Source organism: Stegostoma tigrinum, chromosome 12 (genome assembly GCF_030684315.1).
Source record: "Stegostoma tigrinum isolate sSteTig4 chromosome 12, sSteTig4.hap1, whole genome shotgun sequence".
NCBI classification, from domain to species: Eukaryota; Metazoa; Chordata; class Chondrichthyes; order Orectolobiformes; family Stegostomatidae; genus Stegostoma; species Stegostoma tigrinum.
In genome coordinates this window covers 39,998,383-40,070,471 of record NC_081365.1, presented here as the reverse complement: position 1 = coordinate 40,070,471, position 72,089 = coordinate 39,998,383, and the positions used below count along the sequence as shown (strand labels likewise).

Genomic DNA, 72,089 nt, shown 5'->3' with positions numbered 1-72,089 from the left:
TTTTGTGTGCTCTCCAAGCAAATCATAACTTTCATTAGTACATCAGTGTAATAGAACAGAATGCACAATACAGTGTTACAGCTACAAGGAAGGTGCAGAGAAAGATCAACTTTTAAATGAGAGGTCCATTCAAAACTCTGCAAACAGATGGGAAGAAGCTGTTCTTGATTCTGTTGGTACATGTTTTCAAACTTTTGTATCTTCTGCCGGATGGAAGAGAGTATAACTGGGGTGGGAGGGGTCTTTAGTTGTCTTGGCTGCTTTCCCGAGGCAGCAGGAAGTAAGGATGAAGTCAATGGATGGAAGATAACAAAGTGTGGAGCTGGATGAACACAGCAGGCCAAGCAGCATCTTAGGATCACAAAACCTCACGTTTTGGGCCTAGACCCTTCGTCAGTGGATGGAAGGCTGGTTTATGTGATGGACTGGGCTGTGTTTATGACTCTCTGTAATTTCTTGTGACCTTAGGCAGAACAGTTTCCATTCCAAACTGTGATGCATCTAGATAGGATGCTTTCTATGGCACATCTATAAAAATTGTTAAGAGCCTTCTGAGTAGATAGGGGCGTTGATGTACTTTCTTCACTGGAGAAATGGATGGACCAAGATAGACAGTTGGTGATATTTATTCCAAGGAACCTGAAGCCCTCGACCATCTCTATCTCAGCACCATTGAGACAGACGGGCACATCCTCCACTCACCTTCCTGAAGTCAATGACCGGCTCCTTTGCTTTTCTCACTGTGATTGCTGGCTTGGCCTATTGATGGCTTTAACCACAGCCCAAGTACGCACCTCCTTTTTTAAAAAAAATGAATCCAGTCACCACATGAACAATTCAAAAAGAATGACCACCAGGAGTGCTGTAATGGGAAGCGAAAATGAAAAACTTAAAGGGAAAATTAAAACGGACAAAATCAAAATAATGCTGCAGGGGTGAAAATGTAGCTCACTCCCTGTGGCATATTCCTACCCAGAAAAGCTTCAAGGAGTACGACTGTACATGTCTGCTGACTCTCTAAGAATGCCAGGGCACTGATGTAACTGTGAAAGAGAGTCAGGCAGTTGGGAATCACCACCCCACCCATCTATGGCTCACTGCCTATGCCTACTGATAGCTACTTTAGCCAGGACCCAAAAACCTGTCCATACAAAGTCCACTGCTTTCGACCAACTTTGAAGCTGTTCTAGTTGACCCTTCATGGGACTTGCCTTTCTAACTTTGATGACACCCTCCTTATCCATGCATTGCTGCAGAACGTAATGAGCCTTCACCATGCACTTGTAATGTCTGAACATCCTGCGAGCTACAAAATGGGGGTCTGTTCCCTCCATTCAATATCTCCATCATGAGACATTGATGAGTGATGTGCCCATAGCCCATGTCACACCTTTTGACTTTCTACAATGGCTTTGTGAACCACAGACATGGGACAGAGTTTTCCTTCTTGGAGCATGTAGACACATGAAACATTCTGCCATCACTCCAATAAAGGTTAAGTACAGTGTTCACCAACTGGACATCCTTTACCGTGATTCGCCCCTTAGACATTATTATTAACATCAGTGTCCCTGAGAGGAACCTGTAGAATCTACAGACCCCAACATTTCGGGCTATGATTCCCTGATGGCTGAGTCACTCATCTCCCACTTTGCTGGCAATGGGAGAGATTCTAAGAGTGGGAAGTTGCACGTTCTTTTGCTGGGACAAGATGCTCCACATCCTTCCAAGAACTTTCTCAATTCCTCCCAGCATAAGAAAATACAATGGCGGTGAATGTATATTTATAGAAGTGTACATTATACACAATTATTGAGGACCAGTGCCAGTGATGTACTTTCAGAAGGTTTTATTTTCCTCTCCTTCCTCTTACATCTAAGTGTGGTCCCACCAGTCACTGGTGGAGGGCTGGAGGAGCTGGCTGACTGGTACACTCTGATGACATTGAAGACTTTGTCAGCTGTCCTCTGGAGTCTCTGTAGTTGCAGAGGCTGGCGTTGAACACTTTGCCAGTTCTTCCTCTGAGAGTTCCCAGAGGTGGTGGTAGCAGTTCACAGGGGTGCAAACAAATGTCTCAGCTGCACTCATCCGAGAACCGTACTCCACAACATAGTTCCTCGGCTACTCCAATCTACCCATCCCCACAGGAGTGCTCCTGGTCTTCTCTGTCCAACTCGATTGCCCTTTCCCCAACATATGTTCTTCCACAGGTTTTGGCCCTCTCCCCTGATTGTGAGTAGACTTCAGTTGCATTGACATAAAGAGAAACACTGAGTGTGATGAGAAAGAGTGCTGGAGCTCTTTGAGAGCATGTAATTCATGATGAGGTGGTGGGCAGTGCCCAGTAATGTAGCAGGAAGCATGGTGCCAAGGAAGGATAGGTAACTTGAGAAGATGAGGTGGGTGTGAGCCCAGTGTGGACAACGTGCATGTGAAACTGTGGCTTGCAAGCAGTAGCGCTTTGTGAACTGCGTGTGCAGTGACAGAGTTAGACTGAGTGATGGCCCTGTCAGCATGAGCTATTGAGAGAAAAGAGTGCCAGGTGTCCTCAGAGAGTGCAAAAGACTTTTTTTTTGCATCACCATGTGGGACACATTTATAAGGGACATTGTTACTGACCCACGCTGCTATCTCTGTGTGACAAGATGGGTTTGATGTCATGGCCTTCTTGTGCCATCTCTTCTGTCCCTTCCTCAGTCCAGTAATACCCATCATAGTGCACCACTGAAATATGAAGCGAGCTTCTGTTTCACTACAGCTGAGGGAGGCCACTATAGGTTGAGTGGAAGTTCCTGGGTTGCAGTGATGGAAGTGGCTTCCAGTTGCCTTTTAAAGATGGCACCAGGACCGATGACTCTATGACCCCACCAGAGACAAGAACTTCCTGTTTGATTGTCCAATCTGATTGGCCAAGACATTTATCTAACACCTTGTTTGTATCAATAATGAGATGAGAAGCATCCAAATGCACAAGAAAACTCATCCCAGATATTAGATTAAATGGCACCAACTAAGAAGTCTACCACCATATGTGAACTCCAAAACAGAAAGTTTTGGCCTAAGGGAGCAAATTTTTTGGAGGGAGTCAATGTAGTTTGGTTATTAATATTCAAGAAAAATAGATGGGTCTCATAATGGATCAAGTAAAGAATGATCAGAGAATAATTGTGCAATTGGATCATGAAATTGATGCTTATTGAAAATCAATAGTTTATATTTACGTTTTTGCCTGCAAACCTTAAGCTAGATGATATTCTTTTTACTTTAAGCAACCAAGTATGATGTTACCCTATCCATTCCCTGTTTTTGAACTTGCAATGCTTGCCTCTCATCAGAAGAGGGCACTGACAGACAGTTGCCCTTGTCATGATGCTGAATTACATTTTTAGGTTAATATAGTGTAATCCGTTTGGTGTAAACGGATGTCTGATATATATAACGTGACATTTGACTTTGTAAATAATCCTTATGATTTGATTTAATCAGATTTCTTTTAACTTTTTGTGTAAGACCCTGAGATATTTTTATTACTTTTATTTATATTACTATAGCACGTTTGCATAGAAGAGTCCGAAATGCTTCATTGGAGTGTTTGCAAAAGTGGGGTTAGAGAGATAAGTTTAAGCAACGTTTCAAGGAAAAGAAATTCAGAGTTTAAGATGGTCCTGAAAGGATTCAAGATCTTAAGTGTTTATGCCGCTGGATACACAATCACCTGTAGTGGAAACTTAACATAACCCTTTCCAGACTCTATATATCGTCATTAGAACCCGCTTTCCTATTTATCTTTGTATTGTCAGTAATATTGGCTGCAATGCAGTTGGACCCATCATCGACGCCGTGAACTTAGATTAGATGTGGCTCGGAACCAGAACTGATCCCTGCCAACAGTTACATTTTTCTGACTTGCAAATGGCCGATATGTCCCAACTCTTTAATAATACAAAATAAAACAAAGAACTGTAGATGCTGGAAATCTGAAACAAAATCAGAAAATGCTGGTGAAACTCAGAAGGTCTGACATTTGTGGGGAGAAAGTAAACTTAATGTTTCAAGTCTGGTGACTCTTCATCTGTTTATATATTATATGTCATCCCAAACACTATTAGCTCTTATTTTGTGCAGTAATTGTTTATGTGGTCTCCTGTCAAATGCTTTTCGGGGAATCCAAATAAATAACAGCTATTGGTTTCCCATTATCCATCCCACAAGTTACATCCTCAAATAACTTTGATAATCTTGTTAAACACAATTCCCATTTCATGAAACTATGCTGACTGTGCATGATTGTATTATGATTTTCCAACTAATCTGCTGCTACTTTAGTATTGGATGTCGGCAATTTCTTGATAGTTGAATAGTCTTTGGTATCTGTCTAGTTGTTCCCTGGCACCTTCATACTGAGATGAACCCCTGTACACTAACAATTGAAAGAGTGTTACTGTCTTGGATTTACTCTGCATTTCTTCTTAACCATTTGAAATATATTTAAAAACTCATTCCCATTGTCCAGGTAAATGACATTGCTCCTGAAAGACTGGGCTAATCGGTTCTCATGCACTAAATAAAACACTCTCAATTAAATGAATATTCTGCATATTTCAACAGCAATTATCACAATTTCCTTATTGCTAAAAAACGCCCAGTGGAATGCAATTCAAGATAATTACAGAATAACAAAAACTTCCTCAGCAGTGCCTTGTTTGTATAACTTGCAGTTCTTTCTCAAGACAATCTGTGGCATTTAATTTGATGAAAGGAGTTGATACAGGATATAGAGACTATTTCCTTTGGTGGGGGAAGTCCAGTTTAAAAAGGCATAACTTTCAAGTTATAGCTAGTCTATTAAGGAATCATGTCAAAAACACTTCTTCACATGAATAGTAGCAGAAATGCAGAACTCTCTTATCCAGAATGCTGTTGATCTTAAGTCAACTGATATTTTCAATACTGCGATTGGCAGACTGTTGTTACATAAGGGTAATATTATTAAACTGACACAGGTAGATGTAGTTAAGATACAGACTACCCAAGATTTAACTGAGTGATAGAACAAGTTTAAAAGGGTGAATGGCTTACTCCTATTCCTGTGTTTCCAGCAAAATATTTAGCCTCAGCATGCGAGGATTGAAGAATATCAATGAGTATGAATTAGGAAATATTTAGCTATATTAAATGTCAATGATAATTTCCAGAGGCATTATCTCATAAGACATCCTCCTCATGTGTCTAAACAGATTTGTATTTTGAAAATCAGCCTGTTCAGTCACATGAAGACCCCCGGGAGAAACTCAAGATTCAGAGTTATCACCCTTATTGAATCAAGGGACAGCCAGCAATGATGAGAAGTACCAGCAAGGTATGCCTAAGCTGCAGGTTGATGCTTTCTTGCTTGAACACCAAATAGCTTGACATTTTGTTACCGAAAGGACAGGAAATTTTTTAACCCTCCTGCCACCTATGGAGAAACAGCATAACCCCGACTTTCGCCCCCAGTTCCTTATGCTTATTAATCTTACTGCCCTGTTATCATTGCGCAGGGTCTAACAGAGATGCCTGATAGAACAGCCTCAAGGGTAATTAAGAGAGAATTGGGTGAGATGTTAGAATTGGATACAAGTATCTGTCTACATACGCATCTTCTTTAAATTCACTCACTTGTGGGATGTGGGCGCCACTGGTTGGCCAGCATTTATCGCCCATCCCTAGTTGTCTTTGAGAAGATGGCGGTGAGCAGGCTTCTTGAACTGCTGCGGTCCAAATACTGTAGGTTGATCCACAATATGGTTAGGGAGGGAAGTTTAAGATTTTGACCCAGTGATACTGAAGGAACAGTGATCCATTTCCAAGTCAGGATGGTGAGTGGCTTGGAGGGGAACTTGCAGGTGGTGGTGATGTTCCCATGTATCTGCTGCCCTTGTCCTTCTACGTGGAAATGGTCATGGGTTTGGAAGGTGTTGTCTAAGAGTCTTTGGTGAATTTCGGCAGTGCATCTTGTAGACAGTACACACTGCTGCTACTGAGCATCAGAGGTAGAGGGAGTGGATGTTTGTGGATGTGGTGCCAATCAAATGCACTGCTTTGTCCTGGATGGTATTAAGCTTCTTGATTTTATTGTAGCTATATCCATCCAGTCAAGTGGGGAGTATTCCATCACACACTTGACTTGTGCCCTGTAGATTGTGGACAGACTTTGGGGAGTCCGGAGGTGAGTTACTCACTGCAGTATTCCTAGTCTTTTCAAAGGAGAACTCAAATAACATACCATAAATAATGAGGAATACAATGTTCATTGAAACAGAGGAACTGAATCTAATCTGTATTAGTAGAGAAATGGTGTTGGAGAAATTGGCGAGATTCAAATCTAACTAATCCACAAAACCCTGATAATCTACATCAGACAGTACTTAAGGAAATTCCCCTATAATCAGTGGTTATATTGGTGGCCATCTTCCAACATTTTTTCAACTCTAAAACAGTTCCTACAGAATGAAGGATATCTAATGTAATGTCACGATTTAAAAAAGGAGGTTGAATGAAAATGGGGTCATAAATTAATAAGTCTGACTTTGGTAGTGGGGAACATGCTAGAGTCCGTTTTGAAAGTTTTTATAGCAGAACACTTAGAAACAGTGGGAGAATCTGATATAGTCAACATGGATTTACAAAAGGGAAATTGTGCTTGACAGTTCTCATGGAATTCTTTGAGGATGTAACTGGTAGAGTTGATCATGGGAGTCAGTGGGTGTGGTTTATTTGGACTTCCAGAAGGTTTTCAACAAAGTCCCGCGAGAGATTAATGTGTAAAATTAAAGCACATGAGATTGGGGGTAATGTATTGCAATAGATAGAACAGGAAGAAGTGGATCTTTTTCTGAACTGCAGGGCTCAGTACTAAGATCTCTGCTATTCAGAACATGTGTTATTCATTTAAATAAAGGAGCTAAATGTAATATCTCAAAATTTGCACATACGCTAGGTGGAAGAATGGGCTGTAAAGAGAATGCAGAGATGTTGCAGTGTGAATCAGACAAGCTGAGAGAATGGGCAAATGCATGGTAGATGCAGTATAATGTGGATAAATGTGACGTTATCCATTTTGGTAGCAAAAATAGGAAGGTAGCTTATTATTTGAATTGCTACAATTTGTGAGAGGGGAATGTTCAATGGGACCTGGGTAATATTGTGGCATCAGTTGCTGAAAGTAAATGGGCAGGTGCAGCAAGAATGGAAGAAGACCATGTATGGAACAAGTATGTTGACCTTCATAATGAGATGATTTGAGTACAGGAAAAAGGATGTCTTACTGCAATTATACACGGCTTGGTGAGGCCATAGTTGCAATATTGTGTGCAGTTTTTGTCTCCTTACATGAGGAAAGGATGCTCTTGCTACAGAGAGAGTGCAGCAAAGTCTAGGGAATCATAGGAATGGCTAACAAACTAGGAGAGACCACATCAGGTAGGATCATATTAACTGGAGCATGAGGAGTGTCTCATAGAAACCTATGTAATTCTCACAAGATTAGCCAGATTAGATGTAGGAAGCTTGTTCCTGGTAGTGGGAAGTCAAGTACTGGGGTTATGGTTTAAAGATAATGACTAAACTTTTTAGGACTGAGATGAGGAGAAATTTCTTCACCCAGAAAATAGTGAGCCTGTGAAATTCACTAAACCAGAAAATGGTTGAGGACAAATATTACTTTTTTCAAAATGGAGGTAGATAGAGATCTCGTGGCTAAAGTGATCAAGGAATAGGGGGGCAAGATGGGATTAAAGTATTGAGCTCAATGATCAACCATGATCTTAATGAATATTGGATCAGACTCAAGAAGTTAATTGGCCTACTTCTACTCCTATCTTCTCTGTTTCTAGCCTCTGACCTTCTCTTGTACCATTGTGTTTACGTGGTGAATCCAGTTTAGCTTTTGTCAAGGATAACCCTCATGATGCTGGTAATGGGACATTCAGTGATGTCAACACAATTGAACATCGGGGTGGTGGTTAGATTGTCGCTTATTGGAGATGATCCTTGCCTGGCATTTGTGTGGCATGAATGTTACTTGCCATTATATAGCCCAAAGCTGGATATTGTCCATGTCTTCCTACATTTGGACACGGACTGCTTCAGTGTCTGATGAGCCACAAATAATGCTGAATATTGCACAATCATTGGCTAACAACCCCACTTATGATGGAGGGAAGGTCATTGAAGAAGCAAATGAAGATGCTTGGGCCTAGGGCACCACCCCAAAGAACTCCCGCACAGATGCCCTGGAGCTGAGATGACTGACCAACAACCTCAACCATCTTCCTGTGTTCCAGGTACGATTCCAACCAGCAGAGGGCTTTCCCCTAATTCCCTGTGATTCTAATTTTGCTGGGGTTAATGCCACACTCTGTCAAATACTGCTGTGATGTCAAGGGCTGTTGCTGTGATTCCTCCTCTGGAATTCAACTCTTTTGTCCATGTTTGAACGAAGGCTGTAATGAGATCAGGAGCTGAGTGTTGCTGGCAGAACCCAAACTGGGTGTCACTGAGCAGGTTATTGCTGAGCAGATGCTGCTTGATAGCACTGTTGATGACAGCTTCTATCAATTTATTGAATATCTGTGTGTATATGAGACAGGTAATTGATGTGTTGGATTTTGTGCTGTGCAATTTGATGAGAAAAATATATACCTAGATATTATTCACCTTATGTTTAACATACTTCACTCAATGAACACCTTTTGATTTACTAACTATTTCTTTCTGAAATTGCAGCTGCAGCCAAAATTTCTGTTATAGTTTTAGACTTTGATGTTTATGACAGTCCTTTTGATGCACTCCCCTAAAAAGCTCTATCCAGTAGTATTAGTCAACAAAGAAATATAGGCAATCCATTGTGTGGATTCTGAACTGTTGGGAATTGGGCTGGGAGATTGCCCAGATTCATTCAGAAAGTGGAGATTTTCATCTTATCAGTTTGGATTAGATTCAGAAGGTCCAACAAACACAGAAAAGAGTTTCAATTAATGGTTGCACCCAGTCCCCAGATTCTGATTCTCAGGATGTCACCGGAAATAGTTCATTATTCAATCAAACAAATATTTATACATTTCAAAGATTTAGACAGAAAGATGAAGAGACAAGAGTCCTCTTCACAAGAATAAGTCAGTGCACAAACGTGAATATCAAGCTAAATCAAGAGCTGGGATTGTAAATAATGCACAACAAAGTCAGATGGTTAGATGGTTAAATGAAATTGTCTAGATTTCAGGACAGCTTTTAACATATTTAATCTCTACATGTTACTATATTTTCCACTTCTCCATGTTTCTCTGTTCCTCTCCTGAAAGTGCACATTTGATAACTGCAGCAGAGTTCCAAAAATGTCAGTAAGCCTATTTCTAACCCGATCAAGTGGCCATACCTCACTCACAAACCAGAAGCAAAACATCTTAAGTCTACTCTACTACATTAGCAAGTGGAATAGGAATACTAATTTGTGAGTAAACTGCGATCTTGACCCTGTTGAAATATTCAGTGTTTGTGTGGGACGCCACGTGTAAATAAATCCAGGAGTTGCACAACTCTCAGTGTCAATGCTACTGAAGTAGGGTGAGGACAACAGAATTTGGATAGATCCTGTCAGGGCAAGCAGCTAAATGGCCAGGCTTTCAATGGTGCTCATTTTTATACTAAGACCTCCCCACTTTGACGGTATTCGAACCACTATTCTAGCCTTCTAAAACTCTGTGATCTGACTCGTGCCCATCCGTTGAGCTGGTTATCAGCACCTTGACAGTGTCTTGGTGCAAGACAAACTCAATCGGTAAACGTCTGAGCAGGTGATATTCTATCAGACCTACCTATTTCAGATTTAAGGCTATCTGACGTGAATATGAAATTTCCACTCATTCCTCTTTGCAGCAGGATTCCTTTAATGGAATGCCTCCAAGGATTTCTATTTTCTTGACCTTGCTAGCAGTCACATTTATTGCCTCTTATCTGGTCACACTGCAAAGGGGGTGATGAGCTTTAAGATTGAACTGTTCCAGTCCTTCAGGGGATGGCGCAGCCACAACGGTGCTGAATAGGGAATTCTCCAGTGAATGAACTGCACACTTGCAATTCAGGATCGTGTGAGACTTCACTGTTTTGATCTTGCCCTTCTCAGTGGTAATGAGCTGGGATTGTTGAACGATAACATCTACTGCAGTTACTGCAATCCTGGGATAATGCTAAATCCTGCGCTTTTATTAGTTCTGCCTTGAGCAGCACTCTATAGATCTGCACCAAGTAGTGCAACTAGAATCACATTATTTTCACACTTTTAACAAGATTTCATGACAAGGCTGTGCACATGAGCACATTATTAGCACAGCTGCAGAATGCCAAACAGCACATATGTCACATGAATTTGGGTCTTGGCATTTAAACTGAGCAGAGAAAGAGGATTGAGTTATTAACAGGCAACTCACCTCTTTTCCAAAGGCCACAACAAAGACAAAAAACTTCAAATATAGGAACAAAAATGGAGCATCTCCTACCACTTTTCTGGTAAAGGAGTTTGGTAGCGCTGAAATCACTAATGTACATCTGAAACAGTAAGTTAGCGTCCACCAGATGGTCAAATTTGAATTTAGCAAAAGTCTGGAAATGAAAACATGTGTAATGGTCACTGCTGATTGTCGTAAAAACCAACTTGGTTCACTAGTGAGCTTCAGGGAGGGAAATGTGCCATCCACACCTGTTCTGGCCTATATGCAACTCCAGGCCCATGCAATATGGTTGATTCTTAACTGCTCTCTAGGCAAATATGGATGGGCAATAAATGCTGGCCTAGTCAGTAAAGCCTGAATCCTATGAATGAGGAAAAAAAGAATACTTCCTGGTTCCTGGCACACCTTTCACCTCTGATACTCAGATCACTGTACCCCTCCAGCACTCGGTTCACTGTCTCACACCAGCATTGAGTTCACCACCCTGCACCAGTATTTTAGTCACCACCTGCTCTATCATTTGGCTGAATTCCTTAATTTTCATGTCCTTACTTGTGTGCTGGCCTCACTCCCCAGCTGAATATCTCAGGCTTTTGGCCCATTGCTACTTCGCTCCACTCACAACTCTGTTATGGTTTTGGACTCATTGCTCGAGTTGGTTCTTTTGAAACTAGAGAATTGTTTAAAAACTCAACCACACTTTATTGGTTCTGCATTTATTAAAATAACTTTGAATTACTAAATGGTTCTAAACTTTGATACAGCCAGCTAGCTGCAGCACCTCCGGCACTGGTATCACAGGCACTGTGACTGCCTGGGTAAGGAACATACCTTCTGCTGTTGTGGGATAGGAAACACAACCATGCACAGACAAAATGCTAGAAAACCTCAGCAGGTCTGCCAGCAACTGTGGAGAGAAACATTAATATTTCAGGTCAATGACCTTTTATCAGGCCTTTTCATTGGAAGCGAGATCAGTCGAGATGCTGTGGTAGATATTTATGTAGCTATTTTTGAATACGCAGAATACATACATTCCTACCATAAATAAAAATTCTGAAGTGTGAACTCATTGTGCATGGTGAACAAAAGAAGTTAAGAGCAACATTAAACTTCAAGAGAAAACATATGGTGCACAAAAGTGAGTGGCAGGTCAGAATACAAAGAATGGCAGAGAACAATTAAAAGGCTAATCAGGAGGAATAAATTAAAGCCTAAGTAGAATTAGAAGTTAATTAGAAATCTTAAAACAGATAGCAAGAGTTTCTGTAGGTGTCAGTAAAGGAAGAAAGTGAAGTGATTGTAGGTCCTCCAGAGGGTGAGAATGGTAGAGGTAATAGCAGATGGGAAAGAAATGATGGTGGCAATGAATAAAATTTTGCTTCTGTCTTCAGTGTAGAGAATGTATCGCTGACGCTTGGGAAACCTCAAAGTAATCTGGATAATTCAGCATGGTTTTTTGAAAGTGCAATCACTGTGATGAATTAATTAGATATCTTTGTATTGTGGATAAAGGGGATCCAGTGACATACTGAATTTTTGTATCTAGGAGACGAGGTACCACAGAAAATGTTATTATGCAAAGTAGGAGCTTATGATGTTGGCAATAGCATACTACCATGGTTAGAGCTTTTGGTAGCTGGCAGAAGGCACAGAGCATGTACAAATTGCCTTTTTCATATTGGCAGGAATTGCGTAGTGAGGTTCTGCGCTGGGCTCTCAATTATTTATAATATGTATCCATGACTTAGATATGGAGGTTGAAGATATGGTAGCTAAATTTGCAGATAGACAGGAAGGTCTGTTATGTGAATAGGTTAACTGAGTGGGCAAAAACATGGTAGATGGAGTATAATGCTGGAAAATCTGAAATTGCTCACCTGGGAAGAAACAATAAAAAAAAACTTGAACAGAGAATGACTGCAGAATTCTAAACTCTGGAGGAAACTGGATGTTTTATTACAGGAGAAACAAAAGGTTAGTAACTAGGTAAGTGATTAAGAGAGCTAATGTAACGCTATCCTTTATTACAAGAGGAATTGAAGATACCAATAAGGATGTTATGCTTTAGTTCTACAGAACTTTGGTGAAATCACATCTTGAATTCTGTGTGAGATAGCAAGAACTGCAGATGCTAGGATCAGAGACAACAAAGTGTGGAGCTGGAGGAACACAGCAGGCCAGGCGGCATCAGAGGAGCAGGAAAATTGACATTTCAGGTTGGGACCCTTCTTCGTAAAGTAGGTGAATACTGTGTGCAGTTTTGATCTCTTCATTTAAGGAAAAATATAAACACATTAAAGGTAGCTCAGCAGAGATTTCCTAGGTTGATACATGAAATGAGTGTGTTATCTTTTAAGGATAGGTGAAAAGGCTGGACTTGTTTTCACTAAAATTTAGTAAAATGAGGGGGTCTTTCGATTTAAGTGTATAAGTTCCTGAATGTGACAAGGTGAATATTGAAAGAACGTTTATTATTGCGGTGCAGTACAGGACAAGGGGATTTTTAAAAAAATTAAAATCTCCCTTTTAGGACAAAGATCTGGGGATTTTTTTTTCTTTTCAGAGGATTGCGCTACTTTGATCTCTCTGCCTCCAAAGGCTGTGGAGGTGGGTTCATTGAATATTTTTGAGCAAACGGGGATCAGAAGTTATCAGGACAAATGGGAATGTGAAATTCAGGTTACAAACAGATGAACCATGATCGCACTGAATGGTAGAGCAGGCTTGAAGTGGCAAATGCCAACTTCTGCTCCTAATTCATACGTTCATATTGTAATTCAAAGTACCAGAATGCAAAACCTGAACCAATACTCTGTATCTATTTTCACAGATGTTGCCAGAACAGCTGACAAAACCAGCACTTTGTTTTTTTATCTCAATGACCACACGTAGTTTTACATTAGTTTCACCATTTTGGGATATCTAATCATCTTTTTCTTCACAGAAGTGATCTGGAATGAGTTGCATTTAAACAAAAGGCAAGAGACAAGGAACTATGAAAAGAAACAGGAGATGATGGAAACATAATCAATTTAGATTGGAACTGCAGATGCTGGAGAATCCAAGATAATAAAGTGTGAAGCTGGATGAACACAGCAGGCCAAGCAGCATCTCAGGAGCACAAAAGCTGACGTTTCGGGCCTAGACCCTCTCTGATGAAGGCTCTAGGCCCAAAACGTCAGCTTTTGTGCTCCTGAGATGCAGCTTGGCCTCCCGTGTTCATCCAGCCTCACACTTTATCAGTTTAGATTGGATCCTTCAGGGAACAAACTAATGTTGGGATTGAGCTGTAATTAGATGGGCTTTACCTGAAAGGTGTGGTCTACTTGTAGCACTGGAGGAGGCCCAGGATGGGCATGTCACCAAGGGAGTAGGAGGGGGAAGGGGTGGTGTTTGAAATGGTTAGCAACCGGAAGGTGTTCTTGATTATAGTGTATGGAGCGCAAGTGCTCTGCAAATCTGTGATGGAGTCTATTTTTAACCTCACTGATGCAGAGGTGGCCACATCAGGAGTAATGGATACAGCTGGATGCGAAGGTTGGTGGGGTAGTATATGAGGACTGTATTTATTTTTGTTGGAGGGAGGCAGTGTGAGGGCAGAAGTGCGGGAAATGCAAGAGATGCAGCTGAGGGCATTTTTGATCAATGGAGGGGGAAATTGCAGTAAGCAGAATGGTAGAGGGAGTGGTGGAGGTGGAGGAATTGGGAGTAAAGGATCACATTCTTGCAATAGGGTGTGTGAGAGGAGGTGCATTCAAGGTAGTTGCAGGATTTGAAATAGATGCTTCCTCCAGTGCCACAAATATGCAACACACAAACTGGAGGACAACACACTGTGAAATAACAAGGTGTAGAGCTGGATGAACACCGCAGGCCAAACAGCATCCGAAGAGCAGGAAGGCTAAGGTTTTGGGTCTAGACCCTTCTTCAGAAGCAACACATTGTATTTTTCCTTGGAGACTGCAGCCTGATGGCCTAAACAGAGAATTCACCACTTTCAAAATCTCTCTACCCTGCCCCACTGGCCTCATCCTGTGTCCAACCCTCCCTCTTGTCCAAACCTCCTTGACCTGACACTAACTATCCACCCACCATTCCCACTGACTAATCCTCACCACCCCTTCTTGCATCCACCTGTCGCCATCCCCCACTTGCCCCTCCCCAGTCCTGATGATGGGCCTAGGCCCGAAAGATCAACTGTCCTGTTTTTCTGATACTGCCTGAACTGCGTTCCTCCAGCTCCACACTGCATTGACTCTGACTCCAACATCTACAATTCTTGTTATGTCTGCTTTTCTCTTTGCAGATACTGCCAAACCTAATGAGTTTCCCCGGCACACTGTTTTTACTGCAAATCTATTTGCTACTTGAGATAAATATAGAGCAAAATCATTTTAAAACAAAATCTTCTGTTTTAATGTGAACTTGCATCACCAATTAGTCTTTTAAAATTATGATCTTTGAATTTCGAAATTATGTTCGTCATATTTCTGCAATCAGTTTACTAATGAAGAAATTGATGAGACCCTCACCCCAATTAATTAGAAATTGGTTTGCATTTCAAATTTAAGAGATCAAGTTTCAAATCTTCAGATCAAAACATTAACTTGGTTTTTCTCTCTGCAGTTGCTGCCAGACCTGCTGAGTTTCTCCATTACTTTGTTTTTGTTTCTGATTTCCAGCACCCACTGTTGTTTTACTTCAATGGCTTACAATTCTGGTATCCTAATCTTCAATTAGCAGTACATTCTCGGTTCAATCACTAACTTTCCAGAAGCTTACCCGAAGCTGTCTGAAAATCAGCTGAAGGTAAAATACTACACATGCTGGAAATTTGAAATATTTGAGAAACTCAGCAGGTCTGGCAGCATCCATAGAGCGAGAGACCAAGTTAATGTTTTGAGTCTGATATAACCATTCTTTGGTTACGAGACCCCATGAGCCTGCTTGGGTGGATGTAAAAAAAAATCCTACAATAATATTTGAAAGAAGAGCAGAATGTTATCTCTGGTGCCCTGGCCAATGTTCATTCCTCAATTAATATCACAAAAAAGAGATTATCTGATTATTATTACACGGCCACTTGAGAGGATCTGCAGTGTGCAAATCAGTTGCCATTTCCCACTCTTTAACAGTGACTTATACATCAAAATTAAAAGTAATTAATTACTAAAACTGCTTCAAGATGATTGTGGATCATGGAAAATCTTTTCTAATAGAACTCTTTAAATGTTTATACAATTGTTAGTACAGACCTGGGTATTGAGTACTGGCCAGCAACATTTATTACTTTTGGGTACACAGGCATAGCTGATGATTCCTTGATGTCTTACACTATAGTACTACAGTCCCAGCAGCAGTGAACCTTCAGCATTCTGCAAGTTACCATTTGGATTTTGTTTGAAACCACAGATTGAGCATGGTTGTCTGCCAAGCGTGCTTGTCAGTTTGAGATTTGTGCACACATAGAACGTATAGAACATAGAACATTACTTTGTGGATTTCCCAACGATTCTCTTTAATGTTGGGATGTTCTATTAATGAGGCAGATTTCAGCCTAAGACAGCCATAATATGTTGTGTAAGGAAGATATAAAAACATCCATTCTGATGGATCAACATACAGTCAGAAAGCATGGAAACAGAACCTTTGGTCTAACCAGTCTATACTGACCGTAATCCCAAACTAAACTAAATCCACCTGCCTGCGCTTGGCTCACATCCCTCCAAACTTTTCTTACTGAGATGTGCTTATCCAAATGTCTTCTAAATACTGTAACAGTACGCACATCCACCACTTTCTCTGGAAATTTATTCCACACACCAACCAGTGTTTAAAACAAAAAGTCCCTCAAGTCTTGTTTAAAATTTTTTCTCCTCTTAGTTTAACATGACTAGAGTTAATCCAAGGTTCAAGAATTAAGCATAATTTGCATTTCAGTGGTAGATATTCTTAATTAACCTGTTCAAAGGTTATGACACATCTCTAGAGCACATAGAACTTGAAGCCCAGAGGACACTTGAAGGGTATACTTCCAAAATCTGGAAGTACATACTTAAATATTCTTGCAGGATGAGATGGAAACCACTTTTTAACCAATTAATCAGCACATGTCATGAGTTCTTCTTGTATCATTACAATGGAGCTGTCGTCTCTTCCGCTCTGCACTGCTATTTTAGCACTATCGTCAGTAGCAGCATTTGGGCTGTTATCAAAGGAACTGTTGATCCGTGCAGTATGTACATACAGTTAATTCTAAAAAAGTTTCTATTGTTTCGCTCTCCACAACTACAGTTGGAGAAAGAAACTGTACAATAATGCCTGTCCACTCTAATCCCACATGATGCTAGTGTGGTTTCTTGTCCCTCAGCTCTGAAGCATATATCTGTAGTCTATGTAGTGCAAAACGCACAGGAAAAAAAAGAACCCCAACAAAATAGAGGCACCATATTCATCACAACACAATTAAAACTACCATCTTTGCATTTCTAATGCTTTATTTTTCCAGAAAGCAAACACCGTTGAAAAATTAGCAATAAAATAGGAAACATTAGTAGTGCTTAAGTAGCATAGAGTCATTGTGGGAGGTCGAATTTGAACGCAGAATACAGGGTTAATGGCAGGGTTCTTGGCAGTGTGGAGGAACAGAGGAATCTTGGAATCCACATGCCCACATCCGTCAAAGTTGCTACCCGAGTTGAAAGGGCTGTAGAGAAGGCAAGCGGTGTGTTGGCTTTCATCGGCAGGGAAATTGAGTTTTAAGAGCCGCAAGGTAATCCTGCAGTTCTATACAACTCTGGTTAGACTACACTTGGAATATTGTGCTCAGTTCCGGTCACCTCATTAAAGGAAAGATACAGAAGCTTTAGAAAGGGTGCAGAAGAGATTTACTATGTTGGCAAATATAGACTAGCGAGTTTTGAGAAGATTTGTAGCTCAGGTCGAGGTTCTGGATGTGAGTTTGCTCGCTGAGCTGGAAGGTTAGTTTTCAGACGTTTCGTCACCATTCTAGGTAACATCATCAGTGAGCCTCCGACGAAGCGCTGGTGTTATGTCCTGCTTTCTATTTATCTGGTTAGGTTTCCTTGGGTTGGTGATGTCATTTCCTGTTTTTTTCTCAGGGGATGGTAGATTGGCTCCAAATCAATGTGTTTGTTGATGGAGTTCCAGTTGGAATGCCATGCTTCTAGGAATTCTCGTGCATGTCTCTGTTTGGCTTGTCCTAGGATGGATGTGTTGTCCCAATCAAAGTGGTGTCCTTCCTTATCTGTATGTAAGGATACGAGTGATAGTGGGTCATGTCGTTTTGTGGCTAGTTGATGTTCATGTATCCTGGTGGCTAGCTTTCTGCCTGTTTGTCCAATGTAGTGTTTGTCACAGTTCTTGCAAGGTATTTTGTAGATGACGTTCGTTTTATTTGTTGTCTGTATAGGGTCTTTTAAGTTCTTTTAAAAAACAGCAGCTAATGAACTTAAAAGACCCTATACAGACAACAAATAAAACGAACATCATCTACAAAATACCTTGCAAGAACTGTGACAAACACTACATTGGACAAACAGGCAGAAAGCTAGCCACCAGGATACATGAACATCAACTAGCCACAAAACGACATGACCCACTATCACTCGTATCCTTACATACAGATAAGGAAGGGCACCACTTTGATTGGGACAACACATCCATCCTAGGACAAGCCAAACAGAGACATGCACGAGAATTCCTAGAAGCATGGCATTCCAACCGGAACTCCATTAACAAACACATTGACTTGCAGCCAATCTACCATCCCCTGAGAAAAAGAACAGGAAATGACATCACCAACCCAAGGAAACCTAACCAGATAAATAGAAAGCAGGACATAACACCAGTGCTTCATCGGAGGCTCACTGATGATGTTACCTAGAATGGTGACGAAATGTCTGAAAACTAACCTTCCAGCTCAGCGAGCAAACTCACATCCATAGACTTCAACTACTTATTCAATGCAGTCATTTCTGGCTAGAAAACTGTTGGCGCTATGCTAATAAAACTAGGTTTTCTAAAAAACTTGTGTGTTCTGTTTTTGGCATACTATGAATGGTTTTTCAGATACCAAAAGGCAGTTTTTTGATGGAGTTAAAACCTAGTTACTCAAGAGTGACACATGAAGTATTCTCCCTTTGTGTCCAGCTTCTGCACTGCCACGTGGCTTTTTGCTCAATAGAAGAGGCCAGCAACCAGCCTCTGAAAGGATTCAAAACTCCTCCGTGAACTAGACAACTGCTACAAACGTGTCTGTGTTGTGGCATTGGTTCAGGTATTTGTTTTTCATAAGAGCAAAGTAGAAAAACAACAGGGGGGTGGGAAATGGTGTTGCTGCAATGTCACTGGACTAAAAGCCCAGAGCCCAATATTACCAATGTGGAGACAAGAGTTCAAATCCCACCACAGCAGATGGCATAATTTGAATTCAATAAAAGTCTGGAATAAAAACTTAGCCCCACGTCATCTGTGTAACCACTGCTGATAGTTGTAAAAACTCATCTGACTTACTACAGGGAATGATATCTACCATCGTTTTTTGGTCTAGCATACATGTGACTGCAGCCTTACAGCAACGTAGTTGAGCTTTAACTGCTGTCGAGGCAGTAAGGATACACCATAAGTGCTTACCTACCGAGTGACACTTACATTCCGATTTAATATATTACATTTGTTTTTAATGACAGCAGTATAATAGGATTTAAAACAAACTGCAAGTTAATACTGAGAGAGGCTGGATGAACACAGCAGGCCAAGCAGCATCAGAGGAGCAGGAAAGTTTGACATTTCGGGTCGGGCCCCTTCTTCATAAATGGGGGAGGGGCAGGGGATTCTGAAAGAAACAGGGAGACAGGGGGAGGTGGATCGAAGATGGATAAAAAAGAAGATAGGGTGAGAGGAGACAGACAGGTCAAAGAGGCGGGGTTAGGGCCAGTGAAGGTGAATGTAGGTGGGGAGTTAGAGAGGGGATAGGTTAGTCCAGGGAGATCGAACAGGTTGGGGGGGCGGGGAGCGGGATGAGGCTAGTGGGTAGGGGATGGGCGTGGGGCTTGAGGTGGGAGGAATGGTTAGGGAGGTGGGGACGAGTTGGGCTGGTTTTGACATGTGGTCAAGGGAGGGGAGATTTTAAAGCTCGTGAAGTCCATATTGATAGCCTGGGGCTGCAGGGTTCCCAAGCGAAATATATGAGATGCTGCCCCTGCATCTTTCGGGCGGCATCATTGTGGCACTGCAGGAGGTCCAGGATGGACATGTTGGGGGGTGGGGGGAATTGAAATGGTTTGCAACTGGGAGGTGTAGTTGTTTGTTGCGAACACAGCATAGGTGTTCGCAAAGCAGTCCCCAAGCCTCCACTTGGTATCCCCAATGTACAGAAGGCCACAACATGAAGAGCAGATACAGTATATCACATTAGCAAATGTGCAGGTGAACATCTGTTTGATGTGAAAAGTCTTCCTAGGGCCTGGGATCAGGGTGAGGTATAGGGCAGGTGTAGCACTTGCTTCGATTGCAGGGAAAAGTGCCAGGGGTGGTGGGGCTGGAGGGGAGTGTGAAGTGGGCAAGGGAGTCACGGAGAGAGTGGTCCCTCCGGAAAGCACATAAGGGTGGGGAGGGAAAAATGTCTTTGGTAGTGGGGTCTCCGTGGCTTCCTTGACACCAATGACACCACCTATCTTCCTCTTTATCCATCTTCTGTCTGCCTCCCGTCTCCCTATTTATTTCAGAATCCCCTGCCCCTCCCCCATTTCTGAAGAAGGGTCCCGACCCGAAATGTCAACCGTTCCTGCTCGGCCTGCTGTGTTCATCCAGCTTCACACCATGTTATCTCAGATTCTCCAGCATCGGCAGTTCCTACCATCTCTGCAAGTTAATACTGTATTTCAAAATGGTCTTCGGTGCATAATTTCAGCAAAAGCTACTTTACTCTCTTCATAGAATCCCTAGTGTGGAAACAGACTCTTCAGCTCAACAAGTCCACACCAAACCTTACAGCATCCCACCCAGACCCTTCCCCCATAAACCCACCTAATCTACACATCCCTGAACACTATGGGCAATTCAGCTTGGCTAATCCATCTAGCCTGCATATCTTTGGACTGTGGGAGGAAGCCGGAGCACCTGGAGGAAGACTACGCAGACACAGGGAGAACGTGCAAACTCCACAGTCAGTTGCCTGAGGGTGGAATTGAACCCAGTTCCCTGGTGCTGTGAGGCTGCAGTGCTAACCACTGAGCCACTGTGCTGCCCATGGCCCTCTTCTTATCTGCACGTTGTAACACGATCGCTGAAACAGGTATTAGGGGAAACATTTAAAAACCTGCTCACAACATAACTCGTATGACATTTTAAAAAAAAATATGCTGTTTTGACTAGGTTGTCTTCAGTTTTTTTTTGTTTGGTCATGGGACACTGGCATGGCTGCTGGCCAGTTTTTATTGCTGATCACTAACTGTACTTGAGGAGGTTGTGATGAGCTACCTTCTCAAACTGTGTAGTTCATATGTTGTAGGTAGACCCACAATGCCCTCAAGGAGGGAATTCCAGGATATTACACAAATTACAATGAAAGTAGTGAGAAATTTCCAGGTGAGGAAGTAAAAATATGTAGATGTAAAATTACACTCACTAATTCTTTCCATCATTGAAATTCAACTGTCTTTGATCCAAAACTTAAAAATAAAATTGCCTACTGCATCAAATCACTTGCCTGGTGTCTGCTTTTCCCATAGTTAAATCAAAAGTTCAAAGCTTCCTAATCAGTTTTATATTAAATGCAGGGCTTTTCTACTATAATAATAAAATGTGAGGCTGGATGAACACAGCAGGCCAAGCAGCATCTCAGGAGCGCAAAAGCTGACGTTTCGGGCCTAGACCCTTCATCAGAAGGGTCTTTTCTGATGAAGGGTCTAGGCCCAAAACGTCAGCTTTTGCGCTCCTGAGATGCTGCTTGGCCTGCTGTGTTCATCCAGCCTCACATTTTATTATCTTGGAATTCTCCAGCATCTGCAGTTCCCATTATCTCTGAGGGCTTTTCTACTGTTTGATTTGTAAAAATTTCAATGTTTGTAATCTATGTTTGAAAACAGAAAAGTTTGACAAATATATTTACAAATTACATTTTAAAAAAATCACTATTGACCCCAAGTGCTGGAAATGTAGTTTAACATTTAATTTACAGATGCTTTTTCAGATCAGTTTAAAGGATCGAGACTTAAAATTGTATGCTTCCTTTTCCATGACTAGGTAGACCTTGTAACAGAGTTGTAGAGCATGGAAACAGGCCCTTTAATCCAACTAGTCTAGGCCAACCATTTTCCTAAACCAGGAAGTCACCACTGGAGAACACCAAGATCTCGGAAGACTGTAGGGTTGGAAGCGATTACAGAGACGGGGGGGGGGGGGGGGGGGGGGGGGGGGGCAAGATCACAGAGGGATTTTAAAAAAAACACAGACAAGAATTTAAAAATCCAAGTTACAGTTGAATTTATTTAATTCAGAAGCAATAGCATTCAGCAAACACAAGGGTGATTTGGAAACTGAACCTGCCATGGTCTTTGGGTCAAAGGTGCTTTGGATGACCTCCAGTTTATGGAAGCAAAACATGGGAGACCAACAGGGAGCATTTTTGTTATTCATTCATGAGATGTGGGCATCATTGGCTAGGCCAGCATTAAAAAGGATGGGGATGGATCTCAATGCAGAACTAAAGTCTAAACATTTCTGTATTTGAAAAATATTGCTGGAACACTTAGTGAAAAATCCAGCCAGTTTCAGTCAAGCCAGAATGTCTAATCACCCAAGGGTGACATTTTCTCAGGATCACGTTACCACAATGAGTCATGAATACACAGGCTGAATCACAAGCCATGGATTTTGGAGCATCTGGGTAGTAAGTCCCTAAGACAGTGGGATCTGGCCTGCAGGATTTGTTTCTTTTTCTTTCCTTCTCTGCCTCATATTTCCTTCTCTACAGATGCTGCCAGACCTGTAGAGTTCCACCAGCACTGGTCTTATTGTTTCTACAGGAGTTTTGCCCGAATGCTTGTAGAGTTAGCTCGAAGGACATTAGACTTTGCTTGACCATCTTCCCATTACCCTAAAGTGAAACGATTGCTAACAGAATTCCTCTCTCACTTTTATATATTGCTGATGTACAGTATGTCAAATGGTGTTATAACTGGCTGAGGGTCCCAGTTATGTTCAAACATGGGGGATGGGGGGGGAAATGGCTTCCTTTTTTACTCAACTTGTCCCTTGGTTGGGCACAACACAGTTAATTTAGGAAGGATCCCTCCCTCTGGTGGGCAACGTTTTCCAGCCAAAACATGTCTATGTTTTCAAAAGGAGCTACATTAACAGGGTGTTCTGGAGGTTAAGAAAGAGTTAGTTGATTAGCTACTAAGACATGAATATAAAATGCGACACATACACAGATTAGAAATCAGGTGAGTTCCAAAAGTCAAAGAGATTATCAGTCTTTGCCTGTCCATAACAGAAATCGTTAAATGCCGCAACTATTAAGGTAGGGGATTCCAATAGTGCTGACCGTGGTGGTTGATTAGAGATTCTAGGTTCTATAGTTAGTTGAAATAATTTGTCCACTTTCCTTCGAGGAGTTTTGCTGACAAGATGTTTTTAGCAACCTTCCTTATGTATTCCCAGAAGGGTAAAATAAAAATGTCTTTCAATGAGAATTATCTTTCTTCACCTCAAATGGGCCAAACTAGGGCCTGTTCCCATGCTGTCTGATCTCCTATAGGAGATCACAGTTTTTGAACAGCATCTCCCTTTGAAGTTCTCGTGACACTCTTCAGGTGTAACATTCCATACCCACACAAGATTCCAGCCTGCCACTGATTTGATATAGCCCTCTATTTTTGGCTTGTATGTCTTACATTAATTTTAAAAAAATTCTCCTCTTAAATGCCCAATATATCTGTTGATAATTCAGGGTTATAATACATTATCGTGATATCGGTAGCCAAGATTTTACTGCTGGTTTAAAAATACTCAATGCCTTTTTTATGTAAGATAAATATAGAGATTAAACACTTCTGAAGTTTTTCTACACAACTAACAAGGTGAAGACGGCCTGAATGTCTGCTTGTTTGTTTCTCATCTCCTAAATTCGCATCCATCACCATCTGGAAGTGCTTGCGTTAGTGTTGCTTTGAGTGTCAACATCTCTCTGTTGTATCTTCTGATCCACAGATCTAATCGTCTGTTGCTTTCTCAGGCCGATTAAAATAATTTTAGCATGATCACTGCTGCAACAAATCAATTCACCATAAACAGGAAACTGAAGTTGAGACTTTCCGGTATGTATGATTTAAATGGTACTTTGGGTAGTTCATTTATTTTATGCAGTTCTAGTTCATTAATTCTTTTATGAGAGAAGATGGTGGCATGGTAGCAATGACACTGGAATTGACCTAGAGACCCAGGCTCATGCTCAGGAGATGGGTTCAAGTTCTACACTTAATAAATAGAGAATTGAAATCTGATCTCAATTATGATGACCATAAAGCTATAAATCAATTGTTATAAAAACCCATCTCACTCACCAATCTGCCCCAACTCAAATCCACACGCGGAGACTCCTAGCTGCCTTCTACAACAGCCAATCAAGGTCATCAGCAATTAGAGTTGACCAAATAAAACACTGACCTTGCCAGAGATAATAATATCTGACAAAAGGAAATAAGTGTTCCATTTCTTTTGGCCCAAAAACAAGGCGTCCACTAATTGTGAATGTCACAGAAATGGGTTGGTTATCATCTTGGCAACAGCAGCAGTCAGTCCATTTCTTTGTCACGAGGTAGGGCAGGTAGATGCAAATTAGTTGTTAATCTCATCACAATCATCTTTTACCGGAAGTTGGCAACAAAGTATTCCAGCATTACTGACAGTGGCAGTCCATCATGGTAGGTGGTTTTTCATTCTCCATCTTATTCAGTATCAGCTGAAGTTACACGCGTTGCACCATTAAGATCCACAGGATTGTCAGCTCCTTCATCACTATTCTTAGGTTCACCTGTAAACAAAAACAGTATTCTATATAAAATGCAGCAAATCTCAACTCTAGAAGGTTTCATACATTTAACTTTTCTCAAAATGGTGAGCACAATTAATAGATTGAATAGGGAGCACAAATGCAAATCACCCTGAGCAGGATCACTTTTTGTTTTACATCTGTCAAATAACTTTCCCTGACAACCTACACTTTTGAAGGTGCTAATTTTTCTTGATAGTTACTTTCTGGTATTTGAACCAATTGAACTTTCTCCACATGCGAAACTACAGTTGCCTTTATACAGCACCTCCGATATAATAAAATGTCCCAGACACTTCATGCGGGTATGATCAAATAAAATTGGACACATTCACAAAGATATTAGGGGTGAATACCAGAAGCTTGGTCAATATGCTAGGCTTTCAGAAGAGTTTTAAAGTAGAATGGGAGATAGAGACAGGCATTTAGAAAAGGAATATTTAGGAAAGAAAAAGGAATAAAAGGAACATTTAGAAATCCTTCTCTCTATTAGAGAAAAGGGTTTAGGGAAGGTGTTGCTCTTGATTGCTAAAAGCATAATCAAAAATAGAACGAGAAAAACCAAGGACATTCCTGAGCACAAAACTCGAAGAAAACGATATCTTAAAAGGCTACAGGCTGCAGGACATTACCAGATATAGGGGTGGGTGAGATCAAGGGGTGACATAGGTGAAAACAAGAATCAGAATTTAAAATTGATGGATTAATTAACAGTGAGCAAAGCGTGAGGGTGAATGGGATTTGCTGCAAATTCGGCTGGAAATCTTTGGACAGCCTCATCTTTACAAAGTTAGAATCTGGAATTCTGGCTAGATAAACTCAGACACTCACATCCAGAAACAATGAAGGGATAGATAAGAGTTTCTGTATGGACAGATTTGCAGTGTTACAGAGACAGATACAAGTACTGCTGGTGATGAGACAGATATGGTGAGAAGCTGATGTCAGAATCAACATGACACCAAGGTTACAAACTGTCAGTCTCAGACAGACAGAAGGGTGGAGTTGGTGGCCAGGGAATGATAACAACTGCAGAGGCTGGATTGAAGACTTTAGTTTTCTGAATATTTATATGGAGCAAACTTTTGCTCTTACACGATCAGATATTGAACAAGCAGTTTGACAGTGTAGCAACAACGTAGGAACCAACAGATGCTGGTGGAATCAAGCTGGGTGTCAGTGTACTTGTGAAACAGGATGCTACATTTTCAGACGACACTGCTAAGTACCAGTACGTAGATGAGACAATGGAATGCCATGGAACACAACTATAGGAAAACTTTTTTTTAATAAAAAACTCCACCTGGCCTTCGGAACCTAGGGCGAACAAACCCTACTTACGTGAAGAAAGACTGCAGAATGCTACAGAAATGAAGTATTTGCAAGTTTTTGTCCACAAATTACAAAATGATAGTAAGCAAATTCAGTGGGTAATGGTGAAGGCAAATGGAATATTGACCTTTATATCTCAAAAGGATTAGAGTAGACGCATAGGGAGGTTTTGCTAAACTATGCAAGGCACTAGTTAGACTATAGTTGAGCTACTGTGAACAGTTTGGTCCCCTTATCTAAGGAAATATGTATTTGTATTGGAGGCAGCCCAGAGAAGATTCACTAGATGATACCAAGTATTGAAGGTCTACCTTGTGAGGATAGATTGAGTAGATTATGCCTGTACTTGTTTGAGATATAGAAGAATGAAAGGTGACCTTACTGAAAACATACAAGATTCTTGGGGCACTTGACAGGGTAGATGTGTAAAGATTGTTTCCACTTTTGAAAGAATCTGGGCCAGGACGGCATAGAGTCAGCATAAGGGGTTGCATATTTGTGACTGGAACATCAAATATATTGAAGGCTGCGAACAGACACATTTTTATATCACGAAGGAAATCAACGGTTATGGGAAAAAGGCAGGCAAGTGGAGTTCAAGTTTATCAGATCTGTCATGATTTAACTGAATGGCAGAACAGACAATTGCCATTCTTCTGCTTCTACATCTTATGGTTTCAATAAAGCCAGAGAAAAATAAAGCCGAAGAAGCCCTAGTCAGACAGATCTTGGAGAGCAGTACCCAGGTTCAAGTTGGCACCCCCAAAATTCTTAGGTCCCAAAACAAGTAGTACAATTTGTTTTTGACTCAGTAGTGGCAATCATTTGCCTTCTTAGAAAATTTCACATTCAAACTCCACCCCAAGACATGTGCAGACTACTCGGGTACTGTATTACACTGACATGCGAGCCCTACTCTGTTAGAGCTGATGCCTTTACACTGCGATGTTACATGATTCAAAGGATTCTATCATACTATTTCAAGAGTAAGGAGCTCTTCTGAAACCCTAATCAACCTTCTTCTTTAAGCAAACAAAGAAGAAGAAAAGGTTATTTTCTTACTCTTTGTGGGATTTTGTGATGTGGAAATAAAAAAATGTAGGGAACATATTTTCAAAGTCAGGACTGGCATAAAATCTGACAACATGGTAATTAGTGAGCAGGTGCCTCATGGCAGCAATTTGTACAATAAACAAGATGAATTGAAGGAACCCACCAAAGTTCCTCTACAGCACATCCAAATCTTCTACTGCTTAAAGAATTAAGTTGATGTTTCCACTCAAGTTTCCCCTCCAAATTTCTCATTGTTCCTTCACAGTCACTAGGTCATATCCTGTAATTTGTTGGCAAATGGCATCTTAAATGCAGCTAAATCAAACACAGAGCAGAGATTCACGAGGCAGATCACAGTCGTCTATTCAAGGGAAATTTAGCCTTGGCACAGACATCTATATTTCATGGATAGATTAAAACAAGGACAGAAGCAGAATTCTTGACAACAGATAGATCTGAAAGGTGGATGCATGGGGATGCCAGTGCATACAGTCAAGTGGGATAGGATGTGTTCTGGGAGAACAATGGAGAAGTATTATCATTTATTTTAAGCAGTTCAAAGGTAGAGTATTTTGAGTGGGTTGAGGGTTTGGTGGAAATAATCATTGAAACATTGGAAGACACAGGGCAACTGATAACTGGTTAAGAAAATGCATGGGATAGCTGTCTTTGTAAATAAGAGTTTTAAATATCAAAACAAGAAATTGGTGCTAAACCTTTAGAAACTGGTTTGGTTTCGGGTGAAATACTGAGTAGAATTCTCAGAATGACAATTCCAGAAGGTTGGCCAGGACTGAGAGAGGTTACGGAGAAGATTTGCCAAGATACCAGGGATAAGGTCAAGACAGAATGAACTGATGCTGTTCCTGATAAGATCAGGGAAAGAGGGACCTATTAGAGGCATTAAATGTTCTCCTTACAGTGGGTGTGGAAACAAGGATAGGAAACAAGGAGAATCCCCTCTCACAATGAGTTATGTTGCTGGCATTTACCACATGAAGAGGTGATGGGATCAGATGCTGTGTGAACTTTCTAAAGGCAGCTGAACATATACTTGAAGTTAACTAATTTTCAGCAGTAAAAGAACTGTGTTTTGCATCTAAATTGGACAGCTCTTTCAAAGTGTCAGCACAGGTTGAATAGGCCAAATGCCTTCTGGCCTGCAACACTCCCTGTATTCTCAGTTGACACCACACAAACACATCTTTGAAAAGAAATGCAGAAGATTTTTTTCAGAAATGCCTGGAGTCCTATCCTACCCGCCTTTACAGATAGATCTGGGTATAGTCCAGTATTTTCAGACGATAATAGAGAAAATGAACAACAACAAACAATTACTCAGTAAGGACTGTAACACACTGTGGGGGGGATTTTCATCTTTCAACTCGACTGGATTTTCTAAGCAAACAATCAAAAATACATCACAAACTGAAGATAGGACGATGATTTAAGACTACTGAGGATAGCTGTAGGTTGTTACCTGGTGGCACTTGATTACATATCATCTGATATGAGGCTGGGTCATGTGTTTTTGTTCTTTAGGTAACAGTAAGACAAGATTTGGAACAAACTGTATCATGTCCATTACAAGGAAACAACAGAAACTTGGAAGAATCAGAAAGCTAACTTTGCATGCAATCTGAAGAAGTCATTACAAAATCCCAAAATTATACACATACACGTAATCTATGTCATGCAGTGTAATAATTTATCATGAATAACTGATGACAATGAAACACTTCACCTCTGAAATGGAGAAAAACTGATACAGAATCCACCCCTTCCTCCCTATTACATTCTAACTTGCATCCGTTAATCATCAAATACCATTGCTGGTAGTCATGGAACTTAGGAATATACAAGAACAGACTGAGGGTCTGGGAGGAAAAAAAAACAGCCTTCTTCCACAGTATGCATTTTTCCAATCTTCCGGTTCTTATAAGGCTGCTAGATAGATCGTAGAACACAATACAATTTCATATGCAAATGGAATCTTATAAAATTTGTGGATCTGTAACATAAATATTGTTTCATAGATTTTTGCTTTCACTTCTAGTTTGGACTTATGGATATGTATTGTAGTCAAAAAAAAATGAAAACATTTAGCTATTCATTGGTAGGATTCATCAAGGTTTGACCGTCAGATCCACAATACCCACTAGCCCCAACACCCCTGGCACCTATCCATGCAACCGCAGGAAGTGCTACACCTGCCCCATACCTCCCACTCGCCTCCATCCAAGGAACCAAAAAAACCTTCTACATCAGACAGAGGTTCACCTGCACGTCTGCTAATGTGGCTACTGCATCACTGCTCCCGATGTAGCCTCCTCTACATCGGTGAGACCAAGTGGAGGCTTGGAAACCGTTTTGTAGAGCGCCTGTGCTCTATTCATGACAAATGACAATGCCTTCCAGCCGCAAACCACTTCAACTCTCCCTCCCCCTCCCTGGATGACATGTCCCTCCTGGGCCTCTTCCAGTGTCACAATGACGCTACCCACAAACTGGAGAAGCAGCACCTCATATTCCGCATTGGGAACCTATGGCCAAATGGTCTCAATGTGGACTCTACCAGTTTCAAAACCTCCCCACCTCTGGCATCATCCCATGACCAACCCTCCCTCTCATCCCTGCCACCTTAACCTGACACTCCCATTCTCTCCTATCTGCTCCTTCCACCTCACTGACCAATCCCCATCGCTGCCTACCTGCACTCACCCATCACCATCACCAGCCCCACCCCTCCTCTTTATTTATTTCAGAGCTCCCTTTGCCCTTCCCCATTTCTGAAGGGTCCTGACCTGAAATGTTAACTTTTCTGCTCCTCTAGTGCTGTCTGACTTGCTGTGTTTCTCTAGCTCCACACTGATATCTCTGACACCAGCATCTGCAGTTCTTACCACCTCTTCCACAGCATGTGTTTTCCAATCTTTCAGCTTTTATAAAGCTGAATAGATCATGGAAGAAATATAATTTCATAATCAACCGGAGTTTTATCCAATGTCTGTAACATAAGTAGAGTTTCATAAGTTAAGGATTTTGCTTTGCTGTAAATTTGGATTTATGGATATGAATTGCACTGAGAAATAATGATTTAGTTGTTCATTTCTACGAATGATGCATCCATGTGTATCAGTTACTTGACTACTGTTTAACTCCAGCATGTCAGATCTCTGCCCGTTTGCTTAAAAAAATGAGATAACCCCTATGAGGCCTATGCGGAATTACTAATTATTTTCTTTATGGAGCTCATCAAGTAGGAATTCCCTTGGCAACAAGCAATGGCTGCCCAGCTGGAACTCCCTTCCTTGGACTGGAGGCCTGGGTTCAAGTCCTACCTGCTCCAGAGGCATGTAATAATATCTCGGAAGAAGCCGAATAGAAAAATAGGTTAAATAAGAAATGTTTTTTGTTAAGAAATTAGGGGAAAAAAAAACACTCAGAGGGCCCATATAGCTCAATGGTGGTATCCCTACCTCTGAACTAGAAAGTTCGGGTTTAAAGTCCAAGATAACAAAGTGTGGAGCTGGATGAACACAGCAGGCCAAGCAGCATCTTAGGAGCACAAAAGCTGATGTTTCGGGTCTAGGCCCTTCATCAGAAAATGGGGATGGGGAGAGGATTCTGGAATAAATAGGGAGAGAGGGGGATGCGGGTCGAAGGTGAATAGAGGAGAAGATGGGTGGAGAGGAGACAGACAAGTTAAAGAGACAGGGATGGAGCCTGCAGAGGTGAATAGGTTGGGGGGGGGGGGGGGTGAAGAATAGATCAGTCCGGGGAGGACGGACAGGTCAGGGGGGCGGGATGAGGTTAAAAAGTAGGAAATGGAGGTGCGGCTTGAGGTGGGAGGAGGGGATTGGCGAGAGGAAGAACAGGTTAGGGAGGCGAGGACGAGCTGGGCTGGTTTTGGGATGCAGTAGGGGGAGGGGAGATTTTGAAGCTTGTGAAGTCCACATTGATACCATTGGGCTACAGGGTTCCCAAGCGGAATATGAGTTGCTGTTCCTGCAACCTTCAGGTGGCATCGTTGTGGCACTGCAGGAGGCCCAGGATAGACATGTCTCCTATCTTTTCCAGAGGTTCGTGATAACATCTCTGGACAGGTTAATTAGGCAGTGGATAAAAAATAAAGCAGACCCACCATCCCCACACCTTGATGGTTTGCATTGCCCTTAACAGGCTTTACACAAGTCATTCAATTGTAAACATGGGTGATTTACTGGTGGTGATTAATAACAGGGAAAATATACCAGGGTGCTTTAGTGATGGGAAAAAAATAATTCAGTTGTGTGCAATAACACCCTTGGATAAACAAAAGAAGAAAGATAAAGCAAATCTAGGGATGGGTCTGCAGAACTGTTGGTCCTGAGCAGGGGTTAGCCTTTGCATGCCATGAGTAGTGATCAGTTTTGGTGTTCAGCAATAAATGATGTTCCTTTTCAGTCAGGCTTCCTGAGTTAATACAGTTGGTTAATTCATTTTGAAACAATGGCTTGATAAATAATTATTCTATAAATGTTTGTAACAATACACAGGTTTTAAGGGTCTCTCAGCATCATAATAGCCTGTGATGAAAATCATTTTCTGTATCCATTTGACTAAAGACAGATCCCCGGTACTGTCATAAAAACACATTTTGTTGTTTACTGTGGATAGTAAAGCTTTCTCCAGAGTTCCTGAATCAGGTAAGTCATTACTAACTAAGTCATTAGTCAATTTACCAATTTATTCTGACTCCATGCATTCTGCCTATTAACCAGTCTTCAGTCCATCCTAGTATATTACTCTCAATTCACTGCAACTTCGTTTTATGGTCTCCCATGTGAAATATGATCAACAGCCTTCCGAAAGTATAAATACTCCACATTCACTGGTTCCCACTTCTTGATTCTGCTAGCAACATCCTTAAAAGACACATCAGGTTTCTCAAATAACACTTCCACTCAATAAGTCATCTGTTCTATCCAACTGGACATTTATTTTCGAAACAACAAGTAATCACATCCTTTCCAGTAGTTATGGAAAAGGACAGATCTGATCTAAAAGTTAAATTTCTAAACTGACGTAAGGCCAATTTTGACAGTATTAGGCAAGAACTTTCAAACAATGATTGGGAGAGGCAATTCACAGGTAAAGGAATGGTTGGAAAATGGAAGGCCTTCAAAAGTGACATAACGAGAGTCCAGAGGCAGTGTGTACCTGTTACTGAGAGGCTGGTAGATGTAGAGAATGCTGAATGACTAAAGAAATTGAGGCTCTGGTCAAGAAAAAAGAAGGCAAATAGCAGGTATCGACAGCTGGGACCGAGTGAATCACTTCAGGCGTAAAAGAGCAGTAGAAGTACACTAAAGGGAAATTAGGAGGGTAAAAAGAGAACATGGGAAAGCTTTGGCAGATTAAGGAGAATCCAAACACATTCTACAAATGCTTAAAGGACAAAAGGGTGACTAGGGACAGAATAAGGTCTCTGAAAGTTCAACAAGGCTGCCTACGTTTGGACCCACACGAGTATGGCGAGATACAAAATGAGTTTTTTGCATCAGTATTTACTGTGGAGAAGGATATGGAAGGCAGAGAACTTAGAGAATAAAGTGACACCTCAAAATGCATAAAGGCAATTAAATCCCTGGGATGTGATCAGGTGGTTCATAGAACTTTGTGGGAAGCCATTGAAGTGATTGCTGGAACCCTTGCTGAGTTATTTTTATCATCAATAGCCATGGGTGAGGTGCTGGAAGACAGGAGGGTGACTAATGTGGTGCCATTATTTAAGAAAGGTGGTAAGGAAAAGTCAGGGAACTACAGACCAATAAGCCTGACATCAGTGGTCAGAAAGTTGTTGGAAGGAATTCTGTGGGACAGGGCTTACATATATTTGGAAAGGCAAAGACTGGTTATAGGTAGACAACATGGCTGTGTGCATAGGAAATACTGTCTCACTACCACCTCCCCCTCTCTCCCTATTTATTCCAGAACCCTCTCCGATGAAAGGTCTAGGTCCGAAACGTCAGCTTTTGTGCTCCTGAGATGCTGCTTCGCCTGTTGTGTTCATCCAGCTTCACATTTTGTTATGTCTGATCACTAACTTGACTACTGTTTAACTCCAGCATGTCAGATTTCTATCCGTTTGCTAAAAAAAATGTGATAACCCCTACGAGGCCTATGCATTTTATAATTTATTCCTGAAATCTGCAGTGCTGGACTTAGTTCTTTGGAAGAATAGAGATTAAAAAACAGTAACTGCAAAAGCTGTACTTTGGGACCTTTGTACCCAAGATGGCGCTGTAAGCGGCGACCTCAAGAGAGGTTGAACGACTGGTTAAGAGGAAGAAAGATGCTGAGAAACAAGGAACAGAAAAGGCTCTAGAGGGATACAAGTTGTCCAGGAAGGAGTGAAGGGAGGGCTTACGAGAGCTCAAAGGGGGCATGAGAAAACCGTGACAGATAGGATCAAGGAAAACTCCAGGGCTTTTTACACGCAGGTGAGGAATAAGAGAATGACTAGAGAAAGGGTAGGGCCGATCAACAATTGTAAAGGGAATTTGTGCACGGAACCTAAAGAGATGGAAGAGGTCCTTAATGAATACTTTTCTTCAGTATTCACAACTGACAGCAACCTAGTTTTACAGGAGGATAGTGTGAAACAGGCTGGTAGGCTAGAGGAGGTCGATGTTAGTAAGGATGATGTGCTAGGAATTTTGAGGAAGTTGAAGATAGATAAGTACCCCGGGACTGACGGGATTTATCTAGGTTTTCTATGGGAAGTGAGGAAGAGATTGCAGGGCCTTTGGTGATGACCTTTTTATCCTCACTGTCCACGGGTATAGTGCTAGAAGACTCAAGAGAGGCAAACGTCATTCCCTTGTTCAGAAAAGGGAACAGGGATAACCACAGAAGTTACAGGCCAGTTAGTTTTACGTCAGTGGTTGGCAAGGTATTGGAAAGGGCTCTGAGAGACAGGATTAATGATCACTTGGAAAAGCACAGTTTGATTTGTGATAGCATGAATTTGAGGGGTAGATCATGCCTCATAAACCTTATCGAATTCTTTGAAGAGGTGACCAAACACATGGATGAAGGTAGAGCAGTGGATGTGGTATACATGGATTTAAGTAAGGCATTTGATAAGGTTCCCCATAGTAGATTCATACAGAAGGTAAGGGGGCATCGGATAGGGGGAAATGTGGCAGATTAGATTCAGCACTGATTGACCCATAGAAGACAAAAGGGTGGTAGTGGATGGAAAATATTCAACATGGTGCTCAGGTACGAGTGGTGTACCACAAGGATCTGTTCTGGGTTCTCTTCTATTTATGACTGTTGTAAATGATTTGGATGAAGGAGTGGAAGGGCTTATTAGCAAGTTCGCGGACGATACGAAGATGGGTCGCATTGTTGACAGTGCAGCGGGCTGTTCTAGGTTACAAAGTGACACTGACAGGATGCAGAGCTGGGCTGAGAAGTGGCAGATGGAGTTTAACCCTGAAAAGTGTGAGGTGATTCATTTTGGAAGGACAAACTTGAAATCAGAATACTGGGTAAACGGAAAGATTCTTGGCAGTGTGGAAGAGCAGAGAGATCTTAGCGTTCATTTTCACAGTTCCCTGAAAGCTGCCATCCAGGTGGATAGAGTCGTTAAGAAGGTGTATGGTGTGTTAGCTTTCATTACTAGAGGATTGAGTTCAAGAGCCGTGAAGTTATGTTCCAGCTATACGAAAGTTCGGCCACATCTGGAGTGTTGTGTCCAGTTCTGGTCACCTCATTACGTGAAAGATGTGGAAGTGTTGGAAAAGGTGCAGAGGAAATTTACCAGCATCTTGCCTGGAATGGAGGGGAAAAGTCTTACAAGGAAAGGTTGAGAGAGCGAGGGCTTTTCTCTTTAGAATGACGAAGGATGAGAGGTGACTTGATAGAGGTGTACAAAATGATCAGAGGTATAGACAGAATGGGCAGCCAGAGACTTTTTCCTAGGGTGGAGGTAGCTATTACGAGGGGGCATAGTTTTAAAGTGAGTGGAAGTAGATATAGGGGCAGCGTGAGCGGGAGCTTGGAGCAGGGGCCTGTCGGGGAGCCGGTGAGTCACTGTTTTTGAATGTATAAAAAGCTTACCTCGAGTGTTGGTGCCTTCCATTTCTGGTTGAGCAGCAGCGCGAGTGAGAGCTTGGAACAGGGGCTTGTTGGAAAGCCGGTAAGTCACTGTTTTTGAATCTATAAAAAGTGGAGGTTAGATAGACCTTAGGATTAGGGTAAAAGTTTGGCACAACATCACAGGCCGAAGGCACACTAGGAAATGTATACGATATTTTGTATAACTATCAATACTAAAAGATCATGATCATGAATGTCCTGCCAACTTTAGCCACTTGAAATTCCCAGTGTGCCTCTTCTATGATGAAAACCGCCCAAGTCTGTCATAACTCGATGCAGCAGTACTTTCACTAGAGGTGCAGATTTTTAACAGTTCAACAATGCAGTTTCCATTATAAATTCTGTTATTCAGTTTATAATGGAATGCAAAGAAACAGAATGGATGACTTCAGGATGGGCATGAAATAATATCTAAATCCCAGCATTGTTTCACCCCACTTCATCTGAAGTGTCCACTCAGTCTCAATTGCCAGTATGCTCATGGCATTTCTGTGGGTGACTGATGTCCCATGCCACTGTACATTAACATCCAAGACAAAGTGTGAAATCCAAGGTGAAGCTAGACAAGAACAAAAACAAAACTTAGATTCCCATTTTAAACCCTGCATCTAATGTGCATACATTTATGTAATCACCACAAAAAGACAAGAAATTTAGGTAAGCAATAAATTTTATCAGAAGCATATTTTCTCTAAAGCAGTGGCTCCGGAACTGGGAGTTGAAACTAAGTGTCACCACTGTTGGAAGGTGCAATTACAAGGTGATGAGGTTAAATGGGTGGTTTTCCCAAAGTAACACAGGATTATAATACCAAATTACTTACAAGAGAGTGTGTCCAGATACAAAACTCATGTATATGAATAGATATAAAGTCAAGTCAAAGGCAAAACATTTAAAGAGGATCGGTTTAGTCAGTAATTGCTATTTGCTTAAAGCAGAGGAGAGGTGGATACCTACCCTTCTTTCTGAACAGCCAGAAGACAATGACAGCAACCACAAGACAAAGAATTATAGGCAATATCAGATAAGCATAGTTACGACCATTTCCTAAAAAAAAGGAAACAACAAACTAAAGATCAGATTTTCAGGGCAAGATTAACACATTCTGTAGTATTGTTGGTCTGAATCTTCCGACAGCATTAGTGGTGAACATTTGGGCACTCATGGCATTATATGTTGAAGAAAGTCCCAATCATGCATAGGAATGATATTAGAATTTTCAATGGATACAAAGTTTGACTCCTGGGCCATTCCGAAAAGCAGTCTGATGAATTAGCAAGAAAGAAGAATTTGAGATAGGCGGTGGGAAAGTAAAGCTGTGAGTCGCTAACAATAATGTGCGATCTGATATCTGTGCAAACAGATAGTGTAGGTCAGGTAGATAAGAATTAAGAGGCACACAAGAACAAAAAAAAACTAACTCAGATGCCCATTTTAAACCCTGCATCTAATGTGCATACCTTTATGTAATCACCATAAAAAGACAAGAAATTTAGGCAAGCAATAAATTTTATCAGAAGCATATTTTCCTAAAGCAGTGGCTTTGGAACCGGGAGTTGAAATTAAGTATCACCACGGTGGAAGGTGCAATTACAAGGTGATGAGGTTGAATGGGTGATTTTTCCAAAGTGACACAGGATTATAGTATTGAATCACTTACAGTGGGCAGCATAGTGGTAATATCATTGGTCTTGTAGTCCAGAACCCTTAGGGGTCTGGGGAAAGGAGTCAATTGTCACCATGGCAGAAAGTGAAATTTGAATTCAATAAAAATCTTGAATTCAAGAAAGCTGACTTAATGACGATGATGCAATCATTGATGTCTGTTGCAAAACCCATCTAGTTCGTTCATGTTCTTTAGGGAAAAGATGTTGTCCTTATTGATCTGGCTTACACATGACTCCTGATGGCAACATAACTGACTCTTAACTGCGTTCTGACATGTTCCAAGCCACCAACCCACTCAGATTCAGAGACAATTAGGGATGGGCAATTAATTTTGAGTCCCCATTGTGAAGTACACATTAAATAAAGAGCTAACTGTACCAGACAGGGAACAGAAGCCATTGCAGGTGATATCTTGGTTAATGACTATTTCATTTCATCACAGTTATTAGTTAGGATTTACAGCAAAGAAACATGCTAACTTATCTAATTAACTGGTCTATACTAGTTTTATGGGCCACACAACTTTCCTCATCTTTTAATCACAGCTTTGGATGAACCAAGCCATTAGACCATAAGATATAGGAGCAGAAATTTGGCCATTCAGCCCATTGAGTCTGCTCTGCCATTCGAACATGGCTGATAGGTTCTGAGAAACGTTTCTCCTGCTTTCTCCCCATAACCCTTGACAATCTATCTCCATCTTAAACATACTCAATGACCTGGCTTCCACAGCCTTCTGTGACAGTGAATTCCATATAGATTCACCACACTATGGGTGAAGAAGTTTCTCCTTATCTCTGTTCTAAAAGGTGTTCCTTTTACTCTAAAGGCTGTGCTTCTCAGAGCTTCAGAATTACATCCCTGCTTTTATATTCAAGTCCTCTCAAAATAAATGCCAAAGTTGCATTTGCCTTCCTAACTGCTGACTCAACCTGCAAGTTTACCTTTTGAGAATCCTGGACTAGAACTCCCAAGTCTTGTTGCACTTCAGACTTCTGAATTTTCTCCCCATTTAGAAAATAGTCTATGCTTCTCCTCTTAGCAGAGTGCATGACCACTTTCCCACATTGTACTCCATCTGCCACTTCTTTGCCCACTCTCCTACCTTGTCCAAATCCTTCTGCAGCCTCCCTACCTCCTCAATACTACCTGTCCCTCCACTTCTTTGTATCATCTGCAACCCTATCCAGAATGCCCTCAGTTCCTTCACATAGATCATTAATGTATAAAGTGAAAAGTTGTAGTCTCAACACCAACCCTGTGGAACACCACTTGTCACTGACTGCCATCCTGAGAAGGATCCTTCTAACCCCACTTTCTGACAGCCAATCTTTTATCCAAGCTATCATCTTGCCTCGAACACCATGGGTCCTTATTTTACTCAGCAGCCCCCTGTGCAGCACCTTGTCAAAGGCTTTCTGGTAGTCCAAGTAGATAACATCCATTGGGTCTCCTTGGCCTAACCTGCTCATTACTTCCTCAAAGAATTCTAACAGATTTGGAAGGCATGCCCTTCCCTTGATGAAACTATGCCGACTTTGCCCTATTTTACCGTACACTTGCAAGTATTCAGAAATCTCATCTTTCACAACAGACTCCAAAATCTTACCCATGACTGAGGTCAGGCTAATCAGCCTGTAATTTTCTGTCTTTTGCCTTACTCCCTTGTTAAACAGGGGTGCCACATTAACTATTTTCCAGTCCTCTAGGACCGTCCCTGACTCTAGTGATTCCTCAAAGATCACCACTATTGCCTCCGCTATCTCTTCAGCTTTTTGTTTCTATTTATTTGTGGGATGCGGAGTCGCTGGCTGGCCAGAATTTCTTGCCAATCCCTAACTGCCCTTGAGAAGGTGGTGCTGAGCTGCCTTCTTGAACTGCTGAAGTCGTTCTGCTGTGGGTCGACCCACAATGCAATTATGGAGGGAATTCAGGATTTTGACACAGTGACAGTGAATGAACGGCAATATATTTCCAAGTCAGGATGGTGATTGGCTTAGAGGTGGTGGTGTTCCCATATGTCTGATGCCCTTGTCCTTCTAGATGACATGGTTGTAGGTTTGGAAGGTGCTGTCTGTGGATCTTTGGTGAATTTCTGCAGTGCATCTTGTAAATAGCACACACTGCTGCTACCGGTGGAGGGAGTGGAAGCCGTGCCAATCAAGTGGGCTGTTTTGTCCTGGATGGTTTATCGAGGGCCGAAGGGCCTGTTCTGCGCTGTATTGTTCTATGGTGTCAAGCTTCTTCAGTGTTGTTGGGGCTGTGCTTCTCCAGGCAACTGGGGAGTATTGCCCATTGTAGATGGTGAACAAGCTTTGAGGAGTCAGGAGGTGAGCTACTCGCCACAGTATTTCTAACTTCTGGCCTGCTCTTGTCGCCACTGTGTTAATATGGTGAGTCCAGTTGAGTTTCTAGTTAATGGTAACCCCAAAAGGTGTTGACAGTGGGGGAACTCAGTGATGGTAACTGAACGGCAAGGGACGGTGGTTAGACTGCCTCTCATTGGTGATGGTCATAGCCTGGCATTTGTGGGGCGCTGTGTCAGTTGTCACTTGTCAGCCCAAGCTGGATATTGTCCAGGGTCTTCTTGCATGCAAAGATGGACTGCTTCGTTATCTGAGGAGTCATGTATGGTGCTGAATATTGTGCAATCATCAGCGAACATCCATACTTCTGACCTTATGATGGAGGGAAGGTCATTGATGAGGTAGCTGAAGATGTTTGGGCCTAGGACACTACCCTGAGAAACTCCTGCAGCAATAGCCTGCAGGTGAGATGACTGACCTCCCAGAACCATGACCATCTTCCTATGTCAGGAATGACTCCAACCACCAGAGTGTTTGCCCCCTGATACCCACTGATTCCAGTTTTGCTAGGACTCCTTGATGCCACACGGTTGAATGCAGTCTTGATATCAAGGGCTGTCACTCTCACCTCTGCCATTCAGCTCTTTTGTTCGTGTTTGAACCAAGGCTGTAATGAGATCAGGAACTGAGTGGCCCTGGTGGAATCCAAACTGGGCGTCACTGAGCAGGTGCTGCTTGATAGGACTGTTGTTGACACCTTCCATCACTTTATTGATGATCGAGAGGAGACTCTTGGGGCAGTAATTGGCCAGGTTGGATTTGTCCTGCATTTTGTGTACGGGATATACTTGGACAATTTTCCACATTGTCAGGTAGATGTCATTGTTGTAACTGTACCGGAACAGTTTGGCTAAGGGTGCTTGTGCTCCTAAGATGCTGCTTGGCCTGCTGTGTTCATCCAACTCCACACTTTGTTATCTTGGCTAGGGGTGCAGCAAGTTCTGGAGCACAAGTCTTCTGTACTATTGCTGGAATGTTGTTCAGGCCCTTTGCGCTAATCAGTATCCTCAACCATTTCTTGATACCACAGAGAATCAAATCAACTGAAGACTGATATCTGTGGAGCTGGAGACCTCTGGAGGAGGCAGAGATGGATCATCCATTCGGCACTTCTGGCTGAAGATCGCTGCAAATGCTTCAGCCTTATCCTTTGCACTAAGCTGTTCCATCATTGAAGATGGGGATATTTGTGGAGCCTCCTCCTCAAGTGAGTTGTCTAATTGTCCACCACCATTCACGACCGGATGTGGCATTGTGGGATTACATAGCTCTGTCTATCATTTGCTGCTTTCATTGTTTGGTGCGCAAGTAGTCCTGCTTGGCGGCTTCACCAAGTTGATACCTCATCTTCAGGTATGTCTGTGCAGCTCGTGGCATGTCCTCCCGCACTCTTCATTGAACTAGGGTTGATTCCCTGGCTTGATGGTAATGGTTGAGTGGGGGATATGCCGGGCCATGAGGTTACAGATTGTGCTGGAGTACAATTCGCTGCTGTTAGTGGCCCACAGTGCCTCATGGATGCCCAGTGTTGAGTTGCTAGATCTGTGCAAACTCTGTCCTATTTAACATGGTGATAGTGCCACACAACATGACAGAGGTTGTTCTTAATCTGTTCGCAGGACTTCATCTCCACAAGGACTGTACAATGGTCACTCTTACAAATACTGTCATGGACAGGTGTAAATGCAGCTGGCAGAGGAGTAAGGATGAGGTCAAGTATGTTTATCCCTCACAACCTGTCACAGACCCAGTCTAGCAGCTATGTCCTTTAGGACCCAACAAGTTCAAATCAGTGGTACTGCTGCTGAGCCACTCTTGTTGGTGGACACTTGAAATCTCCCAGAGTATATTTTGTGACCTTGCCATCCTCAGCGCTTCCTCTCATTGTTGTTCAACATTGGAGAATACTGAATCATCAGCTGAGGGAGGATAGTGTGTGGAATGAGGACTCCCAGAACAACATCCTCCCGACAGTATAGCAACGTGCCACCCCTTCTGCTGTGTCGGTCCTGCTGGTGGGTCAGGGCACGTCCAGCAATGGTGATGGTGGTATCTGGGACATTGTTTGTAAGGTATGATTCTGTGAGTATTACAGGCTGTTGCTGAAATACTCTGAGACAGCTCTCCCAGTGTTGGCACTAACCCCCAGATGTTACTGAGGAGGACTTTGTACGGTTGACAGGGCTGTTTCTGCCGTTGTCTTTTCTGGTGCCTAGGGTGATGCCAGGTGATCTGTCTAGTTTCATTTCTTTGAGTCTTTGTAGCGGTTGGTACATCTGAGTGGTTTGCTAGGCCATTTCAGAAGAAAGTTGAGGGTCAATCACATTGCTGTGGGTCTGGAGTCACACGTATGCCAGACAAGATGAGGGTGGCAGATTTCCTCCTCTGAAGGGCATTAGTGAAACAAATGGATTTTTTCAAAAATTGGCAATGATTTCACAGTGATCAGTAGATTCTTAATTCCAGATTTGATTTTTGAATTCCAATTCCACCACCTGCCATGGCAGGATTCAAACCTGGGTCCCCTGAACATCAGCTGGGTTCCTGGTTTAATAGTCTAGCGATAATGCCACTAGGCCATCACCTAGAACTATCTCCTTCAGAGCTCTGGGGTGTAGTCCAACTGGTCCTTCATACATTTCAGTTTTTCTAGTACTTTCTCTTTGGTGATGGCCACCATACTCACTTCTGTCCCCTGACTCGATTTTTTGGGATATTACTCCTGTCTTCCACTGTGAAGACTGACCCAAAATAATTATTCAGTTCCTCAGTCATTTCCTTGTTCTGGACTACAATCTCTCCAGTGTCATTTTCTAGCAGTCCAATATCCACTTTTGCCCTCGAGATCTAAAGAAATTCTTACAGTCCTCCTTTATACTACTAGCTAGCTTACCCTCACATTTAATCTTTTTGCTTCATATTTTTTTTTGTTGCCCATTGTAAACTTCCCAATCCTCTGGTTTCCCACTGCCCTTTGCCACATTATATGCTTTCTCTTTTGCTTTTATGCCATCCCTGACTTCCCTAGTCACCCATTGTTGCCTCATCGTCCCTGTACCATCCTTCTTCAAAATTTTGCTGTGTCTCCCAAATTACTCTTAGAAACTCCTTCCATTGCTGTTTCGTTGTCTTTCCTGCTAGGCTCTTCTCCCAGTCAATTCTGCCCAGCTCCTCCCCCATGCCTCTCTAGTTGCCTATATTCAGCTGTAATACCATTACCTCTGATTCTAGTTTCTCCCTTTCAAATTGCAGAGTAAATTCAATCATATTACGATCACTGCCTCCTTAGAGTTCCTTCACCTTAAGCTTGCTTATCAAGTCTGCCTCATTGCGCATCACCAAATCCAATATTGCCTGCGCCCTCATGGGCTCCACCCAAGCTACTCCAAAAAGCCATCTCACAGAAATGTCACAAATTCCTTTTCTTGTAATCCACTACCAACCTGATTTTCCCAGTCCACCTGAATATTGAAATCCCCCATGATCAATGTAACTTTGTCTTTCTGGCACACCTTTTCTATCTCCTAATGTAGCTTGTGTTCCCAGCTCCTGACTACTGTTTGGAAGCTTATATATAATTCCAACTATGGTTATTTTACCTCTGCAGTTCCTCAACTCTACCCACACAGTCTACACCATCTGACCCTACTTCTGCCCACCTGCCTATCCTTTTCAATAAGATGTAGATCCTTGGATATTCAGCTCCCAATCCTGATCCTCCGTGATGCCTTCCACATTGTATGTGCCAATTTCAATCTGCACCACAAGCTCACTTACCTTCTTTCTTATACATTTTATTCCTTTTGTCTTCAAGTATTAATCTAGCTTCTTGAATTCATCAATTTTCTCGAAATATTCCATATGTAAAGGGAATCAAAAGGTAATGGGGGGAAAAAGACCTTGAAAGGGGAGTCGAGGTGGGGCAATGGTCCACCTCTTCTCTTACATCTTAAGATCTCTATGGTCCTAGGTGCTGGCAGTTTCACATTTTAACCACTCTGTAGTAAAGAACTTCTCCTGAACAGATACATTTTTCCAAAATTTTTCACTGAAGATATCTAAAATACTTCTCTCTCTGAATAATGCAATCAATAATGAGATCTATAGGGATGAAAGGCAAATCTCAAATATATCATCCTTTCAACAAGGTTCAGTAAATGGACAGCAACAGAAATGAACAGATTGTCTTGAGGAAAGACTGGATCAACTGACTTGATTTTACTAGACTTTAGAAAAGCAAGGAGTGGCTTGATTGAAGTGTATAAAGATCCTGATTGATCTTGACAAGGTTGAAGAAGAAAGGACGGTTACTCTTGTGGGTATATTAGAACCAGGAGTCACTGTTCCAAATTAGGGGTAGACCTTTTGAGACTAGAATGAAGAGATTTTTTTCCCCTCTTAGTGGATCATGAGACTTTGGAATTTTCTCAAAGGCAGTGGAGTGGAGGTCATTAAATAGTTTTAAGGCAGAGGTAGACAGATTCCTGTTAGGTAGGAAATCAATGATTAACACAGTGGTGGATGGGAACGTGGAATTTGAAACACAAAGATGAGCCATGATTATATTGAATGTTGAAGTGAGCTGAAGGGTTCGAATGGTCAATTCCTATTTCCAATGTTCTTAGATAAGGGTACATGCAATTATAATTGCAATAACATACTATCTACATGAAATAACACCATACAAAAGTAGAGGAAATTGAACTGACAGTCAATTTTAATATTGTCCAAGGGAACAAAACAATGACTTCTCCTGGTGATGGATATTAACATACCTTTGTAGTAAAGTTATAAACATTTCTGTGGATGCCACCATATTAAAAGGAAATTATTTGTGAATTGTTGCAAAAAAAAAATCACAGATTTTGGAATTCTACCAGTAATAAATGTTTGATTAATAAAAATCTCACCTGTTTCAAAGCATTTCAGCAGAAGAACAGGAGCACTCTGACTGCTGTTTTTTGGTTGTTTTGCAATACAGATATATTCTTCAGGAAAAATGCGAGGGTTGTTTATCATCAAAGACCTGTTTTCATCAGTTAAGACAAAGTTGTCACTGGAGACCACAGGACTATCAAGGTACTTCCATTCGATGGTAATATCAGCATTATCGTTACTTATACCACAAGTGAGAGTAACAACAGAGTCATTTCCATTGCAGCTAGTTTCTGGAATTGTGAGCGGTTCTACAATTTAAAAGAAATGAAAATCAGTTCAATATTCAGTTAAGTATAATAACTTCTGTAAAATCATTGGTAAACTTTCAAATAATACGTACACTCCACACATTGTCATGACAACTCAAGAAGTGCCCTTCTCATAATAATACTTCTTTAAAAAAACAAGAATTCATGTTATGTGGGCATTGCTGGCTGATTGCCCATCCTAGTTGTTCAAGGTGGCGGTCGGGAGCTGCCTTCCTGAAAATAGTGGGAAGGAAATGAATGTTTACAGCTGTGTTGTCAAACAAGCGAGCTGCTTAATCCTGGATGGTGTCAAGCTTCTTCAGTGCTGTTGGAGCTGCACTCAACCATGCAAATGGGGAGTATTCCATCATACTTCTGGTGTGCACTGTGCAAAAAAAAAAGGACAGGCTTTTGGGGAGTCAGGAGCTAAGTTAGTCATTGCAGAATTCCTAATATCTGACCTGCTCATGTATTTAAATGGATAATCAACTTGTGTATTTGGTCATTCATAGTCCCCAGATGTTGGTAGTGGGGGATTCAGCAGCAGTAATGCCATTGAACATCAAGAGGTGATGATTAGATTCCTTTTTGTGGGAGACAGTTACAGCTGGTAACTGTGTGGCACAAACTGTACTTGCCACTTGTCAGCCAAAGCTGGACATTATCCAGGTCATGCTGCATATGGAATGGATTTCTTCAGTATCTAGTGGCAGAATGCTGTCAGGGTCTATGGCCCTTGTAGTACCTAGTATCTTCAACTATTTCCTGATATCACTTAAAGTGAACTGAACTAGCTGAATAAGGGCATCTATGAGGCTGCAAACCTGCTGAGGGGGCCAAGATGGTCTACCTTGACTTCCTGACCTACAGAAAAGAATTGAGGGATGACATTCCAACAGTTCACTTTCTAGAGGTTCCAGCTCTTCAGCTGGATGAGCTCAACTGAGGGAGCAGAATATTGATCATTGAAAACAACATTAGTAAGAGATCTGTTAAACAATCAAGGTGACTAAAGATTCCGGAAAAGTAGAAGACAGACCAAAAGATGACAAGACAAGGATTATGAGGAAAACATTTTGGAAGGAGAAGACAACGAACAGAAGCAGATCCCGAAAAGACGCTGAAAAGAGTGAATATCATGAAGACAGGTTGATGTACGAGATGCCACATTTTCACAGGGACAGTTAATTCATAAACAGTGTTTCCAGAGGTTGCCTTAGAATCTTGACACTTGTAGGAAAGAGAAATACAGTAACTGGCAAGTAACAGCCCATTAAGGTTTTTCAGGAGTTGGTGCACAGCTGTTGTGTTCACTACTGTGCTAAACTAAGTTCCTACTGTAAGGACTACATACAATTTTGTGTTAACTGGAAAATGGATGTTTGAACTGCTTTATTGCACAGAATTAACTGTATTTTTATTGCACCTTGAAGGAAATAAAAAACTGGACCCATGTGGTCACAAATTGGTTACACAAGGGCATTTTTTTTTTCCCAAAACACTGGAACTAACACTTTTGAGACGCAAGCTGACCCCACCCTCGAGCACCAAACCAGCCACAACCTCGTCACCCAAGGTGACCTCCCACCCACAGCCTCCATCCTCATCATTCCCCAACCCCACACCGCCCGCTTCTATCTCCTTCCCAAAATCCACAAACCTGCCTGCCCTGGTCGACCCATTGTCTCTACTTGCTCCTGCCCCACCGAACTCATCTTCACCTATCTGGACTCCATTTTCTCCCCTTTGGTTACACTGGCCCTAAACTCCACCTTTTCCTCCATTACATTGACGACTGTATCGGCACCAACTCATGCTCCTAAGAGGAGCTCGAACAGTTCATCCACTTCACCAACGCCTTCCACTCCAACCTCAAATTCACCTGCACTATCTCCAACACCTCCCTCACCTTCTTGGACCTCTCTGTCTCAATCGCGGGCAACCACCTAGAAATCGATATCCAAATCAAGCCCGACTCCCACAGCTACCTAGAATACACCACCTCCCACCCAACTTCCTGCAAAAAACATGCCATCCCCTACTCCCAATTCCTTCGCCTCCATTGCATCCAGTCCCAGGACGAGGCATTCCACTCCCGCACAACTCAGATGTCCTCGTTTTCCAAGGACCGCAACATCTGCCTCACAGTGGTCTAGAACACCCTTGATCATGTCTCCTGCATTTCCTGCAACTCATTCCTCACACCCCATCCCCAAAATAAAAACCCAAAAAAAACCCCTCATCCTCATGTACCACCCCACCAATCTCCGGACCCAATGCATCATCCTCCAACACTTCCACCATCTGCAATCCAACCCCACCACCAAAGATGTTTTTCTCTCACCACCTTTATCTGTTTTCTGGAGGGACCACTCTCTCTGTGACTCCCTTGCCCGCTCCTCACTCCCCTCCAGCCCCACCACACCTGGCACTTTTCCCTGCACCCGCAGGAAGTGCTACACCTGCCCCCTCACCTCCTCCCTCACTCCCATTCCAGGCCCCAAAAAGGCTTTCCACATCAAGCAGATGTTCACCTGCACATCTGCTAATGTGGACTACTGCATCTGCTGTACCCGTTGTGGCCTCCTCTACATCGGGGAAACCAAGTGGAGGCTTGTGGACCGCTTTGCAGAACACCTACAATCGGTTCGCAATAAACAACTGCACCTCCCAGTCGCGAATCATGTCAACTCCCCGCCCATTCCTCAGACAACATGTCCATCTTGGGCCACCTGCAGTGCCACAACGATGCCACCCGAAGGTTGGAGGAACAGCAACTCATATTCCGCTTGGGAACCCTGCAGCCCAATGGTATCAATGTGGATTTCACAAGCTTCAAAATCTCCCTGCCCCCTATCGCATTCCAACACGAGCCCAGCTCATCCCCGTCTCCCTAATCTGTTCTTCCTCTCACCTATCCCTTCCTCCTACCTCAAGCCGCACCCCCATTTCATATCTAACCTCAGCCTGCCCCCTTGACCTGTCCGTCGTCCCTGGACTGACCTATCTCCTCCCTACCTCTCCACCTACACTAACCTTTACTGGCTCCATCCCCACCTCTTTGACTTGTCTGTCTCCTCTCCAACTATCTTCTCCTCTATCCATCTTCGATCCACCTGCCCCTCTCTCCCTATTTATGTCAGAACCCTCTTCCCCTTTCCCATTTCTGATGGAGGGTCTAGGCCCGAAACTTCAGTTTTGTTGCTCAGCCTGCTGTGTTCATCCAGCTCTACACCTTGTTATCTCGGATTCTCCAGCATCTGCAGTTCCGATTAGAAATGACATCAGGTATCTTTTGGGTGGAAAAAAGTGACATAGAAACAGCTTTTGAATTGATTTTAATTATCAGTTTATCACAGAATGGAGAGGAGAGGGGGTAGTTGGGCTCCCAGATTCTTCTGAGTGGTACTCTTTTCCACTCAAAAACTCTTCAAAAAGGAAGAAAATTATCTAAAGGCGAAGTCAAAAGTCACACGACACCAGATTTTGGTTCAACATGTTTATATGAAATCACAAACTTATTCAGCAGTGCTCCTCCATTACGTGAAGTGTTAAAGGAGCAGCACTCTGAAAGCTTGTAATTTCAAATAAACGTGTTGGATTAAAACCTGATGTCGTATGACTTCTGACTTTGTACATCCATCATATCTCAAATCAAGACTGAGTGGCTATTAAAAATTGAGTATTGCTGTGGTCGACAGCAGATTATCACCACCAATACCAAATTCAAACTGAGAAAAATCACCTCATTTTGCTTTATGGTTTGGCCTCTGGATCCAGTGACTTTTGTTCAGAGATTTATAGGAGAAAAAAAAACCAATAACTGATTCAAGGCAATGATTAGACCATTGTTGGTGTTAACATGTTCAGTTTTGGGTGCCTTATTAGAAAAACAATAATAAAAATGATATAGCATGGAAGGTGAGGATAAGCCAGTGATGGGAAATTATTATAAAGGAGACACTTCAGATTCTGAGACTATTTTTACTGGAGAAGGATCAGTCAGAATTACAGAGGTTTTTCGTGCACGAAGGATTTTGATAGAGACAACAGAAAAAGTGTGTTTTCGCTCACTGGGAGGAGGGGCATGCCAAGTAACAAAAGGCTTACAATTTCCCAATCACTAAAAGAATTCTGGGGGCCACGGTGACTGATTGGTACAACCACTGCCCAAAATAAAAAGTTATTTGTTGATTCAACTGAATCTAAGGAAGAAGTGGGCATTTACCTAGCATAAGAAACATAGGGGCCTGCCTCAGTTATCCTCAGATACAGCAGCAATAGCTAGTTACCCAGGGTTCCGAAAATCTTATTTTTAGGGGTGCAACAAATTTCCCCAAATAATCTTAATTGGGTGTTTATACTAGATGTAGCAAGCAATAGACCTTTGTAATACTTACCAAGTACTTTTAGGAAGAATTCTTTTTTTGTAATTGTTCCATTAGAAAATATGAAATCTAGTGTGTAACTTCCAGTATCGTTCTTCTGTAATCTCTGTATCAAAACACTCTCGCCTGTAAAATTAACGTTCTGCGAAAATGCTCCGAAATAAGTAATACCGCCGTCTTCCCATTCAAATATTTTGCGGTTATTGAGCTTGAATGCAATTTCAGAAACATCAGTGGGTTTTGACAAAGGGACAGATACAAAATCATTCAAGAATCCATAGATGGTTTCAATGTCTCTTGTGCTACATTTAGAAACTGGAAGGAAAGAAAATGTGAACAATTATATTAAAAATGCATTTATAAAAATAAGTTGTCAGTAAACCTTAGATAACAGGGGAAATTATTAGCTTAGTCAAAAAGAGGAAGCATACCCAAGGTCTAGGTAAATAAAAACAGATGAAAATCCTTGAAGAATACAGAGAAAGTAGGAAGGCACTCAATCACAAAGTCAGGAGGGCTAAAAGGGGCTATGAAATGTCCTTGACTAGCAGCGCTCAGGAGAATACCAAGCTATTTTATACATACAATAGAAGCAAATGGTTAGCTAGGGAAAGAATAGGCCTACTCAACAATACAAGAGAGAGGTTATCTGTAGAGCCAGACGACATGGGTGAGATCCTTAACGAATACTTTGCCTTGGTATTCAAAGATGGCAATGTGAGGGATTGAGAGGCTAGGGAAAGGTGTGTAAATACTCTTGCATAGGTCATCATAATGAGTAGGAAATGTTGGGTCTGTTGAAATTAAGGTAGACAAATTCCCAAGGCCAGGCGGGATCTATCCCAGGGTATTGTGGGGGGCAAGGGAGGAAATAGCTGGGGCCTTTAAAGATATCTTTGCAACCTCTTTAGCCTCAGGTGAGTTTCAAGAGGATTGGAGCATGGCCAGTGTTGTTCCTTTATCTCGGTTTCCGTTCCTTAAATAATCCAGATAGTTACAGGCCCGTGAGCCTGTAATGGTAGGCAAGCTGTTGGAGAAGATACTGACAGACAGGATTTATTTACATTTGAAAGTGACTGGACTTGTTAGTGATGGGTGGCATGGAAATGTCTGGGAAAGGTCATGTCTCACCAATTCATTTTGAGTTTTGTGAGACGGTGACAAGAACGAATTGATGAGGTAAGGGCAGCGGATGTTGTCTACATGGACTTTAATGAGGCATTTGACAAGGTACTTTGTAGCAGGCTGAGCTGGCTAGATGGATATAAAACTGCCTTAAATCATTGACACAGGAGGCAGCAGTGGAGGGGTGCTTTCCAGAATGGAGATCAGTAACTAGTGGTGTCCCGTGGGGATCGGTACTGGGACCTTTGTTGTTTGTAATTCATGTATATTCTATAAAAATCATTTGGAGGAAAATGCATATAGTCTAGGGGCGGCATGGTGGCTCAGTGGTTAGCACTGCAGCCTCACAGCACCAGGGACCCAGGTTCGATTCCAGCCACGGGCGACTGTCTGTGTGGAGTTTGCACATTCTCCCCGTGTCTGCGTGGGTTTCCTCCGGGTGCTCCGGTTTCCTCCCACAGTCCAAAGATGTGCAGGGTAGGTGGATCCGCCATGCTAAATTGCTTGTAGTGTTCAGGGGTGTGTGGGTTATGGGGGATGGGTCTGGGTGGGATGCTCCAAGGGGTGGTGTGGACTGGTTGGGCCGAAGGGTCTGTTTCCACACTGTAGGGAATCTAACCTAATCTAATCTAATATAATCTGTAAATCTGTAGATGAGACTGTCAAAGGATTATAGGAAGATATACACAGACTGCAGATTGGGCAGAGAAATGGCAGATGGGAGTTTAATCCGGATAAATGTGAGGCAATGCATTTTGCAAGTTCAAATTCAGGTGTGAATTTTACAATAAACGGCAGAGTGCCTTGATTAAGCGTTGCATACAGCCTTTTGCTGAGTCTATCAGGAACAATGCAAGCAAGGGAGTTGTGATGAGCCTAGGCAGTATAAAATTGCTGGTCAAGGCTTCTCTGTACATGATGATTTTGACTTTTTCTGTTCGGACTCACTATCAGTATGCAGACTCATAAGCATCTGTGATCAGTTCAAGCTGATATTTGTCAGGGGTGGGAACATCAGAGAATATATCGAGTCTCATTCAAATGGTGATTTTTGTGTACATCGGCATCAAGCTGTGCCCAGGCCCTCTCTACTCAAACACCAATTTTCACTACATACTGAGGTTCTAACAGACCCCCGTTTTGTAACGCATGTGTCTGGTGAAGTGAAGAGACCATTCACATCTCCTTGCGGAACATGAGATAACAAAGTGTGGAGGTGGAGGAACACAGTAGGTCAGGCAAAGGAGCAGGAAAGCTGATGTTTTGGGTCCAGAGCCTTCTTCAGAAAATTGTGCAATATGGTTTTGCAATGAAGATTTGAACGAGATGCAGTCATTTTGTCATGGTTCATCCTGGCAGCTTCGTGACACTACAGGCATGTTCTAGTGACACTCACCAAGACAAATATTAACTGTGCTTGGTGGACCATCAACTTGGTGAAAGATACTCTTTGGCCTGCCTGAATCTTGTTGGTCTTCCAGTGCAAAGACCTAATATCCATCAAGTTTACACACTGGCACATTCTAAGGTCCAGCACTAAAAGGTAACGGTAAAGTCACCATCATCATACCCTCTCATTAGAAAGATAGAGCTGGTGAGGGTTAAACCAGAGGGTCATCACGCTTCTGTCAGGGATAGAGTTTGTAGACAGTCCTTCATGGTAACCTCAGCCTGTGCAGGAACTGTGCAGCATACTGTTAGTTGGCTGGATTGCGATGCAAAATGACACTGAGCTCGCTGATCCCCTGGTCTATTAACAGTGGGACAGTTGCCACTAAGGACTAGTTGGGAAAGGCTACATTCTACGATCTTTCTACCATGATACATAGGGAATGTCTTGTTAGTGCATTTCTTGAAGCTTCTATGGAAATATAAATAGTTTCTTGCCATATATAGTAAATGTTACATATTACATTACATTTGGATTGAGCCACCTAGCATTGTAAACACTCAAATGAGGAACACCATAGTTTTACGCTATTTCCGACCATGTCTAAAGTGAAAGTAATATCTTTAGATAATTTATGAAAAAAATGTATATTTTTGCAAAAACACATGCCTATATTCTCAGGAATTTAAAAGAATGAGATGTGATCTCAGAGGCATACAAGATACAGAGAGAATGCTTCTGCTAGTCTGGGAACCCAAAACACAGGGGGTACACTCAGGATAAGGGACTGATCAATGAGAACCAAGATGAGGAGAAACTGTTTCAGTCAAAGCACTGTGAATCTTTGGAATTGTCTATGTGGGAAGGATGTGGATACTGCATGGTTGAATGCATTTAAAGCTGGGTCAGATCTGCAATTCAGGATCAGCCATGAATGTACTGAATGGTGAAGTTGACTCAGCAGGCCACTTGTTCCAATCCTAATCCTATTTATTGTGTTTTGGAAGAACATTTTGTTCCATTGTTCAACACTTACAATCCAAAGAACTGAATATCTGCTCCAGGTCTCAAATATATCAAGGTGGGGTAAGTTTCCCCAAAACACAAGCTATAACAATTTGGTTATTCCCCACACCATAAACAGTAGGCTCAGTTGTGCATTTTAAAAAAACATTGATCCCACCCCTTAAAAACAGTGGAAAAACCCATTTTATTCAAAATGCATTGTTTCGCACATCACCAAACTGACTTAGTATATGAGCAACAGTCTTTGCTCCTTCACATTTGTGTTATGTAATTTCCCCAAAACTTCCGAGGACTCTGCCGGCCAACTCACATACACTCACAAGAGCAACTGAACATCTGCCGGGTGGGTGGAAGAGAAGCAGAAATACTCAAGATAGAGTCACAGTTTGCGCTGATACCAGCCATGCATATGCTGGACAGCAACCCAAAAATCGAGAATGCTCCAAAGCAAATGGAGACTAAGATAATTTGCAATAGCTAAATTTATCAAGGACATACTCTGTGTTAACGGCTCACTATCACAGCAGCTGACATGCTGCAGAACCTGGTTTAACTTAAGCTAGTAAAGAAATTGTATTATGAATTTCTTGTAAATGTGACCAATAGTGCTGGTAGCAGCCACACTCTCAGAATATTCAGGTAAACAATGCTCACATTAATAATTTCATTGCCAAATTTAGCTTCAGAGGCCATATCCTCTCCCTCAGAATGACAATCCATTTTCATCTTTGTAACACTGTCCAACTCAGAACTGGTCTCTAACATGGTCATATATAGCTTTGTCACCAGTCTCAACTATGCCAGGCGTTCTCTTGTCTAGAAGTTCACCCGTCATGAACTCCAATTTGTACAAAATTCTGTAATGTGCCAAGACTCATTCAGTTAAAACTCTTTTCTTGACTGATTGATACCAGCTGTTCACTCCTTTCCATGCACATTAAATTTTAAATTCTTTATTTTTATTGATAAGAAAGAAACAACACTGGGTTTGAAACAGTGAATTCACCCCATCCCATCCCATCTACACAATTGACTATATATAACCCGTTATCCCTCCTATTGAACAATCTAAATTCTTTGTCATACACTTGCCATGCATCTTGCTTCCCAAAACCTCCATGAAACTTCATCCACTCAGCTATTTGTAACATCTTTCTTAAGGATTCCAGAAAGTAAGAACAGCAGATTATTGAACCCCTCAAGCCCACTTAGCCATTCAATGAGATTAGTGCTGATCTTCTATCTCAACACATTTTCCTGCACCATCTCCATATGCTTGATGTTTTAATATCTAGAAATCTGTTGATCTCTATCTTGAACATAACTCAACAACTAAAATTCCAAAGTGCTCCGGACTGAAGAAATTCATCCTCATCTGTCTTAAAAATGGCCTAAACCTTATTGTGAAACTCTGTTCTATGGACCTAAACCGTAGAGCTAGGAAAAGCATCCTTTCTGCATCTACCCTGTCAACTCTCAAAAAAGCTTTTGTTGTAAAAATGTCATCACTTATTTTTGATTTAAACGACGAGTGAAGGCCCAGTCTATCTAATACTTCTTCACAGAACAATCCCTCCATCCCAGGAATTAGTCTGATGAGGTTGAAATGTACTCCCTCTATGGCGAGTCTATTTTCCTTGCAATGAGACAAGATAAATTTTTTAAAAAATCATTCATTGGATGTGGGCCAGCATTTATTGCCCATCCTTAATTGCCCAAGGGCAGTTCAGTCAACAACATTGCTGTGGGTCTGGAGTCACATGTAGGCCAGACCCAGTAACGGCAGATTTCCTTCCCAAAAGGACATTAGTAAACCATGAGACCATAAGAAATAGGAGCAGAAATTAAGCCATTCTGCCCACAGAGTCTGCTCCACCATTCAATCATGACTGATAATTTTCTCAACTCCATTCTCCTGCTTTCTCCCTGTAACCTTTGAACTCTTGACAATCAAGGGCCTATCTCGGTGTTAAATATATTCAATTACCTGACCTCTACAGCCTTCTGTGGCAATAAATTCCACAGATTCACCACTCGCTGGCTGAAAAAGTTTTTCCTCATCTCTGTTCTAAAGAGTCTTCCTTTCACTCGAAGATTGTGCCCTTGGATCCTAGCCTCTCCCGCTAATGGAAACATCTTCCCGACGTCCACTCTGTCCAGGACATTCAGCATTCGATAAGTTTCAATTATCCCCATCATTCTACTAAACTCCATCGGTATAGACCCAGAGTCCTCAAATGTTCCGTCAAAGTTAAGCCTTTTGTTCCTGGGATGTTTCTCGTGAATCTCCTCTGTACCCGCTCCAGGGCCAGTACATCCTTCCTGAGGTACACAGCCCAAAATTGCTCACAATATTCTAAATGAGGTCAGACCAGAGCTTTATAAAGCCTCAGAAGTACGTACCTGCTTTTATAATTCTAGTCCCCTTAATATAAATGGCAACATTGTATTTGCCTTCCTAATTACCAACTCAGCCTGCTGGTTTGCCTTCAGAAAATTCTGGATGAGGACACCCAAATCTCTTTACACTTCAGATTTCTGAATTTTATCCCCTTTACGAAACAGTCTATGCCACTATTCTTCCAGCCAAAGTGCATGACCTCACACTATCCCATGTTGTACTACATCTGCTACTTCATTGTCTACTCTCCTTACCGGTCTAAATCCTTCTGCAGCCTCCCTGCCCCTCCACCTTTGTATCATCTGAAAACTTTGCTAGAATGCCCTCCATTCCTTCATGTAGATCATTAATGTACAAAATGAAGAATTGTGGTCTAACACTGATCCTTGCAGAACACCATGGCTGCCATCCCGAGAAGGACCCTTTTATCCCTACTCTCTGCTTTCTGTCAGATAGCCAATTTTCTATCCATGCTAATGATTTGCCTCTAAAATCCTGGGCTCTTATCTTACCTAGCAGCCCCCTATGCAGCAACTGGTCAAAGGCCTTCTGAAAGTCCAAGCAGATAATATCCATTGGCTCTCCTTGGTCTAACCTGCTTATTATTTCCTCAAAGAATTCTAGCAGATTTGGCTAGCAGCCCTCCTCTTGATGGAGCGATGTTAACTTTGCCCTATTTTACTATGCACTTCCAAGTAATCAGAAATCTCATCCTTCACAAATGACTCCACAATCCTACCAACGACCGAGGTCAGGCAAATCAGCCCATAATTTCCCATTCAGAGATAATGGGAACTGCAGATGCTGGAGAATCTGAGATCACAAAGCGTGGAGCTGGATGAAAACAGCAGGCCAAGCAGCGTCAGAGGAGCACAAAAGCTGACGTTTCGGGCCTAGACCCTTCATCAGAAAAGGGGAATGGCGAGAGGATTCTGAAATAAATAGGGAGAGAGGGGGAGGGGGAGGCGACCAAAGATGGATAGAGGAGAAGACAGGTGGAGAGGACAGTATATGTGGGGAGGTAGGGAGAGGATAGGTCAGTCTGTGGAGGACAGACAGGTCAAGGGGGGCGGGATGAGGTTTCTGGGTAGGAAATGGAGGTGCGGCTTGAGGTGGGAGGAGGGGACAGGTGAGACGAAGAACGGGTGAGGGACGCGGGGACAAGCTGGGCTGGTTTTCAGATGCAGTGGGGGGAGGGGGGGATATTAAAGCTGGTGAAATCCACATTGATACCATTAGGCTGCAGGGTTCCCAAGCAGAATACGAGTTGCTGTTCATCCACTTCATCAACACCTTGCACCCCAACCTTAAGTTCACCTGGACCATCTCCAATTCCTCCCTCACCTTCCTGGACCTCTCTGTCTCCATCTCAGGCAAACACCGAGAAACCAATGTCCATTTCAAGCCCACCAACTCCCACAGCTACCTAGAACACACCAGCTCCCACCCACCTTCCTGCAAAAATTCCATCCCCTATTCCCAATTCTTTTGCCTCTGCCGCGTCTGCTCCCAGGATGAGGCATTCCTCTCCCGTACATCCCAGATGTCCTCGTTCTTTAAGGACCGCAACATCCTCCCCCCACCCCACGACGGTTGAGAACACCCTCGGCCATGTCTCCCACATTTCCCACCACTCATCCCTCACACCCCGCCCCCGCAATAACTGCCAAAAGAGAATCCCCCTAGTCCTCACATACCACCCCACCAAGCTCTGGATAGGACATAGAACAATACAGCGCAGAACAGGCCCTTCGGCCCTCGATGTTGCGCCGACCTGTGAACTAATCTAAGCCCCTCCATCTGCAATATCCCTTCATCATCCATATGCTTATCCAAGGACTGTTTAAATTCCCCTAATGTGGCTGAGTTAACTACATTGGCAGAAAGGGCATTCCATGCCCATACCACTCTCTGAGTAAAGAACCTGCCTCTGCCTCTTAAATCTATCACCCCTCAATTTGTAGCTATGCCCCTTTGTACAGGCTGAAGTCATCATCCTCGGAAAAAGACTCACACTGCCCACCCTATCTAATCCTCTGATCATCTTGTATGTCTCTATTAAATCCCCTCTTAGCCTCCTTCTCTCCAGTGAGAACAGACTCAAGTCCCTCAGCCTTTCTTCATAGGGCCTGTGCTCCAGACTAGTCAACATCCTGGTAACTCTCCTCTGCACCTTTTCCATTGCTTCCACATCCTTCCTGTAATGGGGTGACCAGAACTGCACACAATATTCCAAATGAGGCCGCACTAGCGTTTTGTACAGTTGCAGCATGACTTCACGGCTCTGGAACTCAATCCCTCTACCAATAAAACCTAAGACACCGTAAGCCTTCTTAACAGCACTATCAACCTGGGTGGCAACTTTCAGGGATCTAAGTACATGGACACCAAGATCACTCTGCACATCCACACTAACAAGAATCTTTCCATTGACCCGGTAGTCTGCCTTTCTATTATTCCTCCCAAAGTGAATCACCTCACATTTATCCGTATTAAACTCCATTTGCCACCTTTCAGCCCAATTCTGCAGTTTATCCAAGTCTCCCTGCAACCTGCAGCATTCTTCCACACTGTCCACCACTCCACCGATTTTAGTGTCATCTGCAAACTTACTAACCCATCCACCTATGCCTGCATCCAAGTCCGTTTTTATAAAAAGTGACAAACAGCAGTGGTCCCAAAACAGATCCTTTTGAGGCACACTACTAGTGACCTGAATCCTGGCTGAATATTTTCCATCAACCACCACTCATTGCCTTCTTACACAAAGCCAGTTTCTGATCCAAACTGCTAAATCTCCCTCAATCCCGTGCCTCTGTATTTTCTCCAATAGCCTACCATGTGGAACCTTATCAAAGGATGCAATGCATCATCCTCCGACACTTCCACCATCTACAATCCAACCCGACCACTAAAGACATTTTTCCCTCACCACCCTTGTCTGCCTTCCAGAGAGACCACTCCCTTGTCTGCTCCACACTCCCCTCCAACCCCACCACACCCGGCACTTTCCCCTGCAACCGCAGGAAGTGCCACACTTGCCCCCACACCTCCTCCCTCACCCCCATCCCAGGCCCCAAGATGACTTGCCACATCAAGCAGATGTTCAACATGCACATCCGTCAAAGTGGTATCCTGCATCCACTGTGGCTTCCTCTTCTTGGGGAAACCAAGCGGAGGCTTGGGGACCACTTTGCAGAACATCTACACTCGGTTCACAATAAACAACTGCACCTCCCAGTCGCAAAATATTTTAACTCCCCCTCCCATTCCTTAGACGACACGTCCATCCTGGGCCTCCTGCAGTGCCATAATGATGCCACCCGTAGGTTACAGGAACAGCAACTCATATTCCACTTGGGAACCCTGCAGCCCAATGGTATCAATGTGGATTTCATCAGCTTCAAAAGCTCCCCTCCCCCCACTGCATCCAAAAACCAGCCCAGCTCATCCCCGCCTCCCGAATCTGTTCTTCCTCTCACCTATCCCCTCCTCCCACCTCAAGCCACACCTCCATTTCCTACCTACTAACCTCATCCTGCCCCCTCCCTACCTCCCCACCCATAGTCTCCTCTCCACCTATCTTCTCCTCTATCCAAGTTCGGTCCGCCGCGCCCTCTCTCCCTATTTATTTCAGAATCCTCTCCCCATCCCCCCTTTTCTGATGAAGGGTCTAGGCCCAAAACATCAGCTTTTGTGCTCCTCTGATGCTGCTTGGCCTGCTGTGTTCATCCAGCTCCACACTTTGTTATCTATAGATTTCCCATTGTTCGCCTTACTCCTGTTTTAAGCAGCGGTGACACGTTAGCAATTTTCCAGTCCTCTGGGACCCTGCCTGACTCCAGTGATTCCTGAAAGATCACCACTAATACCTCCACTATCTCTTCAAAACTCTGGAGTGCAGACCACCTAGACATAATGACTTATCCACCTTCATATCTTACAGTTTTTCTAGCACCCTCTCCATGGTGATGGCCACCGTACTCATGTCTGACCCCGAACTTCCTTGAATTTTTGGGATGTCTCTCATGTCTTCCACTGTGAAGGCTGATGCAAAGTACTTATCCTGTTCCTCAACCATTTCTTTGTTCTTTACTACTTCTCCAGAGTCATTTTCCAGTGGACCAAAGTCCACTTTAGCCTCTCTTTTACCTTTTATATACCTAAAGAAACTCTTGCAATTTTCTTTTATATCACTGGCTAGGTTACCCTCATTTATAATCTTCTCCCTTCTTATTTCTTTTCGTGTTGTCCTCTTTTGGTCTTTGTAGGCTTTCCACTACCCTTTGCTGCATTATGTGCTTTCACTTTTGCTTTTATGGTGTCCCTGACTTCTATTGTCAGCAATGGTTGCCTCCGCCTCCCTTTACAATGTTTCCTTTTCCTAGGAATGGATTTTTGCTGTGTCTCCTGAATTACTTCCAGAAACTCCTGCCATTGTTGTTCCACTGTCTTTCCTGCTAAGCTCTCTCCCAGTCAATTCTGCCCAGCACCTCCCCCATGCCTCTGTAGTTGCCTTTATTCAACTGTAATACCGCTTCTCCCTCCCAAATTGCAGAGTAAATTCAATCATTATGGTCGCTGCCTCCTAAGGGTTCCTTCATCTTAAGCTCCCTTATCAAGTTTGCCTCATTGCACATCACTAAATCCAGAATTGTCTTTTCCCTAGTGGACTCCTCCACACGCTGCTCCGAAAAGCCATCTCATCGGACATTCCACAAATTCCTTTTCTACTATCTACTCCCAACCTGATTTCCCCAGCCTACCTGCATATTGAAATTCCCCATGATCACTGAAACTTGCCTTTTCTATCTCCTGGTATATCTTGTGCCCCACACCCTGACAGCTGTTTGGAGTCCTGTACATAACTCCCATTATGGTTTTCTTCCCCTCTGCAATTCCTGAATTCTACCAACACGGACTCTACGCCATCTGACCCTACGTCATTTCTTACTACTGGTTTAAATTAATTTCATACTAATAAGGCAACCCTAATCCTTCTGCTCACCTACATGTCTTTTCAATAAGATGTTTATCCTTTGATATTTACGTCCCCATCCTGATCCTCTTGCAGCTACGTTGCCATGATGCCCACATCGCAGTTGCTAATTTCAATATGCACAAGTTCAGATGGGTTTTTCTTGACAAATGGCAATTAGATCATAAATCAGAATCCCTAGAGAGTGTGGAAACAGACCCTTCAGCCTGACAAGTCCACACCAACCCTCAGAGCATCCCACCTAGACCCATTCCCCTAACCCACGCATCCCTGAACACTATGGGCAATTTAGCATGTCCATTCACCTAACTTGCAGATCTTTGGACAGTCAGCCAGGTTCATATTCCCAAGAATTTAGAAGAACGAGAGACAGCCAATCTAAGTGCAATGGATATATGGAAATATACAAAGAAAATCAAAGGAAATCAAGGTGCTCAAAAGACTAGACACTTCCTGAGTTAAGGATGAGATGAGGATAAATGACTTGCCTCAAAGAGTCGTGAATTTTGGATTTGTCACCCGAGGATACCGTAGATGTTCAGACATGGAGTACATTTGGATAATAAAGGGAATAACGTCATAGTGTGGGAATAGAGTTGATTTAGAAAAAAAAAATCAGCTACAAACTTAATATCAGAGTGGGTTTCTGCTCTTATTTCTTACCAGTTGTTATTTATGACAGACAAGCTGCAGTGTGATTAATGGTCAGTCTAGGACAAGGGAAAAGCTGAGGAAATTGGTATGACTGACATACTGGTAGTTGGCTTCAATCACACATGCTTTTCATGCCTTTTGTGGGAAGCAAGGGTGGAAGGATCATGACAAGAGAGAACAACAGAATTTTGGTAACGTTAATGCATTGATGATCCAGAGACCTCGATTAAATATGTTCTGCAGCCAGGAGCTGAAATCCCACCAGAATTCAAAATGAGTAAATATGAATGCAATGCAATTCAGTGGCAAATGTTGTTACACCACTGATTGTCATCAAAATCAACATGGTTTTCCAATGTCCTTAAAGGAAATCTGCCTTGCTTACCCCATATCTTATACTAGACCTTCAGAAACATGGCTGACACCAAACTGCCCTTGGGCTTTGCCTTGCAAGCCTCGTAGTTGTACTGAATCACTGCAGAAAATTGAAAACTAGAACTGGGAGGCACTTGACATCAACATAGCACCCAAGTAACAAAAGCACCTTTAGCCGATTATGTGTGAGTGATAACGGGAACTGCAGATGCTGGAGAATCCAAGATAATAAAATGTGAGGCAGGATGAACACTGCAGGCCCAGCAGTATCTCAGGAGCACAAAAGCTGACGTTTCGGGCCTAGACCCTCTCTCTGATGAAGGGTCTAGGCCCGAAACGTCAGCTTTTGTGCTCCCGAGATGCTACTTGGCCTGCTGTGTTCATCCAGCCTCACATTTTATTATTTTAGCCGGTTATGTCCCTGGATACGATAAACGCATATCCTTCCCAGTCAACATTTCAAAGTTCTCAGCATAACATCTGGGGAATCATGACAAAATTGACAGCGCTATCGCGTAATTTGATCAACCAACAGCCTGACATAGTCATACTCGCTAAATCAGACCTTACTCCCAAACATCTCCATCACTATCCCTGCTCAGTCCCATGTCATTGGTAAAATAGGCTGACAAGAGGTGGTAGTTCAAAAGGTGTACAGTTTAAAGTTGCCTAACAACACCCAACAACAACTCTGGGTTCCACAAATTCTCATTGAATCACAACAAATACGAACAAGAAAATATGCAGCTGATCACCTCCCTCATCTCCACAAATGAATACTCTTCCAAACTGAACATTAACAGTAAGAACAACTGAGGGTAGCAAAGTCACAATGGACTTCTGGATAGTTGGCTTCAAAGCACATACCAAGGACAGCTATTGACCATTTTTTAAGAACATTTCTAAATCTGGACCTATAGCAGGTGGTGACAACACCTAAATAAAAATCACTTGACCACATCCTCACCAATCCACATGTTGTAGGTGGATCTATCCATGACTGAGTAGTCTAGCACTAGATGTACCTAAAAATTGGTTGCCAAGCTGGTGAAGTTATAAAAGGATATTGTATATGCTAAATGGAGTTACATATGCTAAATAAAGCTGCACATGACTTACTTCCCCACCCATCTTTATCAAGAAATTTAACAACCACATATTCGGTCCTCTTATCCAAGAATCTTCCAAACTATGATCAAAATCACCTAGAAGAATAAGGTTTAGGTGCACAAGATCACCATCACCTACAAGGTGCCCTTCAAGTCACCTGTAAATATCCATTGTCACTATGCTAAAAATCACTTTTTGAAACCATGTGGACTGCAACAGCGCATGATAGTACCTCACCACCACCTCCCAGGGTAATAAGAATAGGCAACAAATACCTATTCCCACAATTCAGCAATTCCCACATAGCCTGAACAAAAGGGGACAAAAAAGCATATAACCTAGTTTGACACAGAGTCAAAGTTGCTACCTTTCATCTGATGTATTAAACAAAGGCCCACCTGCCCTCTCAGGTGGAGAAATTCAACCTGTTTCACTCTTTCCAAACAGCAGAGGAGCTGATCTACTGTTCAAGTTGATCCTTATTCCTGAAGCAAAAGTGCCAACCTTTAAACTGTCCAAGTATTGTTCTCTTTAAATCACAACCTGGACAGTCTTCAGACATCCACGTACAGCTGTATTTTCCCTTCTATGGCTCACTGGGCTGACTGTTAACGTAGCCCCATAAGAGCAGAAGCAGGCCATTCAGCCCATTATGGCAGAGCAGACATTCAACATTGATAATCTTCAACTCAATTTTGTTGCCTGTACCCCATTACCCTTGATTCTTTTACTAATTAAAAATCTGTCAATCTCAGCCTTACATATTCTTACTAACCCAACCTTGACAGCACTCTTTACTAAAGAACTTGACAGAATGACAAATTATTTCTGTCTTAAAATGAGCAAACCCTTATTATGAAATTATGCTCTCTGGTCCTAAACTGTCCCCAAGGGGAAACAAGCTTTCCACATCTATCCTGTCAGTCCTTTAAGAATGTTGTACGTTTCAATAAGACTACCCTTCAGTCTTCTGAATTACAGATACAGGCCCAGAGTCACCCTCCACTTAGTCAATCGCACCATACCCAGTATCAGCTGATTGAACCATTTCTGGACTGCATCCAATGCTAGAACATGTTTCCTTTGATAAGGCCCAAAAATGTTCAGAATTCCAGCTGTTGGCTGATTACTGATGACTTAGACTCCCGACAGTGTGGAAACAGGCCCTTCCATCCAACAAGTCCACACCGACCAGATCCAGCTCCCTACAACCCACGTAATCTACACATCCCTGAACACAATGGGCAATTTAGCATGGCTAATCCACCTAAACTGCACATCTTTGGACAGTGGGAGGAGACCAGAGCACCCAGAGGAAACCCATGCAGACACGGGGAGAATGTGCAAACTCCACACAGTCAGTTGCCCGAGAGCGGAATTGAGCCCAGGCCCCTGGTGCTGTGAGGCAGCAGTATCAACCACTGAGCCACCAGGTGTGAGGTTCTTGCTCCCTGTGTGGATGAGGGAAAAGGACTATAGGTCTGAAACATGGAACAGGATAACATTCAAGCAAGGGGAGCAAAAAGAGAAAAGTGGTGGTGGTGGGGGATTCTGGGATTAGCAGTACAGATACTATATTTTGTAAGCAGAATTGAGAGTCCCACATGTTGTGTTGCCTGCCTGGTGCTACAGTCAGGGACATGTGAAACTGGCTTGAAAAGGACATTGGAGCAATAGGGGAAGGATCCAGGTGTCGTGGTCTATGTTGGAATCAACAACATTGGCAAAAGTAGGCAACAGGTCCTGCTTGAGGAATATCAGGAATTAGGAACAAGAATCAAAGAACAGGAACTCAAGGGTTATAATATCTGGATTATTACCCAAGCTACATGCAAATCGGCATAAAGAAAAGGAAATTTATGAAGTAGATCTGTGGCTGAAAGTGTGGTGCAGGAAAGACAGATTCCATTTTCAGGGACACTGGAATCAGCATTTGGTCAGGAAGGAATGTATTGTTGGACAGGCTCCACCTGAACTGATCTCTGACCAGTACCTAGTGGAAAGGATAAAAAAAAGTGCGACATAATGCTATGACTTGAAGAGGTGCAATTTGTCCATTTTTTTAAAAGCCCAAATGAGGATAGTTTAGATAGATTTGAGCAGACTTCTCAGAACCTCTAATACAGTAAACAGGTTGAAAGTCCTTGGGACGTTTTAAAAAAAAAGTTGGAACAATAGGAGCAGACTGAATGTTGAGGGGTGGAGGGGGACATTTAATGAAGCAAGATTTTTAGTTTTAGTTTTCTGCAGTCGCTGGGGTCTTAAAACTTTACATGGAAGCTCTTATTACTCTCTCTGTTACAGCTAAAAACTGGGGTTCCCTTCCTGCTGCTAAAATGACACAAGACAATCGTTTTACTGAATTTGCCTTTATCAAGAACGTATTTGCAGAATGTTACTACATTTGAATGGTTAATTAGCAGTTAATTTATCTTTCATTTTGTCAAGCATTTTGATAGTTACAATTAAACCAATTCTTTTATCTTTATTTTGTCTGTATTTTAACTGTAGTGTAAAAATAAATTGTTTGCTTAACATCAAGTAGTTTGGCCAATCAAAATGCATCTGGAACACAACCGCTTACACTTACCTTTAAAATAAGAAAAAGTCAGGGTCTAGACTATGTTCTAAATATATTTTGAGGGGTTTGGGATGGTCCATTATAGGTGGTCACACCACTTTGAGCTAGTAAATGGTGGGGTGGACAGGGAGATTGTGTTCAGGGGAAGTCTATACAGTTTCAAAATCAGTTAACATTACAAAGAGTAAGGCGGTTTGGCATGGTGGCTCAGTGGTTAACACTACTGCCTCTCAGCGCCAGGGACCCGGAGTTCGGGCGGCTGGCTGTGTGGAGTTTGCACACTCTCCGCATGTCTGCGTGGGTTTCTTCAGGGAGCTCTGGTTTCCTCCCACAGTCCAAAGATGTGTAGGTTAGGTAGTTCGGTCTTGCTAAATTGCCCATAGGGTTCAGGGCTGTGTAGCTTAGGTGGGTTATAGAGGGATGGGTGTGGGTGGGATGCTCCAAAGGTTGGTATGGACCTTTTGGGCCGAAGGGCCTGTTTCCGCAGGGTTGGGATTCTACGATGCTTCCTCTATGAAACAGTCAAGAATCCTGTTTCAGGTACGGCAAGTAATGATAAAACTATAAGAAGTATATTGATTAAACTAGAAGAGAAAAATCATAAAATGGTGAATAAAGCATCAGTGCTGAGAGACAAGTTAGTGTATAGCCCATAAGCTCTTCACAAATGAAGAGAATGCAAAGAATAAATTAAATGAGCTACAGATACAAATTCAATTTGGATTATGATGGCAGCCATTACTGAGATGTGACTGCAGGACGGTTGAGATTGGGAACTAAATATACAGTTATAAGTTTTATAGTACTGACGATGAAAATGGCAGAGGTGGTGGAGCAGGCTTACTGATCAGAAACAAAATTAAATCAAGGGAGGATATAATGAGGGCAAATCATTCAGTGGAAACCATCTGGATGGAACTGAGGAACAGTAAAGCATTTAAAATTGTAATAGGTGTTGTGAACAGGGCCCCCAGTAGCAGCTCTCAAGTGCTAGACTGTAAACCAGCAGAAATTATATAAGTATGTAGCAAAGCCAGAGTGTTATTAATGGGGGATTCTAACTTTAACATAGGTCAGAAGAAGAAACATGCAACTGTCAGAAAGTAGTGAATTTCTGGAGTGTGAAGCTACTACAACGTGTCCTGGATGCAACATGGGGGCAAGTAATATTGGATTTATAATGAGCCAGATTTAATTTGTAACCTAAATTGTTTATCAGGTTATGATTATAACATGATGAGTTCAATATAACATTTGTAAGTGAAAAGCTTGACTCAGCTATGAGAGTTTTAGTTGTAGGTAAGGCCAACTTTAATGAGATGAGACAGACACTCTCCACAATGATTTGGGAAAATCTGCTCATGTGTAGAACTGAAAAAAAGTGGAGGATATTTAAAGGAACATTTAACACATTACAAAAAGTTTACATCCTGAGGGAAAAAGCTCCTCTTCACAGAACAAAAACACACTCGTGGTCAATTATAGAGACAGCATTAAACAAATAACGCTTACAAAAATGAACTTAAAAAAAGCAGATTCTGCTGATCTTAGCATTTTTCCCATTCAGCAAAGGGTCACAAAGCAGCTCATAAGAACTACTAATGAGATTAAGAAAGGAAACTTGCCAAGAACATCAAATTCAGGAAAAAGAAACGTAAGAGTTACATATAGGGAAATCAAGTGGTCAAGAGCATTGTTGGTCCTCTAAAGTCTGAAAATTGAGATATTGTCAATGACCATAGAGAAATGGTGGATGTGCTGAATAATTACTTTCTGTCAGTACTTACAGTAAAAACAGATACAGCAATGGAAATTCTGAAGTTGACTGGGGACAGAGGCTGAAGAAAGTAAGTAAAACATCAGTACAAAGAACCAATGGAATTAAAAAATGACAGATGTCCAGGATCTGACAGCTTCCACTGGAGGATGTTAAAGAAAGTAGGGAAACACACACTACACACCCTAAATATAATCTTGGGGAAACCAAGCAGAGGCTTGGGGACCGCTTTGCAGAACATCTACACTCGGTTCACAATAAACAACTGCACCTCCCAGACGCGAACCATTTCAACTCCCCCTCCCATTCCTTAGGCGACATGTCCATCTTGGACCTCCTGCAGTGCCATAATGATGCCACCCGTAGGTTGCAGGAACAGCAACTCATATTCCGCTTGGGAACCCTGCAGCCCAATGGTATCAATATGGATTTCACCAGCTTCAAAATCTACCCCCCCCCCCCCACCACTGCACCCCAAAACCAGCCCAGCTCATCCCCGCCTCCTTAACCTGTTCTTCCTCTCACCTATGCCCTCCTCCCACCTCAAGCCACACTTCCATTTCCTACCTACCCACCTCATCCCACCCCCTTGACCTGTCCAATCTCCCCGGACTGACCTATTTCCCCTCCCCACCCATACTCTCCTCTCCTCTATCCATCTTCGGTCCGCCCCATCCCCCCCCCCCCCCCAATTATTTCAGCATCCTCTCCCCATCACCCTTTTCGGATGAAGAGTCTACGTCCGCTTTTGTGCTCCTAAGATGCTGCTTAGCCTGCCGTCTTCATCCAGCTCCACACTTTGTTATCGAAATACAATCTTTCCGATTTTCCTAAATACAAAGGTCACCCCGCTGGATTGGAAAATGGTCACTCCACTTTTCACGATGGGCGGAAAAGAGGAAAACCAGGGAATTACAGACCAGTCAGCCTAACATACGTGGTGGGGAAATTGATGCTGTCTTTTAATCAAGGAAAAAAAATTTTAAGATTGCTGATCGGGGGTGACAGGATGGTTTCATGATAGGTAGGTCATTTGGTAGGTCAATTCAATTCAGTGAATTTTTTTAAAATTCTCTTCCACAAATGGAAACGGATCAGTTGGATCGGCTTTTATTTTTAAATGTGAGGTTTTTTTTGTTAAACAAAAGGTATTTAAAGGGATGTGTACCAAAGACAAAGTAAATAGAGTTACAGCATCATCTTACTGAAAAGTCGAAAAGACCTCGTAGGACCGGAAGCCCAGCTCTGTGCCTGTGATAAATTCCACCCAGTGTTTCAGAGAAAGCATTGGAATAATGGCACCTCAAAGAGATTTAATTTCAAATTTGAGTGACTGAAATATCAAATGAAATTGCTGTACTTTGAGAAAGAGGTGCAGGCGCGCACACACACACACGAAGCCGGGTGAAAGCAGCTCAGTGAACGTTAGTGACGCCGGTTAAGGCCTTGGACGGTTCGCAGCGGCTTCAGCCTCGCCCTCCTTCCCCCAAACCCGAGCCGGGGCCCCGGGCTCAGAGAGCGGACTCCCTGCCCCTAGTGACAGGTACTTACCGACAACCAAGAGCAGTAAGAAGGTGGAGGTGGCGGCACGGACCGAAGCCATGGTCCAGTCCCGGGACAGGCGGAGGGGAGAAGATGGCGCAGCCAGGAGCGGGCGGGCGGTCACCGGGGAAACCAACCGAGAAGGCTCACTCTAAATAACGGCCATCATATCGTTCAAAAAGACAGGGGACGGCTAAGGTATCTCAGGACCCTCGCGCTCTCCGTATAGCCCTGACTCGAAAGGAAGAAAACGTGACCATTCCGCGGTGAGTAGACACTACCCTGAGCAGTTTCCGGAACCTCATCACAACGCAAACAGGCACGCCCCGACAGTGCAGCAAAGTTTTTACTTCGCTTTCAAATTTCCCACAGGCCTGATTAATTGGCGGGGTGGGGGGGAGGAGGAGGAAACCAAGAGGGTATGTGTCTCACAGATTACAAAGTGTAGGGCTGGATGAACACAGCAGGCCAAGCAGCATCTTTCTCGCAAGGCTCGTGATCGTCTTTCCTTTTCAAACCACCTTTTTCTTGGAAAACAAACACCTTTTGAAGAAATATCTATTTAAAACCTGAAGGTTCACACGAGGAATATTTGCTATACAGTCCCAGACAGTTATTAGTGATTTGGATGGGGGGAACTAAATTTGCAGGTGATAAATACATGAAGCATTCCCCTAGTTCTGAGGCACAAGACCTGTGGGATCTCACTTCGTGGAGAAGGAGAGAACTATGTTAGAAGCGAAGCCCGATTTATAGCAACGCGAGACGTCAGACCCAAATCAATGTGAAGTCTGAAATATTCCAGAGACAATCAATTGAAAGGGCAACCGGGAATGGACAACAAATGTCGTTAATACTTTAGCTGCTTCACCCTTCCACCACCCCATCACGCACAATCCTTGATGAACCTATGACTCATTGTAGCCCAGAGGTTTATTTTTCTATAGATGCTACTACACCTATTGAACGAAGCATAATAACTTTCTGTTTTGGTTTTGCATTTCTAACATCCACAATATTTTATAATTCCCTTTCTGAATCAAATCCTGGTACATTGCAGTTCATCCAGACTCAGTTAAGTGGTGAAACAATTTGAACGAGTCCATTTAATTTTCCTGAAAGTCTGGAATAAAACTGATTTCTTCCTGAAAGCGAGTCACTGCAGCATCCTTGACACTGAACTTAGCTTATGTGGACTGATTGTGACCTATCACCTAGAGATAGTAGGAACTGCACATGCTGAAGGAACACAGCAGGCCACGCAGCATCAGAGGAGCAGGAAAGCTGACATTTCAGGTCAGGACCCTTCTTCAGAAATGGGGGAGGGTAAGGGGGGTGCTTTGAAATAAATAAGGGGTGCGGAGATAGCAGGTAGATAGTGAAGCGGATAGGTGGGAGAGAAGACGGACAGGTCAAGGAGGCGGCCATGGGGTTGGTGGTGCGGCTATATTAGGTAAGGAATCGGGAGATTTTGGAGCTAGTAAAGTCCACATTGAGACTTTGGGTTGTAGGCTTCCAAGGCGGTATATGAGGTGCTATTCCTTCAGTTTACAGTGGCATGGTTGTGACACTGGAGGAGGCCCAGATGGACATGTCATTCCAAGGAGTGAGAGGGGGAGTTGAAGTGGTTCATGACTGGGAGGTGTTGTCTTTTGTTGTGAACCGAGCATAGGTGCTCCACAAAGCAGTCTCTGAGCCTCCGCTTTGTCTCCCCGATGTAGAGGAATCCACATCGGGAACAGCGGATACAATAGACCACATTAGCGGATGTGCAGGTGAACATCTGTTTAATGTGGAAGGTTTTTTTTGGGGTCTGTGATAGAGGCGAGGGTGGAGGATTTTAGGGGCAGGTGTAGCATCTCCTGCAGTTGCAGGGAAAGGTGCTGGGGGTGGTGGGGCTAGTGCAGAGTGTGGGGCGGACAAGGGATTCGCGGACAAAGTGGTCCCTCCAGAAGGCAGATAAGGGTGGGGTGAGAAATATATCCTTCATGGTGGGGTCAGATAGTGGTGGAGAATGATGCGTTGAATCCAGAGGTTAATGGGGTGATACGTGAGGACAAGGGGAATTCTGCCTTTGTTTTTATTGCAGGGAGCGGGTGTGAGGGCTGAGGTGCATGGAATGCAAGAAATGCAGTTGAGGCCACACCTCTTTCTCTGCTACATTGATGACTGCATCGGCAGAACCTCGTGTTCCCACGAGGAGCTCGAACAGTTCATCAACTTTACTACTACCTTCCACCCCAACTTCAAGTTCACCTGAACCATCTCTGATATCTCTCTCTCTCCTTCCCGGGTGCCTCTGTCTCCATCTCTGGTGACCACCTCAAAATTGATATCTATTTCAAGCCCACAGACTCCCACAGATACCTAGACTACACCTCCTATCACCCATCTTCCTGCAAGAATGCAATCCCCTATTCCCAATTCCTCCGCCTCTGCCACAGCTGCTCCCATTAAGGCGTTCCACTCCCAGACATATCCCAGATATCCTCGTTTTTTCAAGCTCCTCAATTCCACCCCCCCCCCTTCAGTGGTCGAAAATATCTTTGACCACATCTCATGCGTTCCCCACACCTCACCCCTCACACTCCCTCCCCGCAATAAAAACAAAGACAGAATTCCCCTTGTCCTCAGATATCACCCTATTAACCTCTGGATTCAAATCATCATTCTCCGCCACTTTCACCACCTCTAATCTGCCCTCACTACGAAGGATATATTTCCCTCACCACTCTTAACTGCCTTCCAGAGGTTCTGCGCTCTCCGCGACGGCCTCATCTGCTCCACATTCCCCACCAGCCCCACCATTCCCGACACCTTTCCCTGCAACCGCAGGAAATGCTACACCTCCCCCCTTGCCTCCATCCCACACCCCAAAAACACCTTCCACATTAAACAGGTGTTCACTTGCACATCCACTAATGTGGTCTACTGTATCCACTGTTCCTGATGTGGCCTCCTCTGCATTGGGGAGACCATGCAGAGACCGCTTTGTGGAGCACCTACGCTCGGTTTGCGACAAATGACAACACCTGCCAGTCGCGAACCACTTCAACACTCCCTCCCATTCCCTGGATGACATGTGCAACCTGGGCCTCTTCCAGTGCCACAACCATGCCACCTGTAAACTGGAGGAACAGCACCTCATATTCTGCCTTGGAAGCCTACAACCCAGTGGTCTCATTCGACTTTACTGGCTTCAAAATCTCCCCAATCCCGACTTCATCTCAAGACCAGCACCCCCTTCTCATCCTCACCTCTATGACCTGTCTGTCTTCTCTCCCACTTATCTGCTCCTCCCACCACACTGAATAATCCCCACCCCCACTTCCTAACTTCACTCACCTTTTCTAGCTTCATCTGTGCCTCCTTGACCTGAACTCCTTCTCTCCCATCTATCTTCTCCACTGTCTATCTGCTATCACTGCGCTCTTCCCCTTATTTCAGAGTCCCCTTCCCTTCCCCCATTCCTGAAGAAGGGTCACAACCCGAACTATCAGCTTTCCTGCTCCTCCGCTGCTGCCCGGCCTGCTGTGTTTCTCCAGCTCCACTCCTTACCTGTCACCTGCTGTGCGGGACCAAAGCCCTGTGATATGCCCCAGTATGACACAGCGAGAACAGATAAGAAAGCTAACTTTCAGCTTACTCCTCCCATTCCTGACATCGCTGTTTCTATTCGCACTGCTCTGTCTGTATCACATGATAATGAATGATAAGGTTGCAATGAAGGATTGGCAATCCAAAGACTACCAGAGAAGAAGCAAGACATGCAGGATTGTTCATTTCAAATTTACCTGGAAAATTCCTTAGATTTGGGCCCTGCGCAGAGATCATAAATTGAGCTCAATGTTAGTTCGATGTCAGATAATCTATGAGAGTTAGCATGTCTACACTGCATGAATTGGCAAAAAGTGGGAAAAAAAGGGATGAAAGATTGGTTTGCGAAAATGACACGAGGTAACTTCTTTAAATTGCATTTTAGTAATGTTCAATTAAAACCTGAAAGAATGGACATCACATTAGTAATAATTGATTTACAGTCTAATAGAGTTTGATTATTATTAGTGATTTGGATTAGGAACCTAAATGTAGTGTCTGCAGATTTGCAGGTGACACAAAGCTGGGTGCCTGCATGAGCTGTGAGGAGGATGCTGAGATGTTTCAGTATGATTTTGATAAGCTGAGTGAATGGAAAATGCACAGCAGATGCTGTATGATGTGCATAAATGTAAGGTTATAATCTGAATGGCTATAAATTCAATGAAGAGAATGTGCAACAAGACCTGGGTGTCCTTGTACACCAATTACCGACAGTAAGGATAGAGGTGCAGCAGTTGGGAAAGAAGGCTTATGTCATGTTGGCCTTAATAATGACAGAATTCAAATACATGAGCAGTG

The 72,089-nt window shown here is 42.8% G+C and overlaps 1 protein-coding gene across 1 annotated transcript; it reads right to left on the bottom strand.

Moving 5' to 3' along the window:
• Positions 1 to 21,973: 21,973 nt before the first annotated feature.
• On the bottom strand, positions 21,974 to 68,374 carry LOC125457139 (SLAM family member 5-like). Its single transcript, XM_048540921.2, has 6 exons — positions 67,701 to 68,374; positions 48,724 to 49,026; positions 44,048 to 44,323; positions 36,061 to 36,150; positions 35,065 to 35,163; positions 21,974 to 24,549 (listed from the first exon to the last, which is right to left on the bottom strand). Exons 1-6 carry the CDS (start codon positions 67,750 to 67,752, stop codon positions 24,464 to 24,466), a joined length of 906 nt encoding a protein of 301 aa, XP_048396878.1. The 5' UTR covers positions 67,753 to 68,374; the 3' UTR covers positions 21,974 to 24,463.
• Positions 68,375 to 72,089: the final 3,715 nt, after the last annotated feature.

Coding starts and splice junctions, on each gene's coding strand:
- LOC125457139 (XM_048540921.2), bottom strand. CDS start 67,752: ATGGCTTCGGTCCGTGCCGCCACCTCCACCTTCTTACTGCTCTTGGTT. Junction 49,027..67,700: donor CTTACTGCTCTTGGTTGTCG/GTAAGTACCTGT, acceptor CTTTCCTTCCAG/TTTCTAAATGTAGCACAAGA. Junction 24,550..35,064: donor GGAAGGCACCAACACTCGAG/GTAAGCTTTTTA, acceptor TTTTGTTTACAG/GTGAACCTAAGAATAGTGAT.